Source organism: Fundulus heteroclitus, chromosome 12, assembly GCF_011125445.2.
Source record: "Fundulus heteroclitus isolate FHET01 chromosome 12, MU-UCD_Fhet_4.1, whole genome shotgun sequence".
NCBI classification, from domain to species: domain Eukaryota; kingdom Metazoa; phylum Chordata; class Actinopteri; order Cyprinodontiformes; family Fundulidae; genus Fundulus; species Fundulus heteroclitus.
The window spans coordinates 7,008,080-7,079,557 of record NC_046372.1 but is presented as its reverse complement, the minus strand read 5'-3'; the positions used below and the strand labels follow the sequence as shown (position 1 = coordinate 7,079,557).

Sequence of the window (71,478 nt, the reverse complement as noted above, 5' to 3'; positions counted from 1 at the left end):
TGTCATATATAAACATAAAGTTTATTTTATTTGTGAGTTTATAAGCCACCACCTTATCATCAAGCTACTTTTGAATATATTCAGGTAATAGCTTATTCTTGACTTTAAGCACCACTTATAGTGGGTTGGTGCGATCTAAATATTGTATGTACTTTTTGTACATACCGTTTTTAAAGTATCACCAATGACTGTCAGTTGGTGTTATAATTATTTCCCCACACCTCTACACAACATGTGAAATATGGCAACACCAGTGGGTAAAGAACGTGGAAAGAGCTCTGATCTGAAACCACCTTTGCTCTTCTTAGGACTACAACAGTTTTTGAGACTTTTATTGCACATGGTTATTTTGTGATTTTCTGTTAATTTAATTATCCATAATAACTCCTAAACTAATTTCATTTACATGCGGCATATTTATACCATCCAGTTAAATAGTAATTTCAGTGTTTTTTGCCCTGTTTCTGACATACATAAAGTTTGTTTTATTTCCAATTCAAGGATAGTTTATTTAAATTGGACCAAAGTTTTATTTCGTTTAATTCTGTAGCTACATCTTTAATTAACTTTTGCAGATCCTGGTCAGAGCAAAACAGATTACCATATTTTTCAGACCATAAATTGCACTTTTTTTTCGTAGTTTGGCTGATCCTACGACTAGTCAGGTGCGACTTATATATCAATTTTAAATGGTAAATCACACTGACCGACATCGACGAAGTAGTAAACATTATCGGCTATAGCTGCACGAGGACTCTCTAGGCTTGTGAAAACTATATGCTGTTTAAAAATTTATTGAAACATTTTTATTATAGACAACAAAAACTGAAGACATGTTTGTATGTTGTTTCACCGTTTCAGTATGCATTCACACAGCAGAAAGTTGCATGGTGCTGCTCAAAGGAACCAGACCGCGACAGAACTCTGTTATCGGGCTGGGCGTGAAGCTAATAGCAGCTAGCGCTAGCTTACAGGTCTGCTGTCCGGGTGGCTAACCCGGATGCATGTGAACTTTATGGTGCTTTCAAACATCCATCCTGTTAGCTTAGCCCATAATACCATTATGCTCACTGTCTAATTTCGGCGTCATTTTCACCACTTTTAACATAACGGCCTGTTACGCTGGAATGCGCTGGTTGGAGTTGCTGGCTTGCTATGCTAATTTACCCCATTCAACCTGCCTGGTAATTTGCCTTGCCTTTGTATGTTTCATACAATTGAGCCAGTTGTGGATGCAGTTGTATAATTGAATATGTTGTTTTACCAGATTGAATATCAGTTTCTAGTCTTGGATTGTGGATTGGTTCAGGATTTCCCATTGATAAACAGGCCTGTAGACTTTCTTCTTCAGGTTCAACATGCTGCTGGTGTCCACAAACAGGTCCAGTGGTTGCAGGACTTCTCATGGTTTTCTAACAATAACTTTCTTCTTGTCACTGCTTGCAAGATACTGCAACGTTTATTTTGTCTGGCCGTTATGAGGGACATACAGAATATCCGGGCACCCAGAGAAGCAGCACAGCTTAGGCATTGCTACCTAGACAAAAAATGTTAATTTGATGCTGTCTAAAAATATGCAGCCCCAGAGCTTGAGGAGCTATTGTCAGTCTCTTGATAACGACCCTCTCTAAATGAAACGGAGAAGAGATAACATACACAAGTATTACAATTATCTCTTACAATACATTCAACAGCTCCAGCAGTGCAGAGCGCCTGAGAGCAGTGAGAATACAAAAAAAAAATACAATCCTCAACTCTGATGACTTGAATATTCATAAAATTATTCATTTGTGTTCGGGAATAATATAAAAATAACTCTTTAGAACGCTACGCATTCAAAGCAGATACAATTACAACAAAGACCTCTTGTTTGATTCTGTTTAGTTTCTTCAATGAAGAAAGTGGATTTAAATAAATGATGAAAAAGCTTTACAAAAATAAACAGCTAAAAGCAGAAGAGATAATTACAGGGGTTTTTTCAGCCTCCAAACTGAATAAAATGTTCTACCTGACCTGCGCTTGCATTCTTTTAAAAGATTAATCTATAAGCTCTGATGCAATACTTTCCCATGAAACAGTACAAACCAACATCTATCTAATGATGTCCCAGAATAGGCAGTCAAAGTGCTATTTTTCATGGTAAAAGGGCTACATTTATTTTCTCCCTTCTGGTGCTTTTGCCTTCGTTTGCACGTCAGAAGCACAAAAATGTGCAAACTTAGGGGCAAAAGAAATGGATCAGTGTCTCATCAGAAGGCACGTCAACATGTGGAGGGAAACGTGGAAGCAAACAAACAGCCTCTGAATTGATAGATGTCTGCTCCTCATCCCGAGTAACAGCTGCTCCCATTTTAGAGATGCTGTTACAAATGTTTGTTTCATTGTGAAGCAGCAGATGATGGGAGCAGGGTTTCTGGCAACTTCTCACATTGTGAAGCCCAAGCTGTGAGTAAACCTTTATCAGAAAGTATCCGACACTCACCTTATGAGAGTAATGGGGATCAACTATTCTGGCAAGTCCAAAGTCACCGATTTTGAGTAGCATTTGGTCCGTGTTGATGAAAATGTTGGCAGGCTTTAGGTCTCGGTGCAGGACGTTAGCCGAGTGGATGAACTTTAGTCCCCTCAGCAGCTGATAAAACAGCAGAGTGGCATGACCTGTTTAAAGATAGAAATGAGTTATAATTTGGATAATTTGTCTTTTTAATAATACAGCACCTGAAATTAGTTTTCGCTCATTTGGTGACCACCCTCATAAAAAAATTGGGGCAATTCTTTCTAAATTTGACAAATCAACACTTGATCACAGACAACAGTAAAGCTGAAAGAGTACTGATTGATTTTATTATTTATTTTTTTATACTGGTAAAGCAAAGATTTGTACAGCTTCAAAGTCATCACTGAAAAAAAAAAATCAGACAAAACAACTTTACTTGCTGTAGATCATGTCTGATTGTACGAATTAAGAACATGGCTGGCAAAGATCAATGGTTACTATCTTTAACTGCTATATTTTGTCACTTACGCCACTATTGCTTGTGCTGAGGGTTCTTGTTGACGGTGGATTAAAATCAGCATCCACTCAGTGGGGACCACTTAAATTAACACAGAAGCTCCCACATGAGTGAGCCCAGGTGGACTACTCATACGGGCCTTAGAAGAACCGCTAATGGGCAATGCATGAATGGACGCAAAATGAGAAACAGACACTGGGACCATTTGGTTCTTACAAATCAAAGAGGAAGCGCATATGGGAGCTTGATCCCATCTAGTTTAATATGCATGTCATACGCAACGCTTGGGCAACTAACACTGTGAAGGAACAAGTGGAAAATCCTGAGTGAGACCAGACCTTATTTTACTAGCGTGCTATTTTTGTAATTTGTAAATGAAACGCGAAAAACAACTATTATGTATTAACAAAGAAGTGTATGTGGGGTTTTTTTTAAGAAAAAGACTACATCAATATTAATGCATGTCATCAAAACGTTTATCTCTGTTAGCTATTAAAAAAGTAAGCAAAGTAAACAACATAATACATACTTTAAAATTACCATAGATGTGATAGTCAGCATGCTTTTTTACCAGTAGTAGAAATAACTGTTGCTTTTTTGACATAAAAAGATAATCACTTCAGTTAATATATTTTGCCAAAAATTGTCTGTAATTGCAACTGCTAAAAACTATTGTATTTTGTCCTCAAGGTTATTATATCTAGAAATTCTGTATATATATATATATATATATATATATATATATATATATATATATATATATATATATATATATATATATATATATATATATATATATATATATATATGTGTGTAAGTAATTTCACACAAGCATGGGTATGTATATATATATATATATATATATATATATATATATATACATACATACATACATACATGTGTGAAATTACTTCTTTATTAAATTATTTTTATTAATTAACCATTGCTCATTCTCTCTTACTTGTAGGTAGTGGTCCCTGGTCCAGTAACCGGGCCAAATCGGTCTCCATGCACTCCTGGATGATGTACAGAGCACTGAGCTGGGACGGGTCCCGGGGCAGCGGCCATCCGTACGGGGCTAAAACCTCGTGGACCCGTACTACGTTTTCGTGGTGGAGTCGTTGGGTGATTTTCACCTCCCGCAGAGCATGCTTCACCGTGACTGCATCTCGCATCGCCAGCTTTTTAATAGCTACTCGCTGCCCGGTTCGCTGGTCGACAGCGGACAGGACCAGGCCAGTGACACCAGTGCCAAGAGGTCGGGGGTCGACAAAGTGTCCGCTGAGTTCGAAGCCGTGGAGAAACAAAGGGGTGGCCTGGCTGGCCATGGCAGCTCAGTTTAAGAGGATAGGTTTCTTTCTTTGTTTCTCTTTTGATATGCTGTTTTATGCAGATGACGTTACATTTTGCTGGTGAATTATCACCTGAACTTCCTTTAGGGACCTGAGGCATGCAAACGTCTTTTCTCTTGTTGTAAAGGATCCAAATAATCCGAGATGCATTGAAAGTGGTGGTGGTGGTGGGGAAAACAATTCCCTGCAGGAGTCAAATCTGGTTTACATCATCATAAAAAGGGATGCGCTGCCGCAAAAAGTCAGACACTTCTTGATTTCCTTGGGGCAATTCTCACATCAGATCCGCTGCTCATTCTCACATAAACAAGGAAGCAGGAGGTGTAACATTTGTTTTGTTGACGTGTGACCCCAAAACAAGAAGTGTTTGAGCTAAAAATTGAACTTCTGAATGTAAATAAATCATATGCGTGGTTTTGCCATTCTTTAGTCTCATGTTTATGCATGTGGTGGCAAGTCATCCACAGCACAGGTCTAAAAATATCACTTTCTCTTCAGCATCTTCCTCTTGACACTTGATGTTTTTTTTTTCTGCTGCAGGCTGCAGAGTGAAAAAACAAAACAAAACGAAGCTTTCCTTGTATCTCCCAGATCCGAATGTCAGCGAGTCTTACTAAAATAAACCAGGGCACGGATAAGCAGATAGATACAAGCCCTGTATGAGGCTAATTCGGCTATAAGTATCAGCGCATTGTGGGACAGTCAGCTTTTTCAAGCCTTTGATGGTGAAGCAGGTGGAATACAGGTGGGGTCAACGGGAGTACATTCAGAGAGCCTCCGTTGGCTCCTCCTCTTCTTCCATGATACCGTTAGACGCTCTCAGTCAAGCAGGTACATTCAGATCAGCGGCCGCAGTTAGATGGAGGTTAAATCCCGGAACCGTAGTACCCCCCCACATGCGCACACGTGTGCATGCGTTTAATCCCTCAGTAATCTTTCTGTTGCCTTCTTATGAATGTAGGGCTTTTAGCAGCAGGCTGTGGTCAAAGAGAGAACATCCTGCTCAACACAGCTGCTGCTTCTTCTTCTTCTGCTGCTGCTGCTGCTGCTGCTGCAGGGGAGAGAAAAAAAAAAGGGGAAACGGGGTGAACGGAAAGCCGAGATACACAGATGATAGATGAAAGTTAAACAGCGAGTGGGCCTGTTGAAGAGTAACTGTTACATAACATCGAACCGCACTGTAACCTAATCCACACAAGTAACGCGGTGTTCCCACTAAGGACAGTCACGTCAGTATCAAGCCAAAGGTGCGTCGATCAGAGTTTTGTGGCCATTTCTGATCTCTGTTTTTTTTGGGTAAACTGTGCCTCGATGTTGATTTTTGAGAACTATTTTAAAGAGCATTAAAAATGTAACTTTGTTTTCGCCCTCTTTCAAAGAGTGGTCATTAAACCATTTACATAAGAACAGATGCAGAGTATCAAAAGCTCTGAAAGCTGGACACAGCAACTTTGCTCTTATAGATTCAGTCTTCCTGTTATCTGTAAACATCACTCCATAGAACAGACATTTTTTTTCTAGAAGCTTCTTACACCTTTTGTGCTCTTAACACCTTATTGATCCTATAGATACCTGGGCCATCCTAACTCAGCGGCCACATCTACAACAGAGTTTCATTCATGCAGATTGCTACGTTAGGGTGCATTCACTGACCGGAAAGTGATCAGAGTTTTAGTTTTCCGCCTGCCCATCATCGGCCAGAGCCAGTCAAGCTGAAAATCAGCTCATTTTTTATTATTTATTTACTTTTTGGTGCATCTCTAGCTTCACTATATAATTTCTGGTAGGGCTGGGCGAAGTGGACCAAAAAATAATATCTTGATATTTTTAGGCTGAATGCTGGTATACAATACTTGTCTCAATATGTTTTTCTTTTTCGTAATGTAATTATAAAAACGCATCTCTGAATCAAGCCTTTATTCCAAACGTCTCACAGGCCCATTTCTTTTAACAAATAGCTGTAGTATGAGAAACAGCTGATTTTTTATTTTTTTTAAACTCTATCTTGATTCTTTTGTTTTTGTTCCTGCCTCCAGAAAGTTACATAAAGGTGGAAAAACCCCGGAATGTATTGTCTCTTTGTTTTTCATCCTTTCATTTTATGCTATAAGGTTTAAGCAAGCTATCCATCTTAGCCTGAAGGCGTCAGCCTCTGCCTCACTCCCCGTTTTGGGGATGAGGTTCAGGCCACATGAAGAAACTATCTTCTTAACAGCAATAGTTTCTTAGATCAGGATCACTCAGACAGACTGCAAGAGGCTGTCAGATTGTAAGGTGAGACCAGAGAGCAGGGAGATGGAGCGCAGGCAGTGGGTGGGAAGTGCAGCACTGGGGTAACTTTATAAATAATGCATAATCTCTTGCTACAGCGATTCCTGCTCTCCTTCTAGCACTTAAATTCGCCGTGTTACTCAACAGCTAAAGGCATTTCAAATGTGCGGATTCTGAAACCAGATTATTAAAATAAAATAAAAAAAGCTCTCGGTTGTGTTATTCCAAAACCAAGAACTGTTAAATACATGGCTCTGGATGCCATCTATCCCCTGCTTCCAAAGAGGGGGAAATGAAACTACACTTGCCCTGAGCCAGTAAGAGATCTGGAGGTGATAGCAGATTTGAGCAAACAGTTGCTTCATATGTTGCCCTCTGCTACTCCGCTGTGTTTCTTTGCCCCCTCCTCCACTTTGTTTATCGCCCATGCTGCGCTAATGCAGATTTACTTTAGATGATAAAAAACAGAAAAACGCTGCATCCCCTCTGAACAGTGGCTCCGTGCAGCCGCCTTTGTGTGTCCACGCAGTAACGCCCCTCTGACGAAACAAAAACACCGAAAGTGCACAATGAAACACGGAGCCTCGTTGCCAAGAAAGAGCAGAAACAGCCGCGGACACGGGTTCACTAGTTGAACAGTGCGTAAAGATGTTACCCAAGTGGGTGGCTGGTGTAAAAAAAAACAAAAAAAAAAACAACAACAACAGAAAAGAAGACTGGGGAGATAAATCCACAGCAACCATCTGTACTCACAGAGGCATTACGCAGCCGCAGCCCGTCGTCCAGAAACAAAGATCCGGAGGAAAAGATGTGACCGAGATGGATCCTTGCGAGCGAAGAAAGTGAAACACTTGTCCATCTCTCTTCTCGCCTCCTGGGTGGAAGTGAGGTTTTGGACGCTGCGTGAAAGGGGGGAACAGTAGGCAGGCGCCGGGGCTGGCACCGGAGGGAGCGACCCGATCCTCCGGCAGGAGATAAGCCAGAGGCTGCCACAGAGCCGGTTACCGTGGGCGAGTGTCCGCGCTCTGTCAGCGCTCCGGAGCGATGATCTGGGAAGGGAGGGAGGAGAGTGAGGGATGCCCCTCAGAGTCAGGTAGCAGTTTTCAGATGCTTCACTCGTACACATGCTGCAGCACTTATGGTTACGTGTGGAGCTCTATCTTTCTTTTCCCCTCATCAACCATCGTTAAATCTGAACTCCGGGACCACCAGAGAACTCCAGACAGACCCCCGGAGGTTTGCTGGAACCGTGGGAGACTTTTTTCCTGATTCAAACTCTTTGAGGTCTGCAGACTACACATCAGGAATAACTAGAGAAACTTGCTTTTTTGGTTTAATAAATGTACATTTGAATGGTGTTTATCCAATTCTTGAGTGAATGCCACTCAGGGCAACTTCTAACCCACCTTGCAGTCAGTGGTGCCTTCAGAAATGTTTCCATAATTTCAGGATTTTACTGTTTTTACTGTTGTAGTAAACCTGCCTGTAGAAAACTATATTAAACACTTAAGAAAAACGCCTTTATTGTTCTTCAGCTTTTGGTTCATTGTTTGATTGTTAATGTTACTAATGATCTAATATGCATAGACCAATAACAGGGGCACCCCCCCTGGCCATCCACTGGTGGCACCACTGCTTGCAGTCAAGTCGTCCCCCAAATATAACCAAACACTCTCCCACTCCTCCAATGAACACCATTTCTAAAAATACACTTGTTTCATAAAGGTTAAGAGAGGTTAAGGGGTATTAATATTAAGATTTTAAATGCTAGCCCTGTGGTTTACAAAAAATATTTTTATAGATGGCCTAACGAAGCATTTTATTTGTTACGCATGTCCCTGTTAAACGTCGCCCTAATATCAAGACAGCAGCCATCAAAAATGTTGGAATATGTGCTTCTATAAATAGAATAAAGGCTTTTTTTTCGTAAATCTGGAATTGTGTAAAATCCATAAAAGACATGAGAATGTGTGTGTCAATGGGGGAACCTGTGTGAATAAAGCTTTAATAATAGTTAGGACTTAAAAACAATGTTCACAAATGCCCTCCATCTAATCTGAGAGAGATTAGATTTCAGTTTCTAGATGTGCAAAAGTGGTGAAGACATAATCCAAAAGACTTGCAGCAGTAAATACAGCAGAAGATGCTTCTGCAAAGTCAATTCACACATTGGGGCTATTGATCTGTCACAGCAAGAAACATGGAAGTACGTCATTATAACAGTACAATATGTGAAAAAGTTAATTGGGAAATGAAAGCAATTCTTATTCAAATGACTCATCTGTCTATGATTATAATTTTTCTGGCATTGAATCGGTGAATGCTGCCCAGAATGTTATTGTACGGATAGCCAGTAACTTTGGAGTTCAGACTGTCTGTAATTGGACCGAAAGACTGGAGACAGAAGATGTGATGGGCAGTCTTTCACTGTGTCTCTGCATACAGCAGAAATCCAGGTGTAGCCAATTTGCGACAAAAAAACCCCAAAAAACTTTGGGAAGAACATGTCTTACAGTGTTATGTGTCATTTGTGTGCATTCTGACAAAATAAGGATTATTGATTCTTCTTGATTCTAATATCAACAGAAAGGCTGATTATCAATGAAAACACTATATCTATATATCTATATCTATATATATATATATATATATATATATATATATATATATATATATATATATATATATATATATATATATATATATATATATATATATAGAGAGAGAGAGAGAGAGAGAGAGATAGATAGATAGATAGATAGATAGATAGATAGATAGATAGATAGATAGATAGATAGATAGATAGATAGATAGATAGATAGATAGATAGATAGATAGATAGATAGATAGATAGATAGATAGATAGATAGATAGATAGATGCACTATTTTTATTCATAGCTTTGTGCATTGTGTATTTTAACTTTCATTTAATGTGTTTAATTGTATTTATGTGTTAGGCCATTTACAGGAGTCAAAATATGTATGAATAGGACACAATCTTACAATCTTTCTGTAAAATGCATTTTAAGTTAAAGCAAAATGTACAAAAAAAAAAAAAAAACTACACCAACGTCCTGAGATTAAACTTTGTAAGTTTTAGAGAATAATTTCAGAGTCCTTACTTTCTAATTTCCCATGTTGATTGTACCATAATGTATGCTTTCTTACTTTTGCTTCAACAGTTCTAGAACTCCAAGACATTGTGTTGGATTTGTGCTGAGGTTGAAGAGAGAGCAACAGGTGCTTGATTGAAAGCTTTGTCAATGTTTGCTCCATCATACCGGCACACCAGGCTGCCAATTTCTGTTTGGTGGGTTGGGATTTGAAGGAACGTCATCACAGAGGAGTAAAAAGGGAAGAAAAGGAGGTCATGCTGAATATAAAAATGATTCCTGAAAAGGTGCTAAATCTGCAGGGATTGATGAAGACGACAAAGGCTGCAGAGGTACCAGATTCACAATTTGCCTAACGTAATGAGCTGTCTGTGACATTATCATGAGAGGAGTACAGGAGAATAACAAAAAGAGCTCTGGAGGTTTTATGTAGCTCAGCCGTATTTCATTTATCTAAACAGACAGTGAGCGTGTTAAGAGAGGCCTGAACAAAGCAGTCTCATCTGAAAGTAAGTTCTAATTTAATATGCTGCCGTATATACTCTACTGCTCTAAAATTTGGGATCACTTAGAAATGTCCTTATTTTTTAATGAAAGCATAATTTCCATCTATTAAGATTACATTAAATTAACCAGAAATACAGTCTAGATGTAGTCAATGTGATATTCTGACTATAATGCTAAAATGGAGTATCTGTCTGTCTGTCTGTCTGTCTGTCTGTCTGTCTGTCTGTCTGTCTGTCTGTCTGTCTGTCTGTCTGTCTGTCTGTCTGTCTATCTATCTATCTATCTATCTATCTATCTATCTATCTATCTATCTATCTATCTATCTATCTATCTATCTATCTATCTATCGTGTTTAAGGGAGTTTTCAACCATTCTTCCAGAAGCAGATTTGTGAGGTTAGACAATAATATTGGCCAAGATGGCCGAGTTCTCAGTCTCCACTTCTATTGGGTTGAGGTCAGGATATTGAGCAGGCCAGTCAAGGTCAATCACAACATGTCTTTATGGACCTTACTTTGTGCACTGGAGCATATGTTGAAAGAGGAAAGGGCCATTGCCCAACTGATCCTACAAAGTTGAGAGCAGGAGTTGTCCAAAATCTCTTGCTATGCTGAAGCATTCAGAATTCCTTTCACTGGAACTAAGGGGCCACGCCCACCTCCTGAAAATTAACCCCACACCAGGACCTCTCTTCCACTAAACTTCACACTCGGCACAATTCATCACTCCAGAAAATGCGCCTCCACTGCTCTAGAGTCTAGTGGCGGCATGCTTCATATCACTGCATCTGACGCTTTGCAATGCACTTGGTGATGTACAGAGGTGGGTAGTAACTAGTTACATTTACTCCGTTACATTTACTTGAGTAACTTTTTGAACAAAATGTACTTCTAGGGGTGGTTTTACTAGCCTCGTGAGGCCATCCTGATCTCGCGAGCTTTCAAGGTTTCACTCGCAGATCAGTCTGGATACTCTCCGTTGAAGAAAATTTGGAGCCGTTCACCAAACGAACGTCCAATCAGCGTTGGCCTTGAGGCGGGTTGAGGTGTGACGCAACGGGAAGCGCGTCAGTTCAGTCTTAACAGCATGGCGGCTTCAGCCGATGAAACTAGCGTTAGCGTGGCTATCGAGCAAGTTTTATCTGAATTACAGAGTATTTCTTTGCTGAGCTAACGAGCCTTTACCTGCAGCAGCAAGAGTAGCTTGGCTTGTGGCTGTGTTTTCGTCGTCGCTCTGTTACGAGCGACGACGAATCTGATTGGTTCATTTGGCCTGTCTATCACCAACATAGGCCAATCAGCTAACCAGTATTTTCGCCCCTTCCCAAAATTACTTCAACGGAAGGTTTCCAGATGGATATGCGGAGCAAATCTATCTGGCGGAGTCAGGTAATGGTTTTACTGCACTGCACTACTTATTTTTATTTGAGTAAATATTATGAAGAAGTATCACTACTCTTAAGTGAAATGTCTGGCTACTTCATCCACTGTAAGTAATTTCATAAATAAAAAAAAACAGACTTGTTTTAGCCAAAAATCCAAATGAGAGACAACAACAGTAGATATTGCTTTTGGAAATAGCAGAAATCAATTCAATTTTTCGAATATTACTGTATATGCACACATATACATCAGAAGGAAAAGTTTAATCATTTTACCTGTGAGCCAGGTCTCCATTAGTTATTTCAACATTATATAGTATAGCTGCCAAACCTGGCAGCGAACACGTACTAAGATAAAGTTTAGATACTTGCTGAATCTGGTTATTTTTACATTGGTTTCTGTTTGCTCACTGTCCAGCTTAATCATGAGCTACAATGATCTCATAAATCATGTACTAAAAGCATGCCAGTAAGGGATTGATCAGTAGTTTAGCTTTGATTGCAGAGGGGAGGTTATAAATGATAGAGATTGTGCAGAAACAGGTGTGATTGTTTCTTTCTCACTTAATACCCCTTCCCTTTATCGGATGTGTGCAGAGAGACACTGGCTGGACCACAAGAGTCTCTAAAACTCAACTTTGCCAAATGTGCAGCTTATTTTAGATCTCTGTATTATGAAGACACAACAAAAAGGTGTACAAATGGAAAGTAGGGTTAAAATGGTTAATACATTCTTCTGTTAAAATCAGTTTATCTTCAGCTCCTCAAGCAGCAGGAGCATCTCAAAAACTTCTCCCTCCCCTAAAGATCTATTCAAAATTAAAGAGTTGCTGTTAAGTTCTCCCAGTTTACTATGTAGTGGATATAAAATGTGTGCACACCCCTGTAAAAATGTTTTTTGTAATGTAAAAATGAAACGACAATTAAACTTCTCCAGCATAGCTAAACTAAAGAAATAATCTTTGTGGGGTTAAAAATTTAAAAAAGAAATTCATAGAAAGTTGAAATGGTAAAATGTATATATTGCATACGTTGCATAAGTTCGCACTCCAGCAAATATTTAGATACTTATATAATTATTCATTTTCGCTTTTATTTCTTGGGGGTTCACTCCTTACATCACTAAGGAATCTGTTAAACCAGAAATAAAGTGCAGCCTTTTTGTTTCATTTTACTGAGATTTGCTCATTAGCAACTTTAAGTAAAAGCTTTAGTTAGTATATAGAGGCTACAATGGATTCAAATGTAGGCCTACTCATCTTGTAAAGGTATCATTCAGGAGAATAGTACAAAAAATCCAATGTGTTAAATAAAGACTATAATTTACTGAAGACTGTTATCAGAAAATACGGGAGAGTTTATGCAATGCAGCGGCTTTTCTTCAGATGGATCGGTGGTTTTTGTTACAAGGGATGAAATAATGAACAGCTGAAAATATTGGTCTGTTTAGACCCAAAACCTTCAGCTTTCTGGTAAAAAGATGAAGATGGATGTCATGCATTTCAATCATGCATTCAAATTAACAAAAAAAAAAAAAAAAAAGGGTTTTCTTGACTGAGACAGACTGGCGACCTGTTCAGTGTGTACCCCGCCTCTCGCCCATTGACAGCTGGAGATAGGCACCAGCACCCCTTGTGACCCCAATAGGGATAGATGTGTTAGATGATGGATGGATGGATGGATGGATGGATGGATGGATGGATGGATGGATGGATGGATGGATGGATGGATGGATGGATGGATGGCTTCACTTGAGAAAAGTTAAGTCCTGGAATGGCCGGAGTTCACAGCTAAATCTGACAGAAAATCTGCTGGCTCACCTGAAGAGATTGTTTGGACAAGAATTGTCCAAACAATCTGATAGATTTGGAGAATTTTTGAAATGAAGTTTGGATGAAAAGATGCTTCAAACAAGAATTGGTAGCCACTATGCTTACAATTTTGTGAAAAAAACAAAACAAAAAAAAAAAAAAAAACTAGAAGTTGACTCGAAAATGACTTGAAAATGTCTTTTGATGCTTTCAGCATTACAGAGTTTAGGAGAACTGGAACATTTAATACAATCGGACATTTGGCCATGAGCCCAAAGCTCAATTAAAGAGGCCGAACATTTCCATGCTAGAAAACAGCAAAACAAATGGCAAATAACTGATGAAAAAAATTAAAGTGAGAGAAAAGAAATACAACAGTTACAGGAGGTCTAATCTAAAGGGTTAGAAGGTTGGGCCATTGGAGGTAATATGAATTAGGCCATGACACTGGTCTGTTTCAGCTTTTGTTCTCAGTGTCTCTGATGTAGCGCTGCTCCTCTTCTCTGGCTGCCCTCTCTAATTAACACTGATAGCGTCTGACAAATGGAAACATCACAGTGGCAGCTGTGGGTGGCTATTTCCAGGAACAGACCCACAGTGGCTGTATATGATAGGAAGGACAAGGTCTTGAGCATGGGGATGATCATTATTATTATTTTGACACCACCTTTGAAAATAACTGAAGAACAACGAATAAATAAATACTAACAACCCTATCACTATACTGTTTTTGAGCATTGTAATGCGCTTTATTCTATTTTCTGTTTGTGCAGAGCAAGGATTTGGTTACTTGTTTGATCACACAGCTTGCAGATTTGCAGCAAAACTATCAGGTTTGACGCAAATCCAGTGGAAGCGTTCAGTGGAGCTGTGCGTGCCAGGCAGGAATGCTCTATACACGCTCAGATGTGTGCAAAGACACCCAACAACTGTGATCCTGCCCTTTTGTTTATCTCCCTTCAGCACAAAGTGTGCAGCAGCACTGCAGTCGTCCCCTCCTCAGGTTACTTCCCTTCACAAGATCCAAGCATAAGTGGGCACAGAAATAAATAAATTAGAGGTCAGTGATGGCATCTGGTTCAGTCTGTGCATGTCTGTGAAGAGCATTTTTTCCTGTGAGCTGATGGCACAAAGAGCAAAGGAAAAGGGGGCCACATCTGTAGGAGTGCACAACAGACTCATAGGGGAATAAAAAGAGTTACAAGACCCAATGCTATGCCTGAGCTATGCTGTCCTAAAGCGAATATGGAATCTGTTTGTTTTTAGCTTTAAGGTGTTTTGTTATAAAACATATTCAAGAGCGGAAATGCATGCAAGGATGCAGAAAAAGGAAAGAAAATAATCAGAGAAGCAGAGAGGCTACATATAAAAACTACCTAATAAAGTATCTGATGTACATGCCTGTGCAAATTCTCAGTTATCTGGGTCATGACAACCATAAACAGGCTCAAATCAGAGACAACTGGACTGCCCCTCAGTTTTTCGACACCTATCCAGGAGTCTTTGTTAATTCTGGCAGCTTGCACTTTAGAAAAACTGAGGGGAAGTCCGGTTTCCACCATTTTAAGCCTGTTTGTACCCAATGTACATATTTAATGACTGATTGAAATTACTGCTTGAATATTAGATTTTCTCAGTTGCTGCTGGTTTCCCATCCTATCTTGGAAGGAGCTATATCCAAAGAGAAATGCAAATACAGAATAACACTGATTATCATTTCTAAGAAACAAAGAGAACTACAGATGGATACCGCCAAATTAGAAAATCAACCAAAATAATGTTATTTCACTAATTAACACTGAAACTCACACAAGATATGGATTCAGTACACACGGAGGGATAATTTTCAAGCTTTTCTGTCTGATGATTTTTGCTTACAGCAAACGAAAAAGCTAAACTCTCAGTGAATCCGAATTTTACTTAACACCCACTGAAAAAGAGCTTTTTTAACACAGAAATGCTGGCCTAAAGATAAATATGTCTATACTGTATTGTGCAGCATCGGCAATCAATACTTAGCCAGGGCTTTATTTTTTGTGTTAATTACTGCATTAGTGCAGCGTAGGCCCAGGACCAGAACCTTGCTGAGGTGTTAAGTACTCCAAGGTTGCTTCAAAAGTAGCGTTCATCTGTATTATTGGATCTGGTGTTTCTCATCTTCGTTTTGCCATAAAATAAATCTATGAGGTTCAGCTATGGCAGGTTCCGGTTGGGCAAGCATGAGATGCTGATTAAAGCAAGTATTGGTACTTTTGTAAGTGTGGGAAATGACCCTAACTCCAGTCCACACCTTGCAAATCACCCCTGAAGCCTAATGCAAACTTTGAGAAATGTTAATATTGACATCCATTTTATGTATATGTTTTAGTCCTGTTTTGAGTCAGTTTTAACATTTGTCTCTACAGAACTAGAGTCACAAGGACGGCTAAAGCTATCCTTGCTGATCCAAAGCACTATTTTTTTTTACCATAATTACAGGCTGCTGACGTGGTTTTGTAAATACAGGGTAATAAAGAAGAATACAAAAAGGTATAAATGTTCATTTGTTCCTGTTAGACTCCCCTTCATTAATAATTTGATCTGATAGGCCCAAACAGGAATTAGTACCGATTATTACTGTCAAGTATGCTGAGGTTGTTGCAGGACAAAAATGCAGACAAAAACTTGGAAGCCACACTTTTTAAATGAAGGTTTCTTGGAAACGACAAAAGTAAACTTACACTAGAGAGAGGAGCAATGGAGAACGGAGCAGTGAGGCAAAGAAATCGACATGAAGCAGTATAATGGAGGAACCAGGTAATTAGAGGGTATGACCAGGCAGCTTATATACACAGGGAGTGAGGAGAGAAGACATGGGGAGCAGGTGTGAGTAATCAGATGAATACGTATAACAGCTGAAAACAACGAATGCAGGGAGCTGAGGGAGAATGACTGACTGAGGCAGACAGGGAGGAAACACAGGAAGAAATCAAGCCAAATAAACGAGACAGAATCAAGAACCTATTCAATATCTAAAATTCCCTAACGGTCCACAAAAGAAAGAACTAATATGAAAAAAAAAAAAACACTCCAGAAAAATAAACTGAAGAAACCATGATTCGGGAAACACAAGAAAATTAAAACACAAACACCCAAGTACCATAACCTCTTTCTATTCTGGTTTTATCTTGTATGTTGTGGTTATTTTGGTATTTATGTCAATTGTGTTTGTACTTTTCTCAATATTTGTTCTTGCGCTAGAGGCAAAACAAATTTAACCTAGGAGACAATAATGTTTAGCTTAATTTCTTGATCTTGAAGCTCTTGTTATGCCCTGCTGCTTGTACACCTATATCTGCTACATGTTTTCCTTCCAACCAACCTTCCTTTAATATTAACTTTTCTTGACATACCCCACTTATAGAAGGTCTGATAAACCAACTGTCAAGTCAGCAGTTTAGGCCATAACATAACTTTTCCATAATATAAACGTTTTCTGAAATTTTGTTCAGCATCAAAGTTAACAGAACTTCTGCATCAAATTAATAATTAGGTTTTAGACAATGTTAATATGTTGAGATGTACGTGTATACCTCATATTTTAAAAACATAGTAGAAAAAGAGAGATGTAGCTAAAACTGGAAAGAATGTTAATACACAAAACTAAAAAAACTTGACAAAAAACAGATTTCTGGAACATGATTTTGAACTTAACGTGATATGCGGTCAGAATACCCAAGAACAAATTAGTGACAGAGCAGAGAGGTCATTTACATCACTGATGCAGCTGCACATTCAGCATGTTCTCAGAAACATGATGCGGAATCAATTAAAAGTCCAACATCAGCATCAAAAGGTCCACAGCATGGAAATAAATGTGTGTTAAGTATTTGCTGATGGAAGATTATAGAGTTTCTTTAACATGAAAAACACAAAGATTTCATGTTGATTCTTTTGTCCGAAAACAGACTTCATATATTTTATGTTTGTTTTTGTAAACTATAACTAATCCAACATGTCATCTCTGAGGCTTGTTTTCTATTGTACATAAAGGTTTCATATTAGCTGAAGTTATTTTTATTTGCTGGTGGTGCAACATTTTTCTGGAACAGTTTTTAGACACAGCAGAAAATGGATTAGAGTTTGTGAAACAATGGTGTCATATCAACACAATTTCTAATCACCCTGGAAAGAGAAAATGCATTATATTTGGAAATTACATCTCTCATGAACAAAAAATATATATAAAAAATGAGGCTAAAATTGAAAGTTTAAGAAACTACTGGACCTATTAAAATCTGCCTTAGAAATTAATTGAACATTTTTTGTTTGTGCCTACAAAAACATATGTAAATATTGTTTTTAATCTTTTTTGTTTCCTCTAAAGTTTAGATATCTATACTTATTGTTTGTACACTTTACGTGTGTGAACCCAGACTTAAAGCCCAGTCTGGGTTTAAGTTTCCCACACACAATTTTGGCCAATAAAGCTGATGCTGAATAAATTGGTAGGTTACTGAAACCTACTTTGTGTTCATTTGTAATAAACATATAGAAGACATTGAAAAATAAACATTGTAAAACTCTATATGCTTTCTACTTCTGTAATAAAAAAGTGGGACTTGGGAGTCAGGAATGAATACTTTGGTCAATTCCACCCTCTACTGGATATTCTTTATTACTGCAATACATTTCAAGACTCAAAATATAGTATGTTTTCTTTTTAGCTTAACTTTTTATGACAAGTGAAGTAATTGCATGGGTTAAAAGCTTTAATGAAATAGCAGAATGACTCTGGGCCCATTTGGAGAGGTTTCTTATTTAGACTCTTCTGTTCAACGGAGTTAGTTTACTTCTCTGTGTTTAGTGGATTGAAGGACAATTTAAGGATGATTCATAACACAGATTGGAAGCTTGATGAAAAACCAGAGATACTAATAAAGAAGAGAGACTATAAAGGTAGCACACCTATGAACTGAGAGATGTTATTGTGTGACTTTGTCTCTATTAGAAAATTGTGACTGTCTGCTTATACTATTTTATTTATTTTAAGTCAAGATTGCAAGTTCCTATGAAAGAGATCAGGAACATGTTGTGAATTTTAAAACAAGAGACTAGAGCTGCACAATATACCAAATCCTGGTCATCAAAATTTCAATATTTACAATATCAAAATTGCAAAGGGTTGCTTATATGGAAACATTTGGTGAACTATGTTATTTCTGGCTGCCTGCATTTCCACTCTGCACGCCAGTAATATATATTTGGCTGGTTGCATGGACTCTTCTATTGCTCGATACTCACACAGGACAGAGATTTTAGTCACCAGGATACTAAAGCTTATGGGAGTTGTGGGGACAATATGATGATAGAAAAGAAAAGGAGGAATTAAGAAAATGTCGGGTAATCTCGATCACTATCATTATCACAAAATTGAACAAGAATGTTTTAATATTTTGCAATAAAATATTGTTTCCTCATAAATTTTACCCATTAAACTCTTGCCTTGGAAGGAAAAGTTAAGAGTTAAGAGTCTGTGTATGCATATGCACACTTGCTGTTTATGTGTCACGCAGGGTCTTTGTGGGGACCTGCTACTGATCATGTTTGCCTCTCCTTTCTCGATGACAGCACCTTCATCTTCACTTTAAACTAAAACTCAAGCCCGAGGCATCAGCACTAAACTGAAGTTCCAGGCTAGCTTGCAGCTACAACAAAGATAAGCTAAGAAACTGCAGCTTAGTGCCTTTAACTGTTCCCTCAGAGCATACGGCAGGCAGGTTTAGCTAAAACAGTTTTCTTCAATATACCTGGGTGACGACTTTGTCACCTGTTGTGATTAAAATAAATCGAAATTAGACAAATAAGAACAGAAACCTCTATGTGCTCTTAAAGTGGTTGCAACTACAAACGTGATCTTAACGGACCGCCTTTCAGTGAGACTTAATTTGGTTTCTGACAACAAAAGCATTACGATCTGTGAATTAGAACGGATGTTTTAGAAGTTTAGACACAGCCAGATACGTTTTATGTCAGCAAGAGAGCAGGAGAGAATAAGACAGATATAAATAGAATTTGACAACATAATCACGATGCCAAATGGTGAATGAACTCTCTCTCCCCCCACCCGTAGCCCCCACCGAACTGCATGTTCGACAGCAAACATGATGAGTCATGATTAAACCTTGTGGCTGCACATCCAAACGAATGCCAGTTAAAAGGACTATGAACTGGCTAAAAGATGAGAGAAAAATGAATAAAAAAAATTAAATGACAAAATAATTATTAAGAGTTATTAAGAGACATTGAGATTGCTGAACTCTTTCACTGTCAGCCCTGGGACTGGCCGACTTGTGCTGTAATAAACTAATATTTCACTATTTCAGATTTCAATAATTTTACCAATTTTCAACTTTTTAAACCCGATTTTGAAATGTTTCAAAAGGACTTATACCCAAACTAAACGCCTGTATAAATAAACTGCAGATCCACCAGAGCAGCTTTAAATGGCTAATGTACAGTTCCGTTCCCTGAAACTTCTTTTGCACTGTGTGCAGCTACTGGACTTTGGAGCTCCCTCGGTTGTCAATTTAAAGTCTGTAATCACGCTGTTGTGTTACCATTTTATTGTGCATCTGTTCCCATTAATTAAACTCGGCAAATTAAATAAGACTAGTGTTAGAGGTTCCAGACTGAAACTTTTATTTATCTTTGTGTACACTGACAGATGAACACTCATATCATCTGTCTGTGACACTTGGGGGGGCTTATCAGCAGAGCCAGAAGGTTACAGATAAACACGGTGCATCATGTTAAATAAGGAGTTCAGTGTGCAAGTGCTGATGATTCAGTTGCAACATGTTACAGTTTGTGAGAAACATCTATAGCTTTTCAACAGTGTGATCTGCAAGACACCGTATGGAGGAGAGAGGACAAAAACAGAATCAACGTCATTGAGAAATTTTCACCACTTTAATTTAGAAATATAATAAACACAACAAGAGTCAAACTAGAAGTAGAAATTTTCTCAATACAGTTAACTGACCGGAGAAAGACGTGTCTTCCTTCCTTCAGTTTGCTTTTAGAAGATCTCAATAAGGCAACAAACCCTTTGGTTCACTATCACAAACAACTCCAAAGATATAATGACGTCATTCACTAAGGTACATTAACAGAATAATATCCTTTGAATGATTATCTACATGATGCAGCAGAGCGAGAAGGGTCAAAGATAAACAAGTAGAAGAGGAGGCCTTAATGTCTGAGACAGTTTTTCTTTACGTCACGTGTAAATGCAGAGTCCCCATCAGATAATTAAGGCTTTCACAATGCAAGGAAACTCATTCAACATTAGAGATTATGTTATTTCTTGATTTGTTTGCATTCGTTGTCTTTCAGAGATATACAGAAAGCACAAGTTGCTCTATTGTCATGGAAACAACCCTGAAAGATGCATCCACATTCAACAAAATAAGAAATCTAGATGGACGAAGTTACACTTGTGTTCACTATGGTCTGAGGATGCCGGCTGTCATGTGATCCCCCCCAGAATACAGCAGGATTTGCAGTTACCATTATTCAGATAAACTTTAGATTTGAAGAATGAATTGGTGGTCGTTTACAGCGCAGAGTAAGCAGTCAGCAAACCCATTAGAGACAAATAAGGGGTGGGGGGCTCCAGGAATTGTTTCAGGCATACAGAGGCTGATAGCCGCTCCTTCTGCTGCTGCTTCGACAGGTTATCACGCAGACGCTCAGCATCCCAAAGAACTGCAAGAAAACAGAAGAATAAATAAGCTTTAACCTACTTAATAAATACAGCTGAATATAGATATTCACATACACTGTAAAAAACACTCACTAAAGTTAAAGCACATGAAATAATTGCCGTTTTAGAATGGTCCTTTTGTTACTTGTAAAATGCTAAAATAGATAGACTTTTCACTTTCAAATTCAGAAGGTCACACATATTGTAAATATTTGCTAAAATTTCTAAACTATATTTAGAAATATTATATTTGATTAAACTATATGATTTAAGTTAACTTTCCACAAGTTTCTTCGATTCCTCTCAGCAGAATGGGCGATGGAGTCAGGTCTGTACATTACCTTACACGCACATACTTTTTAGTTCGATTGAATCATCTCCATGGGATTGAGATATACTATATATTTCAAATACTGTGACGTTATTGTTCAAAAATAACATAAAAGAAAAAAGAAATCTGGTCGGCTTGAAAGACATGATCCAAACAGAATATAAAGATATCTATGCAGCACCTGGACAGAGTACATAACAATTTTTCTGCACTCCAACTACACAACAAAATGTATTTAAGGGCTACAAAAGCAGATTGTGCATGATATGTTCCCTTTAAGCAACTCTGCAACCAATTTGGCCACATAATGCTCTTTTGATTGTTTCTGAGTAGCAGGCACATTGTGAAACCTGGGCTTCCAGCCCCTAATGGTTTCTGAACAACCCTCCCGCGGATTTCGGGAAAGAGGACACTTAGGAGTGCATGTCCGTTAAAAAAAACAAGCATCAAGGTCCCAAATGACACTAGATTTAATTTTTTTTTTAAAACAATCAGATTTGCTTCTATTCTATATAATCACTACCTGCTCCAACCTAACCTGACAAGGAGTCAAAAGAAAAACAAGACAAAACAGTATTAGCGCATTATGTGGCACCCTGAGTGGGCAGGAAAAGCGTAGCGAACACGGTTCATTTGAGAGCAGCGGCGGCGGAACCAACTACAGATGGGGAGTCTGGAGCATGTGTACGCACAGCAACAATAGAAAGTAGCATAACCCAGGCTAAAAACCTGAATGCTGACTCAGAACAGGTTGATTATAAGTTACAGCTAATACTGTGTTTTTTGGACCATAAGGCGCACCGTGAATTAACGCCACATACCCAGGCATACTGTGAGCTTGGCGGACTCTATGCTGACTCTCCACGGACGTTTTAACCTTCATAATCAAGCGTACTGTTGCTTACATTTATTGTGGCAAATTCCTACAATTCCCACACTTTCTGCCAGTGGGATGAAGTGGCAGAATGGATGATAAAATGTGTGATTAGCTAGCTGAGCACCTAGAGCCGTTTCTTTTCCAGCAGGCTCCCACCTGTCAGTGAGAACAGAAAGGGACCTGTGATGCAGCGCACCCTTGCGACCGCCTGTATGCACGGAGACCCCGCAGAATCCGCCTAGAGTACGCCCGAGTACGCGCGGACCTCCACAGAGTGAACTTCATGAATGCACTTCTAGTTTCGACATTACAGTCAGGCAGTCTTGTGGACAGCTCAGGGGTCTGATCACTGATCTATATTATACACTGGAGAGCTGATTTTACCGAAAAACTGAAGTCACTGGCCGCCATCTTGCTACTCCCTACTCTAACAGAATCCTATAGGATTTGGTTGCAACAACAAGCAGTTTTCTGGCTGTGTGAAAACGTTGCATAGGTAGTTCTACAGTCAGTGGATGTACACTATTAACTACTAGGTTGTTTGGTGCTGAAATATTTGACATGTTATTCAAATTATATATATATATATATATATATATATATATATATATATATATATATATATATATATATATATATATATATATATATATATATATATATAAATAAAATGCAAAATATTTCAGCACATGACTTTATCAGTACTTGATAGTTTTAGAACATAACATAAAAGTATATGGCATTTGACATTTTAAAAGTTTTAAGCCTCCCCTGAACATGAAAAAAAATCCTCGTTATTCGAGGATTCGCACATATTCCCTAGTTACTGGGGGGAAATGGGGAGTACCAATATGGCGGCTGGTGGCTTCAAAGCGACTCGTTCTAACAGCGGGCTATTAGCACTCCAGTGTATAATAGAGCTCAGTGGGTCTGATAAGGTAGTGACGCAGTGTACCGTAATGCTCGGAATATCCATCAAGTAGAGCGGCTTCATTGCTTACCAAAGTCATGCTTACACATTTCAAAAGATTTTTTAGCACATTGTACCACATAAAATCGGTCAATAATCACAACGGTAATCATAAATAAGGCACACTATCAATTCTTTTACAAAGCTTAAGGATTTTAAGTTAGCCCTATAGTGTAAAATATACGGTAACTTATTCACCCAGCAAGAAAAGAAATGAAAGTTGACTCCAAGCATCAGCAGGGCCATCATGAGGAACAGAGAGCAGAGGGACTTTTACCTGAGTTACAGCTAAGAGTTAAAGGATCTGCCTATGACCTGCTTCAGCCAGCATTTTTGCAAGATATTTAACTTTTGTCCCGGGGGTGACATGCAAATTTTGCATCAAAACCTGGAACTGAAGAGCATGACTTATGGATGTAAAAAGGGTGTTTATACTTGTGTATTTGAAGAAAGTAATCAAACATCGTCTCAAATAATTCTTGCTCATTATTCAAGCATTCAGCAACTAGAAGGGATTTGGATAATCCTATCTGACCAGACTGAAGCTCTGGAAACAAAGTAACCCACAGGATGATTAGATCTTTTTTTTTTTTTTTTTTTGCTTGAGATAATTGGAGTTTAGCTTTCTTAGAAAAAAAATCTCTTTGAAAAGCATAATCTAATCAGCAGTGTGTGTAACCGCTGAAATGACTAGAGAAAAAACCCCACAATGGCCCCTTTTTGTTTTAAGAGTAGATGTTGACAGAGCTGTTATTGTACATGATTATGTTAAAACATGTGTAATATTCAATTTGCACACGTCCATTCTGAAGTTCATCCGGTGTGATTTACTGCACATCTCAAACTGTCATTAATAAGGTGACAAATTCCAAGGCTTTGAAAGATAAAAGGTCCTTGCTTGTGTGAATCGTGCTGTGTACTACAGTGCAGGGAAAAGCTTTTACCACAGCTCAACTGCAGCTTACCTTGATGATGGCAAATCCAAGAACAACCAGCAGGGCAACAGTCAGCGTACTGTGCAGAAGGTTTTCCACTTTTCCTTGACATCCCTATGAAAAGAAGAGTCAATGATTTTAAATCAGAATCTACATCAAAATAGCTGATTTTCAATTTTCAATCCACCCTGTTCATCAACTGGCTGATCAAAAACTCAGAATCAGGTTTTCTTTTCTAAGAAACGAAACATATCTAAGGGCTAACAGGCTACGGTAACATCTACACCCTTTGTTGTGTAATTTTCTGTATGAGTGAGGTGATTGAAAATGAAGTCAGAGGAGATGTAAAGAGATATTTCGAGAAGAGTGGAGAACCAGGCTTAGAGAGCGCACATTTCATCTGATAATGAAAGGTTTGACATGTAGGATGTAGAACTGCTGGCAGACATTCGAAAATCGCAGAGCAAATATAGGGGTCCACATTCTGTCGGGAATACACACTGACTCTGCAGTTTTCCTAATCACAAACACGAGATGCTAAAAACTGCTGAACACTTTTTTTAATATATATATCAACTGGTCTTTTACATGCGTGGTGTGACTTCACTTTTGCTTTATTAGCTACTTTTATAAATAACCATTGGCCACTAATTGTAGGGAAACTAGAAAAACATATTTTGATTACTTTTCCTACATTTTAAAAAGAAGCCTGAATCAGCATCAGCGGATGAAAGCTTTACAAAAACACAGATCAGGAAATCACGCACTGGACTGAAATTACGTGGTGCATTTCTAGTTGCAGACATAATTATTTTTGACACATTGAAGAATTTGGCTACAAAAAGTGTCTGCAATTTAAAAATCTAAATCAGAAATGGTTAACTCAGAGACGGGGCAAAGACACAAGAAGATGTGACTCCAGGCTAATTGGTACACTCTACTGATTATGACTGATTTACCTCTTGATAAAGCAAGTCTGGTTTCTGTGGTTTGCCGTCACACAGACTTTGGTTTTTACAACAGGATCGAGGCATGGCTTGGTTCTCTTTGTACCAGTTGGTGTTCAACCAGCTGGTGTAGTTGTAGACTCCACAGCACTTCAACTGCAATGGCAAGAAAAAAAAAAAAGAGTAGATATTTATACTTGTGTCAAGTAAACAAAAATTAAGAAGACAGGAAAAGCATAGAAATAAAAAAAAGCCAAAAGGCAGAAGAGACGGCAGGTTAAACATTATTTCAAACATTTCATGCATGGTAATCAATTTTGTATTTATTCAGTCTTAAAACGTAGCCCTGGAGAACTTGAGGAACAATTTTCTTAAGACTCCAGGTTAAACGTTTGGCAGCCACGAGCTAAACATGTTTGCATGGTTCGTTGGTTATGGTGTGGGCTTGTGGTGTCGCCAGTGGCACGAGAGACGTCTGACCAAGTCTAAATGGGTTTTAAATAAAACTAAGCAAAACCTGACAGGACAGCATAATATCATTATCAAATAAAGCCAGATTTTGAGAAACAGCTTATTCTACAACAGAAGAAGAGTAATCAAAGCAGAATGGTCAAAAAACAAAAACAAAAAATCAGAGGAGAAATTTCAAATATGTCTAAATATGTCTGCTTGGTTGTGGGAACAAGCATCAAGAAGCTAGTATGAAATACTAGCATCAAAAGGTTTGAAGGTCTTTTTTCTTAAGGGACTGAAAATACAATTGATTTTACAGCAAACCCTAATTAATTTGAATTCAATTTAATTCAGTCATTTGTGACTTTTTAAACAAACACTTCCGGTAAGTATGACAAATATTCCCTTGGCTTCTATCTTAACACAATCATGAATCAGCAGAGGAGTTTAGTTGCTTTGTTACCATTGAAGTCACAATTTTTTTTGACCAATCCACTCTCACATCTGGCTTGCCTTTTTTGACAATGAGCAATGCTCCACATTTCTTACACTAAAACATCCAGATAGGGTTTTCTGGGCATGCTCAGTAGAGAGGAGAGCACAATGATTATTTATGAACACTGTAATGGCCTCTTGTGAGAATAAAGAGCAAACTGAAAGAACCAGAGGAGGAAATGCAACTGTGCGGATGGGAAAGAACACGGGCGGAGAAGAGGATGTTAAAGGGTCTGAAAGTAGAACTGAGAAAACAAGTTTATTTCTGTAGAGAACAATACTAACATTAATCTGCAGCATATCCACAGCATGGGACTCGGTGTTATTAGTCCCATCGTACTTTGAAAAGGTGTCGGTCATCGGGCCCTCCAGAGCTTTACCGATCTGCACATACACAAAACATACAAAGTCATCTTAATGATAAGCACTGAAGTAGGATGAATTTTAAAAATACAAAAGTAGCCTTATAGTAAGATTGCATCATTCTGACTCACTTTGCCTTGGTAGATGAAGGTAAACACCAACGCAGTCACTTCTGCTGCAAAGATGAGCATGATAATGACAAAGAACTGCAAAAAGAGAAAGCAGCAGGTGGAAATTAAGAATGGCTGAAGGGTAAGTCATAGTAAAAAATTAATTAGGGTCAACAAAACTCAAGTGTCAAAATACGCATAAAAAAAACAAAACAATCGATTCCCTTCCAGCTGAGCTAACGAATACTGAGGAGTTCCACAGAGAAGCCAGGAGAGTTGCTTACAAAGCCAAGGCCACATTTGGATTCTCTGAGCGTGGAGCAGCATCCCACCAGTCCGATGATGAACATCACCACGCTGATGCCGATGACGATCGCTGCGGGGATCAGGGTCTGCTTGTTCTGGATGAAACTTTCAAAGGTGTCATAGCTCTTGATCATGTAGGCACCAAGGTAGGCAAACACCGCTCCGGCACCCTGCAGGGCAGAGCGAAAAAGCGGTCAAGTTTGTAATATAGTTTAGTGAGAATAGGGCTGAAATATATATATATATATATATATATATATATATATATATATATATATATATATATATATATATATATATATATATGCAAATGTATGAATATTGCCATAATAATGATCATTTTTCCTCTATTCTTTTTTTCCCCCCTCATCATCACAATATTTTTTTTACTCATCACAATATTCCCACTACTACTTTCTATCAGCTTTTGGACCTGGGTTTCTAAAACGAAAAACAAAAACTACCCGTAATGACAGTTTAAGCCCATCAAATTGCTAAAATATATTACTGCCACACAGGGCATTAATTAGGGCAAATTTATCATAAGCGAGATTATGGTATCGAGAATAAATCACACAAACGACTGCTTGCGTTGCATGTAGGTTCCAAGTGTTCAGACTCTCTATGGGGGCAATATATTGGTGATTTGTTTAATTTACACTAACCTTGCAATGACCACTGTAATCCTATAATTTGCACAGCTTAAGTGAGACACCTTTGTAAATAAATTTAGTCAAGATTCAAGATAACTGCACCGCATTGTTATTATTTATAAGTGAGTAAGTCAGACATTTATTAGAATATACTTGCACACTTTAATGTTCCAAAACCCACAACTTCGTAGCCCATCAGATGCCCTTGCATTTGAGTTCCTGTCTCTAGAGGCCCAACTTCCTCAAAAGCCCAATAAGCCATGGCAGGTCAGAACTGGTGGCAAGCCACTCCAGGGGCTTGTTCCTTTTCTTACTGCAGGTTCATAAACCGTCTAGAAGTGACAAGAGCCAGGGGAGGACCAGAACTAGGAACATGAGCGTCAAAGGAACAAAAACCAAGTACCTTACATTTAGGATCACATACTAATTTGCTAATAACACAACTTAAATAAACCATATATTTGAGACAGAAGCGGATGTATTTTAAAGGATGACCAGGGCTTGCCAGACACAATATTATACAGATATTATGCACAAGTACAAGAACCTGATGTACAGTAGAGCAGAAGAATGAGAAAAAAAGCCTCACAGGAAGGAAAACATGGCCACTCTGTGGATGAGAAAAAAAACTCCCTTTGATGTGGAATCTGCACCTTGTTACTTTATAGACCGCCCGCAAACAGTTATTGTGAAAGAGAAAGAAAGCTCATCCCTTAAAAAGGACATAATGACCCATTTTAAACGTTAATCCAGAGAAGTGAGTGAATCATCTCTTTGTGCCTAAGGCAGATATTATATCCAAAAGAAGGTCTACAAATTTATGTAGATATAATCCAGAAATGCATCTGATTGTAAAGTCATAACGAAGCAGGAAAATATCCCTCGAAAAGATTTCCTCTTGTGATGTGTAATCATGTGATTACTCAACTGTTAGGGAAGGTAAACGGAGTCATGAACTTATCATTGTTCCGCGGTGACATCAGCAATCATAAGACTTCATGCGTGAGTCGGTCCGCCGCATATGCAGAACACATGTAAGAACAATTTCATATTTGATCACGTAAAGGCAGAGCTCTGCTTGTGCACTTTCAGTGTGCGCCCAACGTCGACTATGGAAAAGTGGGACAGCTCTTGAGAAAACAGTGACGCGTTTATCTCTTTATTGACACACCCAACTTCCCTTTGACCTTTGAAATGACACAAGGATTGGAGTTGATTTAAACACTGATTAAAAAAAAACAAAAAAAAACTCGATATCATGTAGGAGAAAGTAACAAAACAAACCGAAATGTGGAGCTTTAGAAGAACATGAGTGATTAGGCCTCCCATTTCATTTTGCTTATCAACTAAGCAAAAACAATCATGGAGCTATTCTTTACAACACGACAATCTTTAAAAGACGAAATAAAAAAAATAAAAATCAAGACTTCCCATTTCTGTGTTCCCTCTGATTGGAGCCATTTTTAGTATTGCTTCCCCTTTAACAATGCTAAGTAATTACTGTTTAATTCTCTTTTTTTTCCATTTGTACAGATGTGCGTTATCTGTGATCCAACAATAATTTACATAGAGTTAGACCCCATGACTCAGTTCTGTAATCACTCCCCAGTCACGGGATCACTGTGGAGCTGTAGTCCTGCACCTCCTCTGCTGCTCACCCCCTAATCTCTCCAGAAAATCTCATCTTGTGCCTAAAAGGCGGCACAAAGAGGCTTACAAAACGCACAGCATTCACACGCCGCGTCGCGTCCCTGGAATTTGAGAAAGACCCTCTGAGGTTGTGTTTCTTCATCTGTGGTGAGAAGCTCTTGAGAAACCTGCTGGATCTGTGCTCACTGGACCACATTCCAGGCGTAGGTTTACAACATAAGAAAAACTCTTCCTTTTAGCTCTTGAGCTGAAAGGAAGAGTTTAAACTAAATGTAATGTCGGTCATGAAACACTAGAATCTGTAAAAGTAGGAAACGGCGTTAATTCACGGGGACATTTTCGCTGAAATCTGTCACTAACGTTTTAATCCACTCTTGTGGGTTTGCAGTGCATGATTTAATAATGAGGATAACGAATCAAACCTCGTCTTAGTGCAAATTGTTGATTTAGGCATCTTAGATAAATCCTTACTCTCAGGAAACCCCAAATTACACACGAATCTTTCTGAAAAATGTACAGTTTCATAGAAACTGCTGACAAATCAAAAGCAGGCTTGACATATCCCCTAACCAGACTTTCACTGTTAAAGTCAGTATGAACCCACATGAGGGCTGAGTTCAGGCTTGTTTGCTCCACATGATATGATGGCAGTTGCTGAAATAGCAAAACATCTCCCTGTTAGGTAGACACTGAAGAGAATGTTGTGGCTACTTTCCCTGCCAGTAAATATAGAGTTCAGCTGGTTATGTTGGTAACCAATGTGGTCAGCCCAGCTAGCATTAATGAAACAACGTGTTTATTTTCCCTACTGCAACCCCCGAAAACTGTCAAAAAGCATCCAGCCTTTCCAAGTCAAGCGTATCCAGTGACAGACAGTGGCTGAAAGCTCAAACGGGAAAAAAAAACAGCACAACGTTTCTATGCTCCATTCACCCGTCATGTTACGTTTCTCAGTCTTTCACAGCCTTAATTATCTTTTAAAAAATTGCCTTAACATGGCATTGACCTAATCCAGACACCAGCGGGCCATTTGCTTTAACGCCGTTACATGGCCAGTCTAAACCAGACTTCAGTGAAGGGTTCATCGGGCCAACAACCCAAGACCCCAGTTTTATATATATATATATATATATATATATATATATATATATATATATATAAACGTATTTTAGACTTTTGCGAAGAAATCTACAAGCTCATGCCAGGTGAGGTGTTGCAGTTTGCATACATTAAATACACAACAATGATGATATAAGTGGCCGCTAATATTTTCCTTGACCACATCAGTTTTAACATACATGTCCCTTTTCCTCTGTATGTAACACTTTATTAGGGTGTTACATTGTCAGTGACGTGGCTGGCACAGTTGCTAATGTTTTTTTGTTGTTGTTGCAAGGCTGATAATATGTCTTTAAATTACACTGCCTTTATGGGGAAACTCTTATGTAGACAGAGCCTAAAAGGCCTGATGCTGGGGTGCACCTGGAGTTCTTCTAAACGCGGCCCTGAATAAATGAAGGTGCCTGTCTCAAAATAAAGTAATAATAAAAAAAAAAAAAGTGCTGAATGTGAAATATAATTGCAGGTAGTCACGTGATTGTGAAATAAATTTGATAAGACCTTCGCTGAGACACTGGCAAAATAAAGCAAAAAAAAAACATAAACACAGTGTTTAGGCTACTATAAACAGACCAATCCTAGAAAATGTGGCACAGTTCAGGTGGGGTTACTGGAAATTTTAGAGTGGGCCTCTTGGTTTCTCTGAACCTCCCCATGTAAATAAATGAATAAACAAATAAAAAAGTCCCACATCCGGCCTTTGAGAGCTATAGGCCAACAGAAAAATAAGGAAGTACCCAAGTGTCCATGAAAGAGCCGTGGTAGCGTGTGATGTTTATAGACGCAACTTTGATTTTTTTTGTCTTTGTAAACGGGTATTTTTGATCACAAAAATATTAATATTACTAATAATAACTAAACAAAAAAAAAACAAAAAAAAAAAAAAACGAGCTATTGTAAACAGACTCGGTAAACTGTTGGCTTCACCCTGAATATCCCCGTAGTCAAATCTCAGCAGGTGGAAATTTACCCCGCAGAACTCACCCAGAACACCAAGCTGAGGAAGAGCAGAATGCTCTTCGAGGTGCAGATTCCGCAGTCCATGTTGGCAGAGGAAGCCAAAGAGGGAGAGCTGCTCCGTGGATTTCTTTCCTTTTTATTTAATGTCGCGGTGAGAGGCCGACCTTCAGCTGCCTCAGTCACAAGTTTCCGTCTCTGTGTGTCTGACTGCGCTGACTGTGATCACATGGTCACATGACTGGAAGGAGGGAGGGAGGGAAGGAGGGTGGGGGGTCACCAAAGCGCCAGAACCGTTTCACAACACAACAGTGTTACAGTTACAATCCAGGAGAAACGTTTTCTTAACGGATTAACTCTTTTATCTGTTTTCTTTTTTTTCTTCTTCAAAACAAACAACGTTGGACGTTGCTGGCGTTTTAATGAACACATTAGAGAACAGTGAAAGGCGGACACTATAGCAGCTACTGTATATTTTCACAGTAGCCCATACTGGTCTGACTCAGTTATTCAGTGTGTTATGACGTCATAAAACCGGAAAGATAAATTCCCTGGAATGACGAGTTAACGGTGTTTTGGCTTTAACTGTGAAATTATGGCAAGCCGTTTTAACATAAATTCGGTTTTATCGCCCTTACGTTCAAGATATCTCAAATTGTTTTATGACTAGACGTTTTAGCAATTTAAGATATCTCTAATTGTATTTTGACTAGTCAAAATACCTATTCGAGATATCTCTAATTACATTCTGACTAGTCGAAATGACATCAGATTTTACATTGAGTTGTATGGAGACGTCAATTCAAGATATCTCGAATGAATTACTGACTATCTGAAATACCCATTTCAGATATCTACAATTAAATTACGACTAGTCAAAATTACAATTCAAGATATCTTAAATTGAGTTTTGACTAGTCATAATTCTAATTAAAGATATCTCAAATGCCACCATAATTCAAGATATCTTAAATGTATTTTTGGATAGGCGAAATGCAGTTTTGACTAGTAAAAAATAAATTTAAGATATCTTGAATTGTAATTTTGACTAGTCAAAATTCCTTTTAAGATATCTTGAATTGTAATTTTGACTAGTCAAAATTCCTTTTAAGATATCTCTAAATGAATTAGAGATATCTTGAATTATTCAGCTTTTCCATTTAAGATATCTTAAATTGACATTCTGACTAGTCAAAATGACGTTACTGATATCTTGAATTACGAAACGGCTTGCCATATGTCATCACACAGGAACCGGAGGCGTGCGCTTTTGTTTTCAGAGAAGCTAAAGGAGGGTGCTGTAATGCTTTGTGCCGTCTCGCATGTGAAAATCAAGAGCTAGCTGGCTTTACCATAATTCCCAAGAGGCAGATGCTTTACCACAGTATAAAAACTGCATCTGGTTATTAACAGAACTGGTCCGGGCTGAGGAATATTCCTTATTTCCAGCTTGGACATGAGTCGACAGTAGCGCTTTCAGCTAGCCATTTTTCAGTGCATTGTGTGCGTCGGCAGCAAGTAAATCCGAAATTCTTTGCAAATTTCTTAAGCATTCTTCGAGTATACTATTTTCGCCCTCTCTGCATATCCCATACTTAAAAAGCTCTTTCTATATTGTGGCATTTTCTTACAATTTTGTCGAAAACAGCCAGCGCCATTGAATGTTCAGGCAGCTTTGGGCAGCTTACAGCCAATAAGGGGCTTACACGCAATGTCTTATTTCAGATATCTTAAATTGTAATTCTGACTAGTCATAATTACGTTCGAGATATCTTAAATTACGTCTACGGATGTGTGACGCTTTCAATGACGAATCCGGTGACGTAATTTGAGATATCTTGAAAGGGATTTTGACTAGTCAAAATGTAATTGAAGATATCTTGAATTATTATTCTTCCTAGTCAGAATGTAAATAAAGATATCTTAAATTACCATTCCGGATAGTCAAAATGTAGTTTTGTCTAGTCAAAATGCATTTTAAGATATCTGGAATGTAATTACGGATAGTCAGACGAAACCGAATTTATGTTAAAACGGCTTGCCATAGTGAAATGACTATTAAGAATAGAGCTGCAATATGGAGGGTTTCTACACATTTTCAGTGTGTAGTTTTAGGCCGTTCTGGACGAATGGTAGCTAATCTCACCTGATTCCACAAATCTCAAAACAACATAATTCTGATAAAATAAGAAATCCTTTATTGTTCCACAATGGGGTAATTCGGGCGTGACAGTGGCAAAGGCACAGCGTAAAACAGACTTTACAGTAGTGTGGGCGCTATATTTATATAGCGCCAATTCATGAAACATGTCATCTCAAGGTACATTCCAAAGTCAAAATTCAATCAGATTATACAGATTGGGTCAGATTACACAGATTGGTAAAAAAAAAAATTCCTATCTAAGGAAACCCAGCAGATTGCATCAAGTCTTGATAAGCAGCATTCACTCCTCTTGAAGAAGCGTAGAGCCAAAGGGAGAGTTGTCTGCATTGTCCATGGCTTTGCAGCAATCCCTTATACTGAGCAAGCATGAAGTGACAGTGGAAAGAAAATTTTATCTAAAGTTAGTTCTAAAGCAGCAGAGGATGAGCTTGAAATGCCAAAAATATAAATAAACAAACAGGCAGCAAATGCCATAGTTAATATTGCTCAATTATTGATAATATGTCATACTCAGGTTAAAAAAAAAAAAAAAAAAAAAAAAAAAAGATGACATACTCAAGTCAGTAGTGGAAAAAGAGAACAACAGCCTATTTCACAACAATATGAAATAATATGTATGATAGTACAGCAGCATTTCAGAGTAGCTAATGCATGTGCAGGTTTACGTTAGCGTCTGAAAGACTGTAAACGATTCATGATCAAGTCAGATTCCGTGCAACCATTTGCATTTTGTATTGAGTCTGTCGTGAGCAGCAGAGGTTATAAAGTCTAACAGCAGCTGGGAGGAATGGCCTGTAGAAGAGCTCCTTAGAGCATCTGGGATTTAGCAGCAACCTATCACTAAAAGAGCTCTCCAGCTCTGCAGCAGCTCCATGCATGGGGTCCGTCAGTGATGTGATTTTTCTTACGGTCCTTCTGCCTCCTACTACCTGCACTGGGTCCTTCCACTGAGCTTATCCAGCTGCTTCCTCTCAACTACAGATAAGTTGCTGCTTCAACAGGCCACACTACAGAAGATGGCGGATGCCATCACAGTCAAAGAAGGTCTTCAGGAGCGCCTCTTGCACTCCAAAAGGCCCCAGCCTCCTCAGCAGGTAGAGTCTGCTCTTTCCTGTTGAGCGCATCAGTCTTGTGACTCCAGTCCAGTTTATTGTTCAGGTGAACACCCAGGTACTTATAGGAGTCCACTGTCTTAACAGCAGCTCCCGGGTTGCTCAGCTGTGTCAGTGAGTTGGGACAGTGGGACAACAGTGTAAAATTCGGGACATTCGTCCAGCACAAATCGAGACATCAGGTCAGCCTAGGTGGAAGTGACGTACAGGGGCACATTCACATACAAACATACACAACCACAGTGTGAAGAGTGCAGAGAACGGCAATGCTGGAACAAATGAGAATTATGCACATGGGGTGGGTGTATTTGGTAAACAGTATATACAACGTGACAACATGAACAGTAAAAATGAACAGCTGTCAGGGTTTAGTTTTGACTTGGCTTTTGTTTACTATTAGTTTTCAGTTATTCCTCTTTGTTAGGGTTTTAGTTATGATTTGGCTCTATTTTCTGTCAGTTTTCAGCTCCTCCTCCCCCTCACTCAGCTTTCCCTTCACTCTCTCTGCAGTCAGTCAGACTCATTTCACCTGCCAGCCTCCCTACTTAAGCCTCCCTCTGCTTTCACTCCTCTGCCGGTTCGTCATCAGACTACACTCACTCATCGCCTGTCTGCCTGGTTTGCAAATGCTAGCCGTTTGTTTCTTGCCTCAGTTTTACCTTGTTAGTCTCTGCCTGCTGTTGGATCTAACCTATCTCCCCTCTGAACCTCAGGAGGAGCTATTAATCCTGTTGTGAATCTGACCTGCAAGTATTCACCTTGCCTTACTGCTAATCCTGCTGTTGCTCTGGCCAATAAGAACTCACTCTGCCGTGTTGATGGTCCCGCTTGCAAGTCCCTGTCTCCGTTCAGCTCCAATGAACGTACTTTTCAGAAGGATACTTCTCTGAAGGATACTTCTCTGTAAGTATTGGATAATCTGCTTCCCCTCAGCTCCCTTTACATATTCATTTCCTCAAGGACCCATTCTTGGACCTATTTTATTTTCCATCCACATGCTCGCTTGTGGTTCCATTTTTTTTTAGAAAATATAATCTTTCATTTCACTCATATGCAGATGATACTCAGATTTATTTTCAGTTGAAGCATAAACATCCATTGTCACTCAAACCATTGTTTGACTGCGTTACCAAGATAAAAGCTAGGATGGCTAAAAATTTTTCTGAACTCCAATGAAAATAAAACTGAAGTCATGATTTTTGGTCTGTGTGGAAATCACAGCGCATCCCCTTAGTTCAGAACACATGAGCAGTTCTTAAAATCACGTGCAAAAATCTTGTAATTCTTGATTCTAGTCTTAATCTTGAAAAACTGATTAGCTATGATGTAAAAAGACCTTTCAACTCACACTTTTATTCAAAGTGAAATATTTTTTTATCTTTTAATAATTTTGAACGGGTGATTCACGCTTTTATCAGCTCCCAATTAGATTTTTGCAATTCTCTGTATGTTGGTGTAAGTCAGGCCAACCTCTCACGACTGCAGTTGGCTCAGAACGCTGCAGGTCGCCTCTCGACACAAAAAAGAGTGAACACATTTCACCAGAGCTTGCTTCTCTTCACTGGCTCCCCGTTCATTTTAGAAATAATTTTTTAAGATTTATTGTTTACCTATAAGGCCCTAAATGGGCTGGCACCTGCATATTTGTCTGATCTCTTCCAGCCTTATGTGCCCTATAGAAACCTTGGATCTAATGCCCATTTGTGTTTAGTTGTCTCAAGGTCCAGGCTGGTCCACAGAGGTGATCGGGCTTTTCCTGTTGTTGCTCCTAAACTATGGAACCAGCTTCCCCTTCATTTAGACAGGCCTCAACTCTTGGTGCTTTTAAAAGTCTTCTTAACGCACATTCATACTCTGGCTTTTAACACAGTGTGAGAGTTTTTCCTCTATTTTTCTCTTTTTGTACAGTGTTTGTATTGAATTATTATTGACTGTTTTTCTTTTTGTGTGCAGCACTTTGGCCAACGGTAGTTGCTCTTAAATGTGCTATATAAATAAATTTGATTTGATCTGAGCACAAAAGATGCATTCTTTAGTGATTTTAAAATAAAATTGCAAAGGCAATTGTCAGTAAACTAAAGCATCTAACTAAGCAGGCCTTACACAGCTGGGGTAAGAATTACCTTAGGGACATTTCAGTCTTGGTATGAGATTCAATAGGATGTGTTAAAATGGATTTTTGTCATGTCAGTTGGGCTAATCAAGTCAACAAACTTAACAAAGTGCACTTTTATTTTTACACTTTTGTCAGAACAACATGAGGGAAGTGATAGTCTGGCCAAATTTAGCTCTGACAGGGTGTTTATGGACATTCACACACAGGATGTAATTTACATATATCCTTTCTGATCTACAGAACATTCAGTACATAAACTAATTTGGAGAACTACATTCCTTTGCATCTACAGCTTACACATTGAGAGACTGAAACATTTGCTCATTCTTCTTTGCAAAACAAATGAAGCTCAGTCAGACTGGATGGACAACAGCCTCTGCTTTCATGTTTCGGTTTCTAACCTTCCCACTCTTCAATGAAGGCCTTGTGTTGTGCGTGTCTTATAGTAGTTCCCCCTTATTCTTCCACCTGAACTGTGGATCTCTGCATCTCTTTTGGAGTTACTGTGGGCCCCTTGGCCGCCTCTCTGATTGTTTTACCCTCCCCACCAGTCAATTTAGTAGAAAAGCCATCTCTTAGTGGGTTTGTGGTTGCAACTAGTGCCCAATTTACAAGCATTTGGTCCCCAAGACTGGAGCCAGTCTTGATACCCCACCTACAAAAATTTCTTATACTCATGCGACTTACAGATACCTGAGTAGACCTTCACATAAGCAGGGACAAAGTGTCGCATAGTCGATTTACAGACGGCTCCATGTGGTTCACAGGATGTACCCAACGTGGTGAAATTCAAGGGGAACAGCAATCTTTCTTAAATTGTTTTCATCCGAGCAGAAAAAAAATTACCCAACATGTTTTCTGTTTTCAACTAATCAGACCTATTTGCACTGATTCAATGTAATCACTAAAATAAACCAAAAGCCCAGGAGGTGTGAGATATGCACATAAATCTTACTTGTTACATCTGTCCTGCCTTGGGGTTTGGTCAGATGTGTGTCAAATAATGATCTCATATTGTTCAGATCCCTACGTTTTGTTTATCTTCACAACAAACAAATAAACAGACTCCATCAGCTGATTTAAGCTATGGGCTTTATATGCAATATGTTTGTAGAACAGAATAGCCTTATTGTTAGCATATGACAGGTGGCGTCTCTGGCATGATAAGCTAAGTGGAGCATAAAGACTCAACACCCATTAACAAGTTTTTTTGAGATACATACAACCTGACTTTGATCAATTTTAAATTAAACAGATACATTAGCATAAACCAATACACTAGAAAATCCATTTTATATAAGCTAAATGTAATTTAATTATTATACATTAAATTACAAATAGAGACTCGCTCGTATTGTTCATTTATTGAACAGAAAAGATTCACATCAATCCTTCAATGAGCCAGCAAGGACAACCAACACTAGATTAATATTTGTTTACATTTGGTTTACATTTTCTCAAGTTTTATTTTGTTTAAATTACATTAAAACTACATTTTATTCCAACTGTTTATTTTTTACTTGCTTTTATTCTGTTTTTATTTTCCAATGTTTTAATCATGTAAAGCACTTTGCGTTGTCCTTGTACCAAAATGTGCTACACAAACAAATTCGTCTTGCCTTGCCAAGATGGTCGCCCACTATCCGGCAGAATGTAAACGTAATGAGTGCAATTATAGTATTTTGATTGGAAGATCTGAGCTTGGGGCCAGAGTATTAGTGCCCCATGGCTGTCTACTGAGAGCTTGTTGGGCATGCACACTGCGATTTCAGATGTTCAATATTTAAACAAACTTTGGTTGGCCGGCCCCAATAACAAGGCGCCTCAAGAGGATATAGCCTACTGAGCTTGTCGTTATTCTGGCAGACTTAGATATATAGACACACATGTTTATAACATAATTTAATTGGTAAGGGAATCTATTTTTTTTTTTTTTTTTTTTTTTTTTTACAATATTACTCTACAAAGAACAATCCTGTCCCACTGATTATTGTGAACATAGAGCTCCACAGCGATATCTTGTGGGACCTGGCCCCACTGGCCCCAAATGCAGAGACGTCACAGCATATGACATATATTGAAATCACAGCTGCATCTCCCGTTACGCCTCAATATATACAAACAAGCTCCAAGCTAAGCCAAGACGGAAGTTAAAAGTAAAATACTAAAGATTGATAAGATATAGATTAGAAACTCATTGTAATGATATCAGCATCATGGAATCTAGCAGTAGCAAGGTGTGATAATAGTCGCTGCAAACAAAAACTGTGGTGGTCATAAAAAAGTTCAGTTGGAGTTCATATTGTACGTATTGTCCCTAAAAACAGCAGTCAGCGGTTTGTACCGCTTGGCCAAAAGCATCAGTCTAATCAGCTGATGAGCTGGGTGGGAGGAGCCTTGCAAGATATGCAAAAAAGTAAATGCAAGTAAAAAAGTAAAATAAATGAAATCATTCCCTATAAGCTCTTTCTAAAGACTGGCTGTGGTTATAGATTACTAAAGCTGTTTTCAGATGTTCAGCTGAACAGTGTGAAATCTTCAAAGCTTGAGATATTGTTTTGTAATCTAACAATGGCTTAACCTTCTCCAGAGTCTTCTTCCTGTTTTGTTTTTTATTTTTCATGATGCTGTTTGTTCAACTTTCTATAAAAACTACTGAATTTAGACAGATATTATCTTGGAAGGCTCCATTCATTAATTGGGTAATTTCTGAAGGCAGATAGGTGTATTAGATTTTTCCAAGGGGTAAAAGAGTAAAAACATAAAGAGAATTGCATTCCACATTTTTTGTGGGGTAAAAAAAATCTTGAAAACCATCTACTGTTTTTCTTTCACTTCACAACTATGCAGCACTTTGTGTTGATACCGCCACTGAAATCCAAATAAAGAAATACAGTGAGGTCTGTGGTTAGAAATGTGAAAAGGTTTAAGGGAGTATAAAAGGCACTGTAAATACACTGTCAGCCATGCTCTTGTTCTAAATTCAACATAAAAATACTAGCTGGACATTTTAAGTGTTCAAAATATATTTTGATGACGGAGGACCCTGGCAGATCAGGCTAGCAAAAGCAGTTAAAATGGGATCTCTTTTGTTTGAAAAAAACAAAACAAAACAGGTTTTTCAGTGGTTCTACTGTATGCTGTTAGAGCTTGTACATACAGTCACATACACCCTGTATTGAATATTTATTTGGTGTTAAAAAGTACACAAAAAACAGCTTTTTCTTTAGTCATACTTTGCTTGTATTGTTTCATCAGTGAGAATCATATAAAACATTGTTTTTAAGCAAAAGGAACAATGTCTGTTTTACCTTGTAAGAAAAAAATGTTTATATAATTTTTTTCTAATAATTATGCTATATTTAAACATCTGCCACCGTCAGTGACTGAAATAAAAGGTAGGTGCTCTAATAGAAACCATGAGTCGCCATCTACAGGAAGGTAGGAGAACTGCACTCTGATGCCGCTCTTTCATGCTTGCACCTTTGAATGCAACTGAAGGAGGCGCTATCAGTGCACCACAGGAGGCCTGAGTGTGTTGGCCAATCTTCTCAGTTCAGGCACACTCATGCGAACTTGTTATCTCTCAGCAATACAGAAAAAATAAATAATAAGACAGAGTGGGAGCATATTTGTTTGGTTTGATTAAGCATTTTACAAGAGAAACAGCTTTACCTGTGGGCTTCTAGGGAGCTCGTCTGTAAATAATCTTCATGTTTGCTAAATATTGGAATTTCGATTCATTTGATAAACTTTTTTGTGTCAAAACCATGATTTTCATAGTTTATGTAAATATACTTAAAGTGACTTATCAAAACATGTGATTATTTTCTAAAAAAGTGCACACACACACACACACACACACACACACACACACTTCACAGCTTATATCTAAATAGAAATACTGGCGCTTACAATAAGTAGGAAGTCCATTTACACTGCATTATTAAAAGGTTCCTTGGTTGCTGTGTTAATTTGTTATTTTCTGGTGCAAATATAGAATGGAGAAGAAAGTATGCAAACGATTCAGTTCTTGCATACAAACACAGAATGGCATATAGGTTGAAAAGTGCAAAGGTAACTTAGACTGTTAAATTCCCAACCGACTTCAACATGAAACAACGGACTGACGACAAGAAGGCGGGAATATGGATTGTTTTTAATCAATATGTGTACACCTCTGATTAAATTGAGGGGGAAGGATAAGCTCAAATTCGTTTTTCTACCCACCCTGGCTGATAATTTTATTCTGGCTCAGATCCATTTCCCTCCAAAAGTGGAGACAAGTATATATTATGTCCTTCACATATAACACAACACAAATAGTGTGTCTCTACTCATATTTTACTGAAGTACTAAAAATTAAATAAAACAACTTAACAGAAATAGATCAGACACGATACACTCTTTAAATTTCATCCATCCATTTTCCAACACGCCTATCCCTTGTGAGGTCGCCAAGGTTGCTGGTGCCTATGCTGTTTAAAATGACTTACTAATTATCATTTCTGCTTTGATTATTCGGAGGTCAAACACCTTGTAAACGCAACACAATGGACATCTGACAACTGCCAGCGTGTAAAGATGCAATAATCCTGTAACACGTTTAAACAAATTTCAAAAAAGGAAATGCAAAAGAATAACGCTGAAACTGAGCAGTTCTTAATGTTGCTGAATCTGGATACTCAAACATTTTCTCTGAAGAGTTGCAGGAAAATCCAGGTGAAGGAAACCAAATCTTTATGATGTCACTGAAGGTTGGAGAAGGTTTCTTCTGTAGTGCTGAGACTGTTTCTATATGGTTCTCACTGTAGATTTATCCGTGAAATATTAGTAATAAAATATTAAAAAAGATATTTCACTATGCATCGTCCTCTCATTCAAAGACATCTTTGTTTGCACAAGCATAAGATTTTCTTATCTATGAAGAATTGACACTGTTTTATCATAACTTCACCTTAAGGAGGAAACAACTGTGTTTCTTCCATGACATCTCAAAGCTTTTATTAAGCAAATTATAATTAAAATCAGCACACATTTTACCACATTATATTAGGAATATCACACTCTTTAAGATTAGTTAGTCAGTTAGTTTTCTACTTCGTTATTTTGAGGTTATAGACTGTTTTAAATGTGAAAAATGCATGTCTCAAATGACATCTGACATCTGTCAGCTGGTACAGAAGCAGAACACTTGCTCTATATTTACAAATGTTTTTGATAGGAACATGGATTTATGAGGGGGAGATTGCATGGGACTTTAAAGAGTTGCTTTTGTGTGGATTTGCAACCATTTTTTTCACATTTTACAGAGAAATCCAGCTGGAGAAAACACACGTCTTATCATGTCAGAGAGGGTGCCCGCTGTGGTGGTGGGACTGCTTCTATATGGTTCTCATCAGGGTGTTTAGCATAACATATGATTCCATAGTATTTTGTTATTTTATTTGTTTATTTTTTTTATCAATTGTTCTCAACACCATGTCATAAAACCAGTTTTTTTTTTCTGATGGCATAAGATGATCTTATCTGTGAAGAACTGACTCCACTTTTGTAATGACTTCAGCTTGCAGGAGTCAACTGTGTTTTTTTGATAATCTTTTAATATACTTAGTGGCCAAAGAAAACTGTAAGAAAACTGAAATTGTACAACAACATATCAAACAAATAACACACTTCAAGATGATTTTATTAGAAGTCTGTCTACTTCATTGTTTATTGGTTATAAACCTTCTAAAATATCCAAAATGTACGTCTGAAATTATATTTGACGACCGGCAGCTTGCAAAGACACCAGGGAATTGTAGTACATTAAAACAGTCTCTAATAAAAGCATAAATATATGAAGTTAATATTATGCATGATTTTATAAAACGCTTTTGTGAGGAATTTTTGCCTTTTTTCCATATTTGTCACACAAAGATCCAGCTGAAGGAAACACAATCTTTATGTCATTGAAGGGAAGGTACCCACGGAGGTGATGGGACTGCTTCTATATGGTTCTCATCATAGTTGTAGCCTCCACATCGCATACCGTATGCTAATATATGATTTTTTTCTGTTGTTAATGAGCATTTCTCACATCATTGTGTCATTTAAAACTATGTTGGTTTTTGCTTGTTTAGGATCTTCCTATATAAGAAGAAGTGACTTAACCTCAGCTTACAGAGGAGCCAACTGTGTTTCTTTGATCAACTTTTAAAGCATGTATTAAGCAAATAAAAATTAAATAAAAATGAAATTTTAGGATAATACATAGAAAATATCATATATATTGAGATGGTTTACTTTTATATTTTTCTACCTATTTATTTAGAGCTTATAAACATTAGAAATGGTCCAAAATGAACATCTGAAATTGTATCTGACAACTGCAATTTATAAGAATGCAATAAAACTACCATGAATTCAAACAAGTCTTGAAAAGAATATATATATATTTATTAGGTAAAGGCTGTGTAAAACAATTTTGTGCTTTTGTGTGGGTATGAAACCACTTTCTTGGATTTTTTAAATGAAAAACCCAGCTAAAGAAAACACAAATCTTATGTAAGAAAAACTGCACAAGTGGACCATCATGTTGTCTCTATATGGTTCTCATAAGGGTTTTATTCACCACAAATAGTTAAATATTATCTAGTTATTTTCCTCTTTTGTCACCAAGCATTTTTCACAACATGCATGGAAAACCAATTCTGTTTATGTCAGAACTCTGTTCTGTTTAAAGTCTTCTTATCTCTGGAGAAGTGACACTACTTTTATCATGACTGCAGCATACCAAGGCGGCAACTGTGTTTCTTTGGTCATCTTTCAATTGATTAATTAGGCAAATAAAACTGATATGAAACAGAACTTTTAGGAAAATACATTAAGAATATCCCACACTTTAAGAGGATTTTGTCCTATTTTTTTCAGCTTGATTATTTAGAGGTTATAAACGTTGTAAGATGTCCAAAATCCACATCTGAAATGACATCTGGCAACTGGCAGCTTGAAAAGAGGCAGTAAACCTGCAAGAAATGTAAACCATCCTTTAGTAAACTTATAGACACATGAAGTAGAGGTTGAAAGCAATTTTTTAAATGTCCTTTCATGCAGTTATTGTACAATTTTCTTTGCATTTTTACAGAAAAACCCAGCTGAAGAAAACACAACCCTTATCATGTTGGAGAGGGTGGGGAAGGTGCCCACCATTGTGGTGGGACTGCCTCTATAGGGCTCTCATCGGGGTTTTATAAAGCCTGACTTTCTGATGAGGACAAGCAGAAATATTTCTCTGACAGCGTTTGACTTTAACCGAACTGAGCCTACAGGTGGAGCGTCACGATGTCTTCTCCTGCGATTGCTTTGCCAGCGGCACCTCTGGCTAAAAAGAAGGCCAAACCTAAGAAGAAGACAGGCCCTTCGGTGTCTGACCTGATCCTGAAGGTCGTATCTGCCTCCTCACAGAGAGGTGGCGTGTCCCTGGCAGCTGTGAAGAAGACTCTGAAAGCTGGGGGATACGATGTGGTGAAGAACAAGGCAAGGATTGCCGTCGCCATCAAGCGTCTGGTGAGCAAGAAAGTTTTGCTCCGGAGCAAGGGCTCCTTTAAGCTCAACAAGAAGCCTCCTAAACCCCGAAAGAGGAAGGTGGTGAAGAAGAAGAAGCCAAAGACCAAGAAGAAGGCAAAGAAGGTCACCAAAAAAGCAGCCAAGAAGTCGCCAAAGAAGAAGAGGAAGGCTAAGAGCCCCAAGAAAACCAAGAAACCTGCTGCAGCCAAAAAGGCAAAGAAGCCAAAGAGCCCAAAGAAAGTGAAGAGGGTCAAGGCTAGGAAGACCAAGGCTGCAGCCAAGAAGTGAGAGCTGCGTGGAACCAAACGGCACTACTTCTGGGCTTTCACCCTGTGTGGACTAAAACGCATTCAACAGAACTAAGTTTGCTTTACTGAACTTGCTGTTTCCTTCCATTTTCTATTGTTTCTCTCTTTTCCACCTCATCTGTCATGATCAGTCATAGACTGAAATGCATTGTTTAAAATAATAAAATATTTTTGATTTAAGCAGTCTGACGTATTTGCTTTTATTTTTTAACTTGCTTGATTATTGCTGAAATGACAGATTGTTAGTATATTACTCGGAATTCTATAATTTTACAATTTTGCCTCAAAAAATTAAACTTGTTTACATTGATAACCTAGTTAATCTTGTTGGGTTTCCAATTAATTTGCTAGTGTGCACAATACTTCCTGGAGAAGCGGCTTTATGCACTGTTACACACAAAAACAAAAGTACACTCGAACCAAATGTAATCTCTAGAAAATCTTTGTACTTCCCTTTTTCCCTTATCAGGTCAGAATGTAGGTCCCATTCTGACCTGATACAGATGTCAACCTGTAGATAAACAATGCCTGGACCCAATGAACTGCTGTTTAGGAGATATGTCTATATGTGAGGGCGTATATATGTGAGTTGGTGGAAAGGCTCCAAGCAACACCCATGAGGCCAAAATCCAGGAGGCAAGGCAAGGCAAAATTATTTATATAGCACAATTCAGTACAGAGACTATGCAAATTGATTTACATGATTAAAATATAGGAAAATAAAACAGAATAAAAGCAAGTAGGAATAAAATGTAGAAACAAAATAGAACATTAAAAACAGTTGAAAAGGTCGGCAAAGTTGAACTAATGATGTTTCAGTAGAACAGTTTAACTAGAACAGTCAAAGGCAATCCTTAACAAATGTGTTTTTAATCTTGATTTAAAGGAACTCAGGCTTTCTGCACTTTCACAGTTTTCTGGAAGTTTATTCCAGATAAGTGGAGCATGGGAACTAAATGCTGCTTCTCCGTGTTTAGTTCTGGTTCTAGGTATGCAGAGTAGGCTGGAGCCAGAGGACCTGAGTGGTCTTGAGGGTTGATACACTGATAACAAGTCTGTAATGTATTTAGGTGCTAAGCCATTCAGGGATTTATAGACTAACAGAAGTATTTTGAAGTCTATTCTCTGAGATACAGGGAGCCAGTGTAAGGACTTTAGAACTGGGGTGATGTTCTCTATTTTCTTAGTCTTAGTGAGGACGCGGGCAGCAGCGTTCTGGATCAGCTGCAGCTGTCTGATCCACTTTTTAGGCAGACCTGTGAAAACACCATTGCAGTAATCAATTCTACTAAATATAAACGCATGGATTAGTCTTTCCAGATCCTTCTGAGTCATTAGTCCTTTAATCCTGGAAATGTTCTTCAGGTGATAGAAAGCCGACCTTGTAAATGCTTTTGGAGGTTCAGGTCTGAGTCCATCACTACTCCCAGATTTCGGGCCTGATCAGTGGTTCCCAGCTGAAGCGACTGAAGCTGTGAGCTAACTTTTGATCTCTCCTCTATTGGTCCAAATATTATTACTTCTGTTTTGTTTTCTTTTAATTGAAGAAAAATTTGGCACATCCAGGCATTGATTTCTTCTAGGCATTTACTCAGTGCCTGAACTGGTTCATAGTCACCTGGTGACATGGTGATGTAAAGCTGTGTGTCGTCTGCATAGTTATGGCAGCTGATGTTGTTTTTTATTATCTGAGCATGTAGATATTGAAGAGGAGGGGACACAGAATGGACCCTTGGGGAACCCCACATGTGATTTTTGTCATCTCTGATGTAAAGTTACCTACTGATACAAAATATTCCCTGTTCTTTAAGTAGGATTTAAACCAGTTGAGAGCTGTACCAGAGAGGCCGACCCAGTTCTCCAGGCGTTCTAACAGAATGGAGTCATCGACAGTATCGATGGCTGCACTGAGGTCCAAAAGAACCAGCACTGTGATTCTGCCACAGTCTGTATTTATATGGATGTCAATAAACACCTTGATAAGGGCGGCCTCTGTACTGTGGGGAGCACGGAAACCTGACTGGAAAACGTCAAAGCGGCTGGTCGTTGTTAAGAAGGTGGGAAGACTGATCACACTAGATGTGACGATAGATATAAGGAAGTCTGAAAATAAAACCTGCTGTAGCAAAACTTAAATCTGGGGTGGAGGTGCTTACCTGACTCCGCCAGATAGATTTGCTCCGCATATCCATCTGGAAACCTTCCGTTGAAGTAATTTTGGGAAGGGGCGAAAATACTGGTTAGCTGATTGGCCTATGTTGGTGATAGACGGGCCAAATGAACCAATCAGATTCGTCGTCACACGTAACAGAGCGACGACGAAAACACAACCACAAGCCAAGCTACTCTTGCTGCTGCAAGTAAAGGCTCGTTAGCTCAGCAAATAAATACTCTGTAATTCCGATAAAACTTGCTCGATAGCCACGCTAACGCTAGTTTCATCAGCTGAAGCCGCCATGTTCTTTAGACTGAACTGACGCGCTTCCCGTTGCGTCACACCTCAACCCGCCTCAAAGCCAACGCTGATTGGACGTTCGTTTGGTGAACGGCTCCAAATTTTCTTTAACGGAGAGTATCCAGACTGATCTGCGAGTGAAACCTTGAAACCTCGCGAGATCAGGATGGTCTCACGAGGCTATGGAGGTGCACCTTCTACAAATAAAACAACTATAATTAAAAAGGAATGCTTTGCATCAAACGTATTAATGCAGTATATTAAATGGACCAGTCAAAGTCCAGACATAAATACTATAGAGAAAATGCAACAAGACTTGAATATTCACGCACGAGATTTGCATCTGTGACTGAAACAGGAAGTGAGAAGTGAAGTATTGATCTGAGGGTGGGGGTAAGGGTGTAAAGACAAACAAATGTCACAATTATCTTATTTGTAAGTGTCAAATATTCTGAAAAAAAAAAAATCCTGTGTATTATGTTAATTCCAGCACAAGGTTGTGCACTACTTTGAGTTGGTCTGTCAGAAAATTCCAATAAAATAAATTGAAGCTTGATGTTGCAGGTTGAAAAGTGCAACAGCTGAAAAGTGCAACACATATGAAAACTTTTGCAAGGCATAAATAATATCAGTAATAATAATATCACCCACTTATTACTTATTGTGTTACGTTTATTGAGGGTAGTGTAGGAGAGTGAGTGGCAGTCAGGTTAGTGTGAAGTTTACAGTTGCGATCCATCTTTTCACAACAAAGATAGGGAAACAACAGAAACTTCTCAAATACCAAACTGGGAGTTTTTCTCCAAAGGCTTCCCATAACCTTGGATTGATTTTGCAGGTTATTTCACAGAATCATTAACACCTGGAAATTTTTCAAAGCTCTTTGTGTGGACCAAAACAGATTCAGACATGCAGAATCATAAATTCATCGGACATTCCCAGTGACGTACGCTCATGTGATGTAGACCAATATTTCCTCTTATCTTGTGTTTGCACGTCTACTTTCTGTTCCTTTTTAAATGAGGAAGACTACAAATACAGCAGCGTGACGCTTTTAGTATAGATAAAGTTTTACATCTCCCTTTTTTAACCGATATCATTAATCAAATCTTCACCAGCATTAGTCAAAGAGGCTCAGATCTCTTTTTTGTTAAGGTTAAATGGTTTATTTCTGAGAATCTGTCTGTGCTGTAATGGAGGTGTGTTTTATGTTAGACCCATTGTTAAGTTTCATTCAGTTCTTAAACTAGATCTTTCAGCTTACCGTGATGTCTAAATTCTTGTTTTTTTTTTAAATCACCACATAAAATGGAAAATAGCACAGAGCACTTTAATAAAGTTTCAACATAACTTCAATAAACCTATAAATCATTGCAATTTCACTGATTCATTTATTAATTTTATGGCTCTTATCAGTTGGTTTTGGTATGATTTCTCTTTTATTATGGTTATATTACAGGGAGGTGACATTTTCTGTCAAAATAAGACTGTAAAAATGTTTTTTTATTGTTGTCTTGATAGCATAGCTGGTAAATCTGCTAAACTGAAGGGGCATTTGAACACCTGTACTGTATTGGTGGAGTAGAGTGAGTGGTGTGTATTTAACCTTGTATTTCTACACAATTGCTTAAAATAGGTTAGTATCCTTCATGGTTTTGTGTTTACCTTCTCTGGCATAACTGATAGAAAACACATCATCTAATTCTGACAAAATGCAACTCTTTTAGGATCAATGTTCTTTTAGTCACTGACATATGAGAAATAACTAATGCCTGCAAAAGTATGAAGTATTGGCTTTAAATCTGACCAGGATTTAATTTTTTGTTGTATTTATCAGTACATGAAAATCAAAAAGAGGCATTAGAAATGCAACTGAAAGCAAACCAGAACCCTTTCTTTGGGCTTCCTGTTTGTCATATGATTATTCAAATTAGAGGCAGGACTTGGCTTGAACTTTATATTGAGTTGATTCAGTTTTCACTTCAGAAAGAGGCATCATGAAGTCAGCCCTGACACTCCTGGCTGCTCTCACTCTTTTTCAAATCTGCTCCTCTGGTCCCGTGAGGCGTCCGACCAACTGGCTCAGACAATGCCGGGCTTCCAGCAACATTTCCCTCACAGCCCTGGAAGTCCTGCCTGGAGGAGGCTGGGACAACCTGCGCAACATGGACATGGGCCGAGTGATGAACCTCAGCTACTTCGACTGCCAAACCACTGAGGACGGGCTCTACCTCATCCCAGACGAGGTGTTTGTCATCCCTCGGAAGGAGACAGGCGTGGAGACCAACTCAGAGATCATCGGCTCCTGGCTGGAGCAGAAAAGCACAACATCAAGCTCTATAAACGCCGACGTGTCGTTCTTTTCAGTGCTGAACGGCAAGTTTTCGACAGAGCACACAAGGATGAAATCACATCAGGTCAAAGATTCTTCAACTACAGCCAGAGTACAGGTACGTTTTTTATTTATTTATCCATCTTGTTTTAAATACCTAAAACCATGCATGTGGTGTTCTTTGAAAAAAAAACAAAAAAAACAACTAGAAATAATTTAAAAATATCTTACATACATATTAGTGTAGTGCCTTGGAAATGTTTTCACACCCCTTGAGCTTCACACGTTTTGTCTCGTCAAACAAAAACTTGAATCTAGTGGTATTGGGATTTTCTGTTACAGACTAACATTAGGTTGTGGATAATTGTGTAGTGAAAAGGAAAATGCTTAGTGGTTTTCAACATTTTTCACAAATCAAAATAAAATAAAAAAACAGTGTGGCATACACTTCTTTGCAGAAATGCCTTTCTCTGCAATAATCAAAATCCAAATCAGTTTTATTCACAGTGACTCTGGTTCTGGTTTGCCCACAGCATTTTAAGTATAATATACAAAAAAATTATTCTTGTAAATGTTCTTTGTACGTGATTCTACAAAAAATGAGGACGTGATTGATGAAAATAAGGATCGCACCAATCTGCGCACTCTGTCTCTCTGTGACGGCTGGTTTTGGCAAATAGCGTTATGTAGTGGTGACCTGAAGTTACAACTACACTTCAGATTTTTATTTGTTGAAAACCATTTGCTCTTTTTCTTACATTTCCCAATTATTTGGTACTTTGTGTTGTGTATCACGTAAAATCCTAATAAGATTCAATGAAGTTTGTGTTCGTACATTGAAATTACCAGACAGACTTTCAGGATATGAGAGCTTTTGAAAGCCCCTGTAGATAGATTATTGAAATATGGTGTTAAGTAAGAAAAATGCAATTCAAGCGGTTTTTATAGTGATACATAGGGAAATGTAATAAACTGAGAATAATTTCTATTTTATTCTATTTAATAATTCTTTTTAATTCTATTTAATTCTATGTAATAAACTGAGAATAATTTCTATTTTAATTCTATTAACAGGTTCGCAACTTCCTCTACACAGTTAAAGCTTACCCTGACTTCACGTTGGACTCCCGCTTTGCGCAGCAAGTCCAACTTATAGCGGATGCGATTGAAAACAACCAAACGAGGAACGCAGACTATCTCTGTGAGAAGATGGTGCTGGACTATGGAACCCATGTTATCACCAGCGTAGATGCCGGGGCTTCTTTGGTGCAGGAAGACTACCTCCGTTCCTCTTATGTGTCCGACAGCTCTTCAGATAGCTCCACTGTAAAAGCCCAGGCTGGATTAAACTTTTTTGACAAACTCAAATTTGACATAAGCAGCCAGTCTAGCCAGCAAAGCTCATTGCTTAAAACATATCAGTCCAACATTCAATACTCCCTCATCCAGAGCCATGGAGGCATACCTTTTTATCCTGGGATCACTTTGCAGAAGTGGCAAGAAAATACCAGGAATAACCTGGTCGCCATTGACCGTTCTGGATTTCCAATCAACTACTTTATAAACTCAAACATGTTCCCTGTTCTGCCACAACCCACCGTTGGTAAAGTGGCTCACACAGTGAGTAAGGCAATAGATCGTTACTACAAGATCAACACCCGCCCTGGTTGTGTGGACATGCGCTCCACGAACTTCAACTTTCAGGCTAATGTTGATGATAATTCATGTGAGGGCCCAGCCACCAACCTTAGTTTCGGAGGAGTGTACACAGAGTGTACAAAGCTTAGCCAGGATGCAGATCCTCTTTGCGAAGCATTGGCCCAGAAAAACATTGCAACAGGTGACTTCTCCTGCCGCTGGCCTTACTCCTCGACTTTACTGAGATCAGAAGTGAGACAGCAGGGTTACACAGAGAATCACTGCTATGAAGTCAGGCATTCGTGTGGCTTCTTGGGGTTGTCCCATTGTTATCGCACAGACTGTGAAAATGTGTATAGAGTGCAAGTTGCTCGCGTAAATACCTACTGGTGCTCTGTGAACGGACAAGCTCCAGAAAAATCAGGGTATTTGTTTGGAGGAATCTACGGCACCTCCTTTCAGAACCCCATCACCAAGTCCAAGAGCTGCCCTCAAAGCTTTACCCCAGTAAAGTTCCTATCAGATGGCCAAATGATCTGTGTGAGTAACGACTATGAGATCGGCACCAAGTACTCCGTGCCATTCGGAGGCCTCTTCAGCTGTGAGGCTAGTAATCCGCTGGCAAAATACCAACACAGATGCCCTCCTAAATTCAGCCAACATCTCGCTACAGTCAGCGATGGCTGTGAAATTCTTTACTGTGTCCAGTCTGGACTGTTCACGGGGGGCGATCTGCAACCGATCCATCTCCCACCCTTCACCAAGTCTCCTCTTGTCAGCATGCAAGCCACCAACACGGTGATGGTGTTGACTGAAGGAGAACAGAGCTGGGTCAGGGTGGGGCCCACTAAAGCGTGGAAACTTGTCAAACCAGAGGAAATCCCTGAACTTGTTCGAAAGTTCAACCCAGACCTGAATCAGATGTCGAGCGGGGAGAAGGCAGGAGTGGCATTTGGAGTGATGGGTTTGATAGCGCTGGTGGTCATAGTGGCAGTGGTTATTAGGAGGAGGAGGAGGTACTCTGGATTCAGGTCAGGCGAGTATCAGGAAATAGGCGAACAGGTAGAGACGGAGATGCCCTCTGAGGAGGCTTAAAATCATGTTGGATGGCTTTAGATGTAGCTTCTGATTGCCTTGTTAAAGTTATTTTTCAAATTCTTTTATGAAACAGCATACACAGCTTTTGTATTATAAAACTTAGATGAGCACTTCATTTAAGGAAGTGGTGACGTGATGGAAATCTGTATTTTGGAACTGCAGAAAGCAAAACTGATTTTCAATCTCCTGAAAGCACTCCTGCTGCCCCCGTGTGGCCTAGATGTGCATGGCCAAGTCATATTTTTACGGCATATGTTTATCCATTAGTCACCTTTCTATGCTTTGACACTGTATTTAGTTTGAATTCTACATGTAAAATATTTTATAAAACTGCATTAAAGAATTAATGGACACTTTGATATGTGCCATTTTTGTATACTGCTAATTACAACTGAGAAGGCTTTTTTTTTAACTTGTACTATAGTTGACTTCGTAGCAATAAAAATAAAATATGAATTATAAAAATATTAGTGTCTGTTTTTCCATGTTTTACTCATCCATGTTATGTCTCTGACCAAATAAAACCCAGAAATATTTTTTAAACAACATAAACAGTGAGAGGCCAAATCAACCTTGTTTCACTGAATCTTACAGCCTATTGAGTCAACTTAAATCTATGAGCTAATCAGCTTTGTTTTGTTGAAAGTTTCGGGTTTCAACTTCATTTTAAAAACAGGACTTTGATACGAGTCATACATCTTAAAATAAATCAGCTTCTGACTTACCTTGATGACCTGATATAGGGAGAAGCACTTTTCTTTGTACTGGTTATAATTCAATCCTGCAATGCTATGTGGAGGACCAGTGACATCTGGTGGTAGATTATAATTACAACAGCATTTCCACTTCGTTTTTTTAATAATCTTTATTTTTCATTCTGACATACATTCAAATGAAAATTTTCTTCTGTATTAATGCATCCTGCGGGTCTTGCTCAGGGAACCAGAGTGACACCGCATGATTTAAACTCACAACCTTGCAGCCTCTCCAGGCTCTGCTCTCTAACCATCTCTAACCTACACTTTCCTTTTTTCTTTGTTTTTATTGCTCTTCTTCCTTTGACCACAGTTCTATCAAAAACCATAATAGTTTCAGTCAAACAACACGTCACGCACACAAACACAACATATAGCAATGTGTCCTCCATTTATTTGTAGTATAAGAAGTAAATAATCCACAAAAACCTTGTCTTCAAGCCCAGAATCCTTCAAAGTGAGAGAAAACATTGAATCCCAATTACAACCGGTGGGGTACACCTACAGGACCTTTCTGTGTAACATTTTGTTTAAGGGGACTGCCTTTGCTCCTTATAACACTTATTTTTACTTCACATTCCTCTCTTAAAATGTACATATTGCCGTGTTTATAAGGCTTCCTATGTAGAACATCACGAAAATGATCAAGCTGAAGTATAATCCTTTGGACATTAGTCATATGAAAGTCATGAGAAATAACTGGATTATTGGTAGCCAAACTAAGAAAACATACTTTCTGCCCCACCATCCCACAAAAGTAAACGTGTTGTATCATTTTGAACCCAAGTAGGACTATTATTGTAAGTTTTGGTTGGCTGTGATTAAAATGAAGGTTCTCCACAACAAACACCTCAGTAGGTATAAAAGCACCTCGTATTTACTCTTAAGTATGGTGGAGGTTCTGATTATGACACCACAGACTTCTCGAAATCCCAGGAGATTTGAAACAAAAGTCTGGTAGCTTTTGCCAAAAAAAAATGAAAATGGTCCCTGGATATTTCAGCGGGGAAATGAGCCAAAAACATTTGGCCAAATTAACACCGAAATGTCTCAGAGACAAACTCAACCTTCTTCTACGGTCAGACCTAGAACCCGCTGAAAATATGTCAGATTAGCCGAAGAGAGCGTAAGAAGAGCACAACCTTGTGAAATGTTTTTGAGCGCTTTACTTAAAAAAAAAAAAAAATAGATGAAGTTGCTGTGTTAACTAACGTATGTTGTACCAATAATTGTGTCACCAGTAATTCTGTGAAAAAAAATGTTTCTCGGCAGAGAGTCTTTTCTCCCATCCATCCATCCAACCATCCTCTTCCGCTTATCCAGGGTCAGATAAGCGGGGGTAGCAGCTTCAGTAGGGAGGCCCAGACCTCCCTCTCCCCAGCCCCTTGTGCCAGCTCCTCCGGTGGAATCCCAAGGCGTTCCCAGGCCAGCCGGGAGACATAGTCCCTCCAGTGTGTCCTGGGTCTTCCCCTGGGCCTCCTCGCGGTGGGACGTGCCCGGAACACCTCACCAGGGAGGCGTCCAGGAGGCATCCTGACCAGATGCCCGAGCCACCTCAACTGGCTCCTCTCGACGTGGAGGAGCAGCGGCTCTACTCTGAGTCCTCCCCGGATGACTGAGCTTCTCACCCTATCTCTAAGGGAGAGCCCAGACACACTACGGAGAAAACTCATTTCAGCCGCTTGTATCCGGGATCTCGTTCTTTCGGTCACGACCCAAAGCTCGTGACCATAGATGAGGGTAGGAACGTAGATCGACCGGTAAATCGAGAGCTTCGCCTTTTGGCTCAGCTCTCTCTTCACCACAACGGACTGGTATAGCCGGTCTGTCTTTTCTCCCAATGAATATTATTATTATTTTATTATTCTAGAATGAGGGGATATTGCCACAATAAAATATTCATTAATCTTAAGGCTATATACACATTGTGCCAGAGAAACCAATACGTAAAGTTGACACTCTAGTAGGTTGTGTTACTTCAGCGAATATGTACAGAAAAACTGGTAATCCATGGTAATCAATAGAGCAGGAATATTTTTGTAAATAAGATTTCTCTGTGAGAAATTGAGACATCACCCCAGACGGCAGATTTTCACCTTGCTTAGAGCCATACAAGTTATGCTGGACAGTCACCAACTCAGACCTCAAAAACCAATATGGCTGCCACATATATTAAACAATAACACCACCTGTGGTAATAAACATTCAATCTACACTCCAGTTGGTTGTGCTGAATTAAGTCACAGTCCATTCATAACACATTACAACCTCTGACGTTGCTACATTGTTTGAGTTAGCCTATTCACCCAGCACAAAAATTAACAAACATGTTCTTACCAGATGCAATTTTGTGGTTGACTGTCCTTCACTTTAGTAGCAACTCTGAAAATATTCTGTACTGCACGTCTCAAAGGAGTAGTTTACACTGAACAGTCTATCCTTTTGGCTGCAAAATCACGTTAGCTTTAGTGTTAAGGGACAACCTGCAACGAGAGTGTGCAGAAACCTGCCAAGCACAAAGCTGTAAATGTCTACCGTGTTGATCGCTGTATGAAACCTTCTGCACAGCGCGCTTATCCTTGACTTCACCAGGAGACCAACACACATTCCAGTGACATCCATAAATAGACAAAGGCGAAGCTGACCTCACGTTTTTTTTTTCCTGAGGCGATCTGTACACAAAGAGGGCAGCTCAGACCATCTTAAACAAACACACATCAAGCAAAACAGCAGACATACAACTAGATACAGTATACACACACAGCAGCAGCATCTGCACACTAAGACACACATTTCCCGGAAAGTCCTCAAATCTGTGTTGGCCTCCTCTGTGACAACACAAAAAAAAAACGCTCCCTCCCCCACAGATCCGCGTGCCAACACGCAGACTGTGGGCTGGGATTTACAGAACTGGGTCTCGAGCATGAAAACGAACCTACTCAAGCAGAGGAAATTTGTCATGCAGAAGGCGAAGAGAGACAGGAAAAAGAGGATGGGTGAGAGAGCTGCAGATACGCAGCTCCAACGTACGGAAACTCCCTCCTCTTCAATATGCAGGGGACAGAGTGAAGGCTGCACATAACAGGCTTCCACACGGCCCGTCAGAGAGGACAGAGCCCTCTGCAGCCACGAATTCAGCATTTTAGTCTCTTTACACTTAGTCAAGTGTACCATGCATGGAGGACATGAAGAAGACATGAACCAGAAGTAGTAGTTGGAAAAGAAAGCTACTGCTTACAAAGAATAAAACCAAATCATCTGAAGAAATAGAAGGGGGAAAAAAAACAAGCCAGCAAGAGGTAAGCATGCATGTTTTTTTGATGTTCTTGTGTCATCTGTTGCAGGATTATTGCGGTTCCCAAATCACTAAGGATTTAAAGCTTCTCTCTAAAATCCTGTGAGGCCCTCCCAATAACAGGGAGCGTGTATCAGCAGATGTGTTTCTCTTTGGCCTCTTTGTGTTCCGTCACATTTAGGTAACCATGCGAGCAACGGGAAACCGGCAGAGAAACTTTGCCCTGTTTGTGCTGACGCTGTCGGTGACTTTGGAGGTGCACGGGGTCCTGGGCTGTCGCGTTGGCAACGGCTCGGAGTGCGAGAAGGCTCCTTTTGTCCCAGGCCACAACCTGGCAGGGGAGGGTTTCGACGTGGTGCGTCTGCGTCGCACGGGCGCGTACGTCATCAACGTCAAAGCTCATCTAGACGACAACCGCACCTGTATACTGTGTCCAAACAGGTTCCAAAGTGGACAGGTGATAACTGTGAAACCTGCTGCTTGAACCGCCTCTCCAGTATATCAACATCCTCACTTGGAGAATCACTTGTTGTTTTCTCTTCCTGTATAACTTTGGTTAGATTCAGAGGCTCCCAGCCGCAGTGCTGGACTGGCGTCCCTTCAGCCGCTGCAGCAAGCAGCTGTCCAGCGCACTCCACCACTCGGTGGACTCCCTGCTGCGTAGCTCCAACTCGCTGGTGAACAACAACTGGGGTGTGGGTTTGAGCCTGGAGAAAATCGGCCAGGCGTTGCTAGGAGGAAGCCGCTCAGACTTGGCCAAGTTTGCACGCTCGCAGCACAGTGTTGACAAAGCTACCTTTGCCATTCATGAGATCAGTTGCTCCTATTACAGGTAAAGTACTCTTTGATTGGTGAAAAAGTGAAGTTCAATGTCATTCCTTTTTCCAACTCTATTTTTAGACGTCCACCAGGCAAGCAGCACAACATGGACTGGGTAGGAAAGTGCACCGAGTGAATGTAGATCAATTACACTAATGTGGGTTCATTTAATTCATGAGGTATAATTTCAACAATTATATCAAAAAAATTGTTTTGCAATTACGTATTTTTAATGTCCCAAATACTTTCTTTTTTCCTCACAAAATGCATGACCTTAACTGGGAGAGTTTTAGTAAAATACCTCATTTGTTTCCTATTATCGTTACATAAAATTAGGATTGTGGGGAAATGGTGACAAAACAATATATCAATGCACATAATCAATCTCACAAGCTGTCGTAATCTGTAAAAAAATCAGTTTAAAAATTAATTAACTTTGATGAACAGTTTTTGTTTTCTCAGATTTTAGATGGAAGAGCTTTTAGGTCTAATTTCACATTCCTAAACCTAAAGTTAATCAAAAAAGGGAGAGGGAGAACAGAAAAGAAAGTTTCAGACTCACCTTTTAGCCATCGATTGATCATCATGTTGAGATTTGTTTTGTCAGATATTTTTCGAAATTCTTTGAATTTTCTGCAAATTCCAGCAAGATTTTTCATTTCCTCACATCATGCATAGTAGTCTCAAAGCCAAAGAAAGGACCTACAAGGCATCCAAACAAGCTGAAGCAGAATCGATCTTGAAGTCTGATAACTGGGTGCGGGACACACCTACAGGTTCTCAGAACAGTTCAGCGCCACTTTCTGACCCTCCTTCATTGGTACAAACATGAAATCACTGTTTTGAATTAAGATACAGTTAAATAAAGGTTTAACACATTAGTAGATATTTAAGGTTAAACAATATTGCATTTATTTTAAACTTTTTCTGAATTTCTTAATCATTTTAGGATACTTAGGGTAGTACTGACAGACGTTAGGAAAAGGCTTCCAATCAGCCTTCAAGGTCAGTTAAACTTTACATTTTAAAAATTTCAACCATTAATGTTGGATGAAGAGGATTTATTGGTGCTAACTCTTTGGTCCATGAAGGATATTTTTGAATGGATTTGGTTAAAACGGGTGAAAAGTCAGGCTTTAGTGGTTCTGGGCGCTACATTAGTCAAAACAGACTTTACAGCCCTTCAATTATAAAATGATGGAAACCTTGTTTTGTTAATTGTAGAAGAACATTTTTCAGTTCATTTAAGAGCAGAAAAATAAAATAAATTGTAAAATAAAAGCAGTTAAATAAAATAAAAGTTTAAGCATATAGTATTATCAGACAAAAGAATATTACACAAAGGTAGAGTAATATGCCACTGGCTTTGCATAATTTATCACATAATTCTGAGAAATTTCTGAGAATTGTTATTTTTTTTATGGTTTGTCGTCTAAAAGATATCAAAAATATTTTAGACAAGCAAAAAAAGAACAGGGCAAAGCAGTTTAAAAGGTCAAAATGTGTTCTTATATAAATATTCCAAGCTTGCTGCCTTTCCCCGCAGCTGATTATTGCCACTGTTGCATAAAGAGGAACGTTATGTTGATCACTGTGTTACACTTGAACGCCGCATGCCTTCTGTTTTTGTAGCTACAGGCTGGCCGATCATCCGCGGCTGAGCTCAGAGTTCACAAAGCATCTGAAGAGACTCCCACAGAGTTTAAGCACAGCGCAGAACAAAGCCCTGTACAGACGCCTTATAGACACATATGGGACCCATTACATCCACCAGGTTTCCAGCCTCTTTCATTGTTGTACAGATGCAAAGAATATCCCGTTTTGCTCTGCTAAAGTAAAGCTACATACATACACTACTAAATGTTCAGAGTTTTTTCTGGTCTGCTTGTAGGTGCAGCTTGGGGGTAAGGTGAGGCGAATCACAGCCTTCAGGACTTGTCTGGCCACACTGAAGGGCTTCTCAGAGTCAGAGATCAAAAACTGCCTGAATGTTGAACTCCGCATGGCCCTGGGTTTTCTCCCTGCCAATGCATCTTATTCCAACAAGTGCGACAACCTTCTGAAGGGCAACATGAGCATGGGCTTCTACCAGGGCTTCATGACACATAAGATCGAGGTGGTCGGAGGGGAGAGGTACTTCCCTGACATCCTTTACCAACAGGACCCTTCAGAGGCATACCACAGCTGGATGAACAGCCTCCACAACAACCCCGACGTGGTTTCATACGCCATCTTCCCCCTGCATCACTTGGTGGAGGACAATCAGATCAGTGAAAATCTGAAAACCATGGTCACAGAGTACATAAAAGAGAGCCAGCTGGAAGAAGAGCAGCTAGGCCAGAAGAACTGCTCCCCGACTCCCAACTTGGACCACAACTGCTGTCCTTTGCGGGCCGGCAGAGGAGCTCTGATGCTGGAAATCCACCGAGCAGCAGGGCTGAGGGCCGACACCTTCACAAAAACCGACGCATACGTGAAGATCTTCTACGGTGGCTTGTATGAGGAGACGGAGACTGTGATGGACAACAACGACCCAGTCTGGAACGCCACGTATGATTTTGGCTCAGTGGAGCTGGGTCAGCAGCTGAGGTTGGAAGTCTGGGACAGGGACGTGCTTTACAATGACATTGCAGGGGTATGCATCGTCTATCCTGAGAGAGGAACTCACTCTCTAGGCTGTCAGCTGCGTAAAGGAGTTCTCTATTTCACCTACACCATCAGCTGTGACACACATTTAACGGGTTTCCGGTGTGGCCGATACTCTCCACATGCTGAGTGAATAAGATGTTTTGGACCTTCAGCTTTTCACTGTCGAATCTTTCACAGAGTACTTCTGAACTGCCTGCTCTGTCTAGTAATGTGCTCTCAGAGACAGTGAGAGACTTCAGGGGTATTTTTTACCATTTGTCATCTATAAACTGTTTTGAGGTGTAAAAAAAAAAAAAAAACTGTAGCTATGAGTTTTAGTCAAAGTAAATTCCAGTTATAATACACACTTACCATTTAACCAGTGTCTCAGTCTAAACAAATGTATACAAAATAAAAAAAAATCTTTGTCTACATAACATTTTTCATTTATTTTACCTGTTTTTTTTCCTAAGGTGACAGTATGACATTACACTCTTAGTCTATATGCTATCTAAACCACCATAAAAGCAAACCAATATTATACATTTGAAGATACATCTTTAAAAACAGCAGTCATTAAACCAATGATAAAAAAGAGCAATCTGGACAAACCACATCTGCAGAATTAAAGGCCAATCTCCAACCTTTCATTTATCAGTAAACTTATTGAAAAAGCTGTCTCTCAACAGTTGAATAGCTATAAGGAAGCTTCCTTACAATGACCAATGGCTTTGATGTTTTTCAGTCCCGTTTCCGTGCTCACCAAAGTACTGAGGCCACCCTCATCAAAGAATTCAAGGACATCCACATAAAAATACAGACTGTGGAAGAACCATAGTGCTAGTTCTGTTGGACCTGAGCGCAGCATTTGACACTGTGGACCATATATTATTAAAGCGACTGGAGAGCTGGCTCGGACTCTCTGGTACAGCACTGAGTCTGTTCAAATCCTAACTAAAGAACAGGGATTTCTTTGTGTCATTAAGTAATTTCTCAGACAAAAAGTCACATGCGGGGTACCACAAGGTTTAATCCTGCAATGCTATTTATTCAATCTATATGCTCCCAGTAGTGGAGCTTATAACGATAAGATTAGTTACCATAACTACGCAGATGATACACAGCTCTACATTACGATGTCACCAGCTGACTCTGAACTCATCCATGCACTGAACAGATGCTTAGAGCTAATCAATGCATAGATGTGCCAAAACTTTCTCCAGCTGAAAGAAACAAAACTGAAGTGATCATCTTTGGACCTAAAGAGGAACAAACTAGAGTCAGCATGCAGCTTCAGTTATTACTGTACAACTACAAACTAGTGATCAGGGCGAAATCTGGGTGTAGTGATGGAGACAGACCGGAACCTTCAAGGACACAAAGACAATTACAAAGTCAGCCTTCCATCACCTGAAGAACATTTAAAAGGATTGATGTCCCATTTGTTCCTAACAGAGCACTTTGCTCTCAGACTACAGGTCTGCTGGTGGTTCCTAGAGTCTCTAAAAGTAGAATGGGAGGCAGATCCTTTAGCTTTCAGGCTCCTCTCTCTACTCTCAGTTTCCTCTTTGTGAAATCAACTCCCAGTTTTGGTCCGTGAGGCAGACACCCTGTCTACTTTTAAGAAGAGGCTTAAAACTTTTCTTTTTGACAAAGCTTTTTGTTAGTGGCTAAGGTCATCCTGAACTATCTCTGTAATTATGCTGTAATAAGCTTAGGCTGCTGAAGGACATCGGGGTCTATTTTTCTCACTCTGCTGAGTTCTCCTACTGTTTTCCAATTAGTATTGTTTGTTGTTATTTCAGCTTTTTTTCTCTACATAGTAGAATTTGAGTTTGTAAAGTGTCTTGAGATGACATGTGAATTGGCCCTATTTAAGTAAAACTGAATTGCAATGAGGGCTGCAAAGTGGGTAACACTGTTGCCATGGAGCAAGAAGGTCCTGGGTTCAAGTCCTAACCTCACCCTGGCTCTTTCTGCATGGAGTTTGCATGTTCTCCCTGTGCATTTGTGGGTTCTCTCCGGGTACTCCGGCCTCCTCCCACAGTCCAAAAACATGACTGTTAATTGGCCTCATTAAATTGTCCTTGGGTGTGAGTGTGTGCGAGAATGGTTGTTTGTTCTGTCTTGCCCTGTGATAGACTGGCGACCTGTCCAGGGTGTACCCGGTCTCTCGCCCATTGACAGCTGGAGAGAGGCACCAGCACCCCTCGCACCCCCACAAGAGATAGGCGTGTTAGAAAATGTATGGATGAATTTCAATTAATGTCCCAACGAGATCTAGAGAAACTCATCCATGTGTTTGATGTGCATTGATATTTTCACTTGATAAAATTTTATGTTTTTTACTGGTCTCACAACCGGTGGCCGTTTCAGTGCGTTTATGATGTTTTTATGTTTTCATGTAAAGCATTTTGAACTGCCTTGCTGTTGTGTGCTATACAAATAAACGTGACTTGACTTTAAAGGAGCAGGTGAATGGGTACATGTTTCAAATGTAATGCGGTTTAATCAAAGGGAAAAAAGTATAGAAATGTATCTATATATTTTTTTAAAGCATTGAGCAGCTATAGTTCAGGCCTGTTTTACTTAGACGTTAGATCAATCAGTCCACCTTCTCTACATTGCTGTTTGTCCTTAACATTTCTGGCCATGCTATAATGTCACCACGAATCAACATTCAACATCCATGTTGACTCCTAATTATGAAACCATTATGAAAATATATGAAAACACCCAACACTTTAATGGCTAAAATTTGATGCTAATGGTATACATTAAACACATTTCTGCAATCCTTTTAGATTTCATCGAGCTACAGATACACAAACCAGCAGAAGTGTGAGCGATAACTTGACAATTGTGGCCTCCCTGTGGCAGAAAAGGACATTGCTGAGAAAGTAATGGTGAATTTCCTTTCTCTCATCATCATTCCTTTTGTGATATTCCTTTACGTACACTATATTCTGCCATTAGATAAACCTATGAAACAACTTTCTACAGAAAACTCTGTAAATATGTAAAACATGGGTATCATCTGAAGGTTGACCGACCATCCAGCCAGCAGTTCCACTTTTAATCTGTCCTCCCTTTCTCACTCTGTCAATTGTTGGCTGAGCGATAATCCTCTTGTCAAGAGCTCTCTTTATAGAGATATTGTAAAAGCACTTGGAAGACCACAACTATCCACCAAGATACATGAAAAGGGCCCAAGAATGTGTTTTAAGGGCATTTATAGTCTCACAGATTGAAATGGCACGATGGATGCTTCTCTTTATCACCTTGTATGACCTGACAAAAGTATGCAGCTGTAGAGTTAGTTTATGTCTGAGCCTTTTGTTTTTCATCATGCTTGGACCTGGGGAGTGTATCAGAAAGTGCCAGGTGTCTGATAAAGATAAGGATGAAATTCTCCTCTAGGCTGAAGGACTAGTTTTGGAGTCACCATTCTTTTCCTAAGAATTACAGCAGGGCTCGTTAGAGCCAACCTGAGGTTTCTGAAGATCTACCCGTCAAAAACTATACGTTTTGTCATGTACGAACACAAACCAAGTTTTTTTTATTGTGATTTTGCATGACAGGGAAAATAATTGTGAAGTGGTAGAAAATCACCAGGGTATTTTCCAAAAATGTCCAAATAAAAATAGCAAAGACAATGTACGCATTTGTATTAACAACCCTTTACCTCTGAACTCTCTAAATTAAATCCAGTGCAACCCAATAGTCAGGATGGAAAAGGTTTGTCCTGTCCCTTAAGTTCAGGGGATATCGCCTTATCTATAGGTTGGCCCACATACTAATATTTTGACACGCTCACATTAACAGCCTTGTGCGTTCCTTGTTAGTTTCCGCTTGTAGACTGCCCATGTGCACTTCTAGTGTTAATGTATCTGGTTTGGTTAGCGGTTAGCTTTGGTGTTAGCCATTCATTGTAGCTCCACTGCTCTCACCTTATACTTTAAACATGGCTGAGAGTTGCAAGAAGCAAACGGTGTATAAGTTTATGAGAAGAAGAGGAAGGCCTCAGTAGAAAGAAATAAGACCAGAGTGGATTTGGGAGTTTGAGGAGTGGAAGAGCATGGTAAGACAGGTCTTGCGCATGTGCAGTTAAACAAAAAGGGACTTGGGGAAACTTCCGGAAAAATCTCCGACTCTACATTTAAGGTGCAGAAAATACAAATAAAAGATTTAGCCAGAACAGTTTATTCTCCAAACTAAAGTGCAGAACTCCTTAAAAAGTTTAGTCCAGAGCTACACAAATACACAATAACCAAGACCACTACAAAGTTCTGCTGAAGCCCTGTTACGGAGAACATTCTCTGTTCCTTTTTGCCTCTGAGATCGGAACTCACGAGTCGCAGATTACGTCATCTCTGCCTTTTTGCATTCCAGTTTCCCTCTTGTCAAACAGTAGGGAAAAAAGAAAAAAAAACACAGAAGCTTGCATTGCCATGTTGTTAAAACAATAATGGCAATAGCATTGTTCTAGGCGGTATTTTATGCAGATAAACAGAGCTGAAAGATCCCATCTGATGAACACTGAAAGGTAGCACCTGTACGATTGACTAAATATTACATAAATTATAGAGAGCTGCTACAAAGTATGAGGTTTTACTCAATGTTGCTGTGAGTAGCAGCCATCATGAATGCCGAAGTCGGGTACGATCCTGTTGCACCGACTTTAGGGGTCATCCCAGTTAACTTGTCTGACCCGTTGGTCGAGAATACTGACTACAGAGAACAAATGGAACGCACCAATACACAGGAACAGATAAATGGGTTGTCATTCCCAGGACTACCATAAAACAATTATTTCATTCTGTTCGTGCAGGTGCCCAATGACTGTTATATGATTGGTCTGAAATCTGAAGCAGGTGGGGTTACGACCCTGAAACGTGCATAAGAAGTTCTTCATCTGAGTTCCTGTAAACTATTAAGTGTCGTCACCAAAGGGAAGTGCGTTCTTACAGATTTTATGCTGGCCTGGTAAGAGTAAGAACAGATAAATATTCCATTTTAATAAAAATATTAATTTTGTCCACTGACCTATGCCAACACACTGTCTGCAGGTTTTCTACAAGCTACGAGGTAAAAAGTAACCAGGACCAACCAAGACTGGGCTTTGGACCACTTAAAAGCTTTGATATTAGTCAAAAGATGAAACCACTGCCCCAACAATAGCGACCCGGTTGCCTCTTTTTGTCTGACAGTCATGGCTGTAAGCAGCAATAATATCAGATGCATATGTCAAGGAGAAAAAAATAAAACAGTATTTTACCAACAGTACCAACTTGATTTCCTTAACAGGCATCTACGATTTGCAGATGTCTGTGAAGTTTAATTTGACAGCTTCAATTTAGTTGGACGAGATAGTGGGACAAGTTGTTCAGAAATTATAAGGGAATACAGTCATGTGGCTTTGAATCCGTCACAGCTGTTTGCTGCCGGAAGAGCCTATTTTGGCATTTCAAAAACTGCTGATAGTTGTTTTTTTTCTATACACAAGTTGAAGGAAACCTCAGCAGACAGAAAACCAAGACGCCTATGTACCTCCTAGTGCTCACCTCCCGCTGTTGGAATAATCTCCCTGGACAACAACCCTGATGTGATTTCTTATGAAAACCAACCTTTGCATTACTTGTTTTAGTCTAGTATTCTCCAATACCTCACCTGTCTCAACCCACCTACAATAGAAAACGCAAACTCTTTAGGTCAATGCTCCAAATGTTTGAAAGACGAAGGCCAGCTATGATCATATTCTATTTAAAGTGCAATGTTTTTTGGTACCACTTTACAATAAGGCTCCCCTTATAGACGGCTAATAACTTATGGATATGTAATTAATCTGTAAACACTCACTCATTCATAAGTGTTTATTACTGATTAGTTAAGGTCAAACGAGACAAAACTGACCGGTTTCTTGCCAGCTAGTGAACCTAATCTGTTTAACCATACATTTCATCTAGAGTGGCTCATATTAAACATTTCAGACTATGTTACTACCTTGTAAGCACAAACCGGGCCATTTCAGCTCTTGCTGGCCCTTAATACATAATTAACACTTATGAATGAGCTATAAAGTGTTTACAGCTTAATTAATAACATATCTATAAACTATTTACTATCCATCTATAAGGAGAGCCTTATTGTAAAGTAGTAACATTAATATCTCCCCATGTGAGAGACAGTTTGCAAACATGGGAGAATGCAGACAAGAACAAGAGTCCTAAATTAAGTTGTACCATTTCCTGGTGTTCAATGACGCAATTAAAAACAGCAAATATTTATTCCAATATTTATTATAAGTTCAAATATGAGCCTGGAAAGATACAAACAACTTAGTAAAAGACTTTTACAGTAACACGTGAACGCATTGGCCCCTAATACAGTACGTAAAAAGCTGCCTTGTGAAAGCATCAGTCTCTCCTGACTCAAGATGCTTAAAAGACAAGCTGAATACTTTCAAAATTGTTCCATTTTTAAATTTTTGCAAGTTGAATTCAAACAGAAATTCATGAGTAAACTCTTATAACCAACGTTGACAGATGCTCCAAATGCCACAAGTCCATTTATGAGACAGCTCCAGCTTACCAATTACCAACCTTTAGGTCCAACGGACATCTTTTTGTCTCAATCGTTCAAAATAAACAATAGTGTGAAATTAACAAATTATTATTTTGCTTAACTTGAACTCATTGTGGCTTCTACAGCTTGTTAACCTGGCAAAACAAATAGATTGCTTGAGAATCAAAAGGCAGTTAATACTTGTGTTGGGAGGGGGGGTACTCAAGCATGTAAAAAAAAGAAAAAAAAGAAGAGCTTTAGGCACAGTTACCATGCTATAGAGCTTCTGTCGTGGCAGCATATTGTTTGCAGCAGGCTGCCTACAGTCAATAGAGTTTATCAGTTCAGTCAAGTGTCAAGGTTGTTGTGTTTGTGTTTCACAGTCCCAGAGAGGCTTTGAGCAAAGATGCCATGTCCTCGGGTATGGTCCCTTCACCATCTAAAGAACAGTTCAGAAGCAAATCATTAACTCATTAAATTAGAAACAGGGATTTTCCTAAGTAGATTTTTACAGAACTTCTATCTCTAAATCCTACATTTGCAAAGCACCCAATCAGCACAGCTGCACATTTTATCTGCCCATTTTGTCAAATAACTTTTCACAGCAGGTCAGGGAGAATATTTTGGGCTTTTACAAACAAGTAATGGAAAGAAAGAAAATGTGTTGTTGCAACGATATTGTCTGGCCATGATGTCTGGTGTTATCACAAATGACTGTCTTTGTTATTCTAAGACTTTTTTTACCAAGTCAAATGTAATCCCTTTAATTGTTGCAAAGAATACTGCATAAACAGATACAATGGATGACATCCTATGTATAAATTCTCTTACCTTGGTCAGCAGCAGTCATGTCCTGTTCTAGCTTTAGCTTCTTATGACCGAGCTGCAGGATGCTGTCCTCTATGCTGTCCTTACTGATCAGCTTGATCACCTGTACAGTCCTGCCAATTACATAGAAGTATAGTGTTTTGACCCACAATGAAATATAAATATATATACTGCGGACGTCCATTCTAACCTTGTCTGGCCGACGCGGTGACATCTATCCTCTGCCTGCTTGTCGTTGTAGGGATTGCAGTCGATGTCGTGCAGGATGACGACGTTAGCGGAGGTGAGGTTGATGCCGAGCCCTCCGGCACGCGTTGATAACAGGAACACGAATATGTCGGGGTCTGTGTTGTACTCATCAATCAACACAATCCTGCAGGAGAGAAATTATCAGCAATGCACGACTTGGTCTCACGTTTCATAACGGCAGCGCCTGGAAGAACAGCTCAAACGCAGGCACTGATTTAGCAAAAGGTTCAACCGACATGAAATAAACCTTTAAATCACGACAAGGACTGCTTCTGTCAGACATCTATTGTCATTTTACAACAAAAGTGATATTCTAAAAGCAATGCAACATTTTACAATATTTATTTTAATGGTCCACATTTTTCCCCCCCATCCAAAAAATATCTGCTTATAGAAAGTTTAGAGCCGGCTGAAAAATTAAATTCCATTTCATTTATATAGTGCCCATTCACAATGCGTCATCTGGAGGCATTTTTACAAAGTCAATTCTATCAAATCCTACAGGCAGATTGGTTAAAAAGTTTCCTAAGGAAACCCAGCAGATTGCTCCTGAAAAAAAACGTGGAGCCACAGTGGACAGTTGCTTGCGCACTGTGTTGTTGACTTTGCAGCAATCCCTCATACCACGCATGCATGTAGCGACGGTGGAGAGGAAAACTCCCCTTTAACAGGAAGAAACCTCCGACAGAACCAGAACCAAACTCGGTATGAACGGCCATCTGTCACGTCCGCACTGGCTGTTTGAGAAGACGGAGCAGAGACACGTAGAAAGAACACAGAAACACTGAACCGGGAATACTTTCGATGTTAGATAGGGTCATGTTGATAGTGCTTTAAAACTGTAAAAGAATGAAACTGTAAAAGAATAAAACTACACTCAGTACCCAGAAGACTAAAACAACCGCAGGATTCCTTAAAACCTCATCTAAGCCAGAGAAAGATCGCCTTCCTGACATTCATGCAGTAATTCGTGCAAAGAGCCCCAAAAACACTGGAGTAACACAGTAGAACAGAACTGATCAGTAGACCAACATTGCTGAATTAAAATCTGTGGCTAATGGGTCCTATGTCTTATAACAGAAAATTAATTTTGAGTTTACATTAGTTGTAAGACATACAATTCAAAATTAACACAATATAAACACTTTGTGTAATGACCTTACAATGTACTTTCCCAGGATTACTTGTAGCAGAGAAATAACACGTTTCCACACTGCAAAAACGGAACTAGAAATAAGTAAAATATTATTTAAAATGAATACATTTGTCCTTGATTTGAGCAGGTAAATAAGGTGATTTGCCAATGGAATAAGATGTTTGCACTTAAAATAGGAACAACTCATCTCCATCATCTTATTTCAAGTGCACGATGTCTAAATATCTTATTTTAGGGGTCAAAATACTCATTCCATTGGCAGATAATATTATTTACCTGCTCAAATCAAGGATAAATACACTAACTTTAAGAGCATTTTACTTATTTTTAGATCCGTTTTTGCAGTGCATTAAAGGACTATAGGGCTCTTATGTGTATGATCTCATTTCTCAGGCATTGTTACTGTACATTAATGAGATCATCTGCTTGCTGGTCATGAGGTATCAGTATTACAACATGAACGATAGCTGACCTGTCAGCGATGGGAGTGGATCCATCCAGCCTGACATAACGGTGCTGGAGATGTTTCAGGAACACCTCCACGATGTCGAGCATCATGGTAAACTGGCTGAATAACACCACCCTGTCTCCCTGTAGAATCAGAGAAGAGTTCAAGGCTTCTGTCGCTGTAGCTAAAGTTGGTTGTGTACCACAGGGACTGTCCAGCAGCTCACAGTCACCTTGCTTTTGAGAGAGGCCAGCAACTCTGTTAGGTGGAAGAATTTCCCAGAGTCGAGCAGAAGGCCGGTGTCAAGCTGGAAGGAGCTGATGGAGGAGTACTGCTGACACAGGCGATGGAGCTCAAAGTCTGACATGACTTCCATGTCTTCCTGAATCAGAGCAGCATTGGCATCGCAGTGGGTCGGCTCCTGAAAAGGCGGGAGGAGGAATAAAAAGGTGGGAAACAACGTCGAGGGGAGGAGAAACGCAATGTCAGCAAATGAAATGATCAAATGAAAGACTAAACATTTATAAATCGCAATGGGATCTGCTGAAGAATGAGGACAGACCTTGAGCATGAGCTGGCTCATGGCCTGAAGCTTTTCAGTGGTGTAGTACTGTCTGTGAAGAAGAGGATGGTTGGCCATCTTCCTCAGCTGCATCATGGCATTACACAGCTCACGCTCTGAAGAGAAGGGGGAAAAAAAAGAGATCGATGTCTGGAGTTCATCGTGTTTAAAAATCTGGAATAAACCAAGGAGGGTGCAGTTTAAGAGTCTTACTCTCTCCATTAGTAGTGCTCTTAAGTTTCTTTAGGAGGGCCTCATAGAGAGTCTGCTGCTTCTCACTCATGGAGCAGAACTCTATCTTCTCTTCTTTGGCCGGCAGCTGCTTGAGGACCTGGAAACAGGAATGGAGCCACGCGCTTCAATACGCACTTCTTTTTTTTTTAGAAAAAAGCTGCTGGTAACACACACATGGTAAGTGCGCTTTAATAGGATAGAAACGTAAATGTTTCAGTGGTTTTGTGTTTTCGGAGAAGCTCAGATTTTTCCGTTCCATTTGTACCTAAAAGGGACGCTCCACTCAGTCAGTCAGTCAGTGATCATGGCTGGCCAGTTTTATCTTTTCTGCTTTGACAACTGATCACCAGCTCAAACACAGAACAATCTTTTTTTTCCCCCTGTTAACTAAAACGCATACAAACTAAAGAATGCCCGTTTTATTCTATCTGCACATTAGGCCTGAAAAATATTGTAATGACGATATTAGCTTTGACTTGTGCCTATTTTCTTCTTTCCACTCTTTCTCCACTGTGATTCCAACACTCCGTGATCTTCAGCATTGTCAGTGTGTCTGGTGTGAGCATCCGCTGCTGTTCCAACAGGAAGTATTACATTAACATGAAAAAGGAAAGTTCATATCACTTACAGTCCTGATATTGCAATCACGACATATTGTGCAGCCTTACTGTAGATCTACCAATAGTGTGTACTTTGAACTCTAATCAAAATGCACCAATCGGAATAAAATTTAAAGTTCAGACCTGATGGTAAACATCTCAGCCAGTAAAAGCTTGATTGATGAATCCCTTATAATGAACTAATTTAATAGAGCAAATAACTATTTTTCTTCTAAAAACAGCTTAACGCAAATACTAAAGTAACTGGATACAAGCCACAGTTTGGTTCTTTGCGTGCCATCATGATCGACTCACCTCATTTTTGACCCTTCGCAGGATAAAGGGTTTCATGATAAGTTTGGCCTGAGTAATTCGATCCCGCTCAAATCGGCTTTGTTCCTCATAGGATTTCTGATGAGATAAAAAAGAAAAGAAAAAACAGTTTTGTAAAATGTGACACAAAAAGGAGAATGTTTCATTTAATTTAAAAAAAAAAATTAAATATATATTTTTTTTTTAAAAAGCTGCCTTGTGAAAGCATCAGTCTCTCCTGACACAAGATGCTTAAAGAACAAGCTGAATACTTTCAAAATTGTTCCATTTTTAAATTTTTGCAAGTTGAATTTAAACAGAAATTCATGAGTAAACTCTTATAACCAACGTTGGCAGATGCTCCAAATGCCATAAGTCTTTTTATGAGACAGCTCCAGCTTTTGACAGTGGATCAGTGATTGTTATGGAGGGTCAAGTTAAAAAAAAAAATTGCAAAAATATAGGCATTCTTCTAAAATCCGCATAATCCAAACACTAAAATAACTGGATGCATACAAATGGATTTTGCTTTTCGCGTTTGTGTTCAATGCCCATCACTCCTCGTGATGAGCTCACCTCGTTTTCGACCAGTCGCAGGATAAAAGCTTTCAGAAGTCTTGCAAATGAGCAATAAAAATGTGCCATGCCGTGCCGACAGCGGAAACTGTAGCTTATTATGCAGTATAATTGTCTTTTAGAAGAACACTTGTCAAAAATTCGATTAATGAAATTAACGAGGTCATGAAGTTCCACTGCATGTTGGTGAAAAATAACCTCTGAGTGGAGCAGGCTGTTCTCCACACAGAGAGCCACTTCACATTTGACTCCAGAAAACAAGAGTCAAGCTGCACAACATCAGGAAGTTGGGTCGTAACTTCATTCCCTCCAACAC

The 71,478-nt window shown here is 39.1% G+C and overlaps 6 protein-coding genes across 6 annotated transcripts in view; 3 read left to right on the top strand and 3 right to left on the bottom strand.

Annotated features, from left to right (window-relative positions):
- mapk4 (mitogen-activated protein kinase 4) overlaps positions 1-4,357 on the bottom strand; it is a 26,687-nt gene extending 22,330 nt beyond the window's left edge. Inside the window, exons 1-2 of the mRNA XM_021320254.2 lie at positions 3,976-4,357; positions 2,483-2,658 (exon numbers count right to left, since the gene is read on the bottom strand). Coding sequence (XP_021175929.2) covers positions 2,483-2,658; positions 3,976-4,342 — 543 coding nt within the window. The 5' untranslated portion in view covers positions 4,343-4,357. The remainder of the gene's footprint in view (positions 1-2,482; positions 2,659-3,975) is intronic.
- Positions 4,358-20,107: 15,750 nt separating this feature from the next.
- On the bottom strand, positions 20,108-31,588 carry tspan36 (tetraspanin 36). Its single transcript, XM_012870051.3, has 7 exons — positions 31,391-31,588; positions 26,963-27,154; positions 26,700-26,774; positions 26,491-26,589; positions 25,270-25,413; positions 24,341-24,424; positions 20,108-21,199 (listed from the first exon to the last, which is right to left on the bottom strand). The coding sequence occupies exons 1-7, from the start codon at positions 31,448-31,450 to the stop codon at positions 21,119-21,121; spliced, it is 735 nt and encodes a 244-aa protein (XP_012725505.2). The 5' UTR covers positions 31,451-31,588; the 3' UTR covers positions 20,108-21,118.
- Positions 31,589-44,007: 12,419 nt separating this feature from the next.
- On the top strand, positions 44,008-44,797 carry LOC105931421 (protamine-like protein). Its single transcript, XM_012870097.3, has one exon. It carries the CDS (start codon positions 44,082-44,084, stop codon positions 44,592-44,594), a length of 513 nt encoding a protein of 170 aa, XP_012725551.2. The 5' UTR covers positions 44,008-44,081; the 3' UTR covers positions 44,595-44,797.
- Positions 44,798-48,734: 3,937 nt separating this feature from the next.
- On the top strand, positions 48,735-52,643 carry mpeg1.1 (macrophage expressed 1, tandem duplicate 1). Its single transcript, XM_012868861.3, has 2 exons — positions 48,735-49,519; positions 50,476-52,643. The coding sequence occupies exons 1-2, from the start codon at positions 49,067-49,069 to the stop codon at positions 52,132-52,134; spliced, it is 2,112 nt and encodes a 703-aa protein (XP_012724315.2). The 5' UTR covers positions 48,735-49,066; the 3' UTR covers positions 52,135-52,643.
- A 3,118-nt stretch (positions 52,644-55,761) lies between these two features.
- On the top strand, positions 55,762-62,105 carry prf1.5 (perforin 1.5). Its single transcript, XM_012868851.3, has 5 exons — positions 55,762-56,191; positions 56,369-56,644; positions 56,748-57,019; positions 58,639-58,780; positions 58,898-62,105. Exons 2-5 carry the CDS (start codon positions 56,375-56,377, stop codon positions 59,783-59,785), a joined length of 1,572 nt encoding a protein of 523 aa, XP_012724305.2. The 5' UTR covers positions 55,762-56,191; positions 56,369-56,374; the 3' UTR covers positions 59,786-62,105.
- A 3,810-nt stretch (positions 62,106-65,915) lies between these two features.
- Positions 65,916-71,478, bottom strand: part of smarcad1a (SWI/SNF-related, matrix-associated actin-dependent regulator of chromatin, subfamily a, containing DEAD/H box 1 a) — a 22,181-nt gene continuing 16,618 nt past the window's right edge. The window contains exons 17-24 of the mRNA XM_012868838.3: positions 70,590-70,685; positions 69,655-69,772; positions 69,442-69,557; positions 69,112-69,300; positions 68,904-69,022; positions 67,217-67,399; positions 67,030-67,139; positions 65,916-66,637 (exon numbers count right to left, since the gene is read on the bottom strand). Coding sequence (XP_012724292.2) covers positions 66,576-66,637; positions 67,030-67,139; positions 67,217-67,399; positions 68,904-69,022; positions 69,112-69,300; positions 69,442-69,557; positions 69,655-69,772; positions 70,590-70,685 — 993 coding nt within the window. The 3' untranslated portion in view covers positions 65,916-66,575. The remainder of the gene's footprint in view (positions 66,638-67,029; positions 67,140-67,216; positions 67,400-68,903; positions 69,023-69,111; positions 69,301-69,441; positions 69,558-69,654; positions 69,773-70,589; positions 70,686-71,478) is intronic.

What these genes read in the sequence shown, in the direction of transcription:
- LOC105931421 (XM_012870097.3), top strand. Translation starts at nt 44,082, where the DNA reads ATGTCTTCTCCTGCGATTGCTTTGCCAGCGGCACCTCTGGCTAAAAAG.
- tspan36 (XM_012870051.3), bottom strand. Translation starts at nt 31,450, where the DNA reads ATGGACTGCGGAATCTGCACCTCGAAGAGCATTCTGCTCTTCCTCAGC. An exon ending in CCTTCATCTACCAAGGCAAA is followed by an intron (nt 26,590 to 26,699) that starts GTGAGTCAGAAT and finishes GTGTATGTGCAG; the next exon opens with ATCGGTAAAGCTCTGGAGGG. An exon ending in TTGGATTTGCCATCATCAAG is followed by an intron (nt 21,200 to 24,340) that starts GTAAGCTGCAGT and finishes GTTTTCTTGCAG; the next exon opens with TTCTTTGGGATGCTGAGCGT.
- mpeg1.1 (XM_012868861.3), top strand. Translation starts at nt 49,067, where the DNA reads ATGAAGTCAGCCCTGACACTCCTGGCTGCTCTCACTCTTTTTCAAATC. An exon ending in CAACTACAGCCAGAGTACAG is followed by an intron (nt 49,520 to 50,475) that starts GTACGTTTTTTA and finishes TTCTATTAACAG; the next exon opens with GTTCGCAACTTCCTCTACAC.
- prf1.5 (XM_012868851.3), top strand. Translation starts at nt 56,375, where the DNA reads ATGCGAGCAACGGGAAACCGGCAGAGAAACTTTGCCCTGTTTGTGCTG. An exon ending in ATCAGTTGCTCCTATTACAG is followed by an intron (nt 57,020 to 58,638) that starts GTAAAGTACTCT and finishes CTGTTTTTGTAG; the next exon opens with CTACAGGCTGGCCGATCATC. An exon ending in GGACCCATTACATCCACCAG is followed by an intron (nt 58,781 to 58,897) that starts GTTTCCAGCCTC and finishes GTCTGCTTGTAG; the next exon opens with GTGCAGCTTGGGGGTAAGGT.